This window comes from Malaclemys terrapin, chromosome 3 (genome assembly GCF_027887155.1).
Source record: "Malaclemys terrapin pileata isolate rMalTer1 chromosome 3, rMalTer1.hap1, whole genome shotgun sequence".
Lineage (NCBI taxonomy): Eukaryota > Metazoa > Chordata > Testudines > Emydidae > Malaclemys > Malaclemys terrapin.
The window spans coordinates 194,823,213-194,884,160 of NC_071507.1; the positions used below are offsets into that span (position 1 = coordinate 194,823,213).

General features: G+C 43.3%; 1 protein-coding gene across 1 annotated transcript; it reads right to left on the reverse strand.

Annotated features, from left to right (window-relative positions):
- Positions 1-30,607: 30,607 nt before the first annotated feature.
- On the reverse strand, positions 30,608-49,686 carry LOC128835023 (cysteine-rich venom protein TEL1-like). The gene is made up of 8 exons (XM_054024320.1): positions 49,595-49,686; positions 44,891-44,952; positions 42,803-42,919; positions 41,564-41,651; positions 38,109-38,254; positions 36,963-37,057; positions 34,700-34,788; positions 30,608-31,606 (listed from the first exon to the last, which is right to left on the reverse strand). The coding sequence occupies exons 2-8, from the start codon at positions 44,948-44,950 to the stop codon at positions 31,479-31,481; spliced, it is 723 nt and encodes a 240-aa protein (XP_053880295.1). The 5' UTR covers positions 44,951-44,952; positions 49,595-49,686; the 3' UTR covers positions 30,608-31,478.
- Between the last annotated feature and the right edge of the window lie 11,262 nt (positions 49,687-60,948).

Below are 60,948 nucleotides of genomic sequence, written 5' to 3' on the forward strand. Positions count from 1 at the left end.
TATGATTTTTCTACAGCACTTATTAGGCACTAGAGTCTAGAATTCCCAACAAGCCTAATTGTGTTCGAAGCTTGTTAAACAAGGCATGTATTTAGCAAGTTGAGGATTGCCTTATTAATAATGAAGCAATAGTTCATTTTACCACACCACATTTATTTAGGAATATGATTATATGAAGTGGAGAAGTATGAACAATCATAACAGCTAAAGCTAGATACCTGGAACTTGATGAGTTGCATAGAAAAGTGAAATTTACAAAAAATTAGGTGACAGCACTCTAGTTATTATAAACAAACAAACAAACAAAAAACTTCCACAGCTTTAGGGCTAGATTGAGCTTATAAAGTTTTATAGGAAAGTGGTAATAACTATTCCCTCATGGCATAATGGCTATACAGATCTTTGGTTTTGATCTTCAGTGGAGTAGAGTAGATATAGAAATAAAATCTCAGGCATTGCGTATCATTCAAGATTATTGATAGACTGTGGAATCTCAGATGTGGAATCAAAATCTTGATTAAGAATTTGATCTAGTGTAGATTTTCTCATGAGTCTGTATGTATTTGAAGGCAGCAGCTAGACACTGTGGCAGAGAAAGCGACGAGGAGGAAGGGATTGCTTTATTCCTTTGTGCATTTTTCATTGCCAATTTTGGTTCCAAAAGCAGACATCTTTTTCAAAGTACCATAGACCCGGTATGAATCCTCAAACCTGCTAGGGGAAGATGATAGGAATTAGGACTGAGGTAAAACATTATGGACTAGATCATACTTTGGCATGTCACCCTGGGTAAGGTGCCCACATTGCTCTCCAAGGAGGGAACTGTGGCCCAGAAAGAGGGTTTCGGCACATGCCCTAACCGCTAGCCCATCCATCCTTCTAGCTCTAGGGGCTCAATTTTATTGGACCTTGCATGGGTGGGTCAGGACGTGGGACAGGATCATGGAGACATTGAAAACTTGACCTTCTATGTGATTCTTCCTGAAGTGCTGAGTCCGCCAGAATTCTCCCTGACCTGCTCACTGCAACATGTCTCCTCTGCCTTATCCCTCCTGAACAGGCTATGCCCAATCATAGCCATACCCCAGTCCTCTCACTTCACACACCCAACTCACGGTCTCTACGCAGAATATTCTTCCAGGTTTATCACAAAATCCCCAATGTATTTTTAACCCTTACTTCTCCTTCTAAATATGAAGGGGCACATTCTGTGTTCAATTTCTAGGGCATAACTCTAGTGATTTCTGAAGAAATAGCATCTCCGTGCCCACGTTTATTTTCATGCTCAGGTAATAAAAGCTGGGCTTTTCTCCCAGTGTCCAATGGCAACAGAAGTGCGCAATATGGGAAGCTTCACATATCAGCCACCTCATCTAAGGAATTGCTAGGCCAGAACCCAGCCAAGTGTGGTTATAGTCAGAGAAGGGGATATATGCAGTACTACAGATTCTTTTTTTTTTTAATAGCTGCTACTTATGTTGTAAATATTCAATAGGCTTCATATCATTACATCTGTGCTTTGGAGTTCTACTGCTCCAGCCACCTGCGTCTATGGCTGGTGCGACACTGCGTTTCTTTACAGTCACATCCCCAGAGTTCACAGCCAAAACACAAATGGCTAATGGCAAAATATTTCAAAACACCTTAGTGCCTTAGGCCCAGATCCTCCAAGGCATTTAGGTGCCTAACTCCGTCTGAAATTAATGGGAGTTTGTGACCTAAATACTTTTGAGGATCTGGGACATGGACTTTTAAGGCCAATTGATTTTCAGTGGGACAGGGGTGCTAAGTCACGTAGGCACTTCTGTAAATTATCAGGGGGTAGCCGTGTTAGTCTGTATCTACAAAAACAACAAAGAGTCTGGTGGCACCTTAAAGACTAACAGATTTATTTGGGCATAAGCTTTCATGAGTAAAAACCTCACTTCTTCGGATGCATTTACTTCTGTAAATGTTACCCAACACATCGGAACTCTGTATGCCTAAAGTTGGGCACCTAAATCCATATTTAGGCACTGGCTGTTTCAGATGTACTAAGCCCCTGCAGTTCCTCTGAATCCATTAGGAATTTGCATGCTCAGCCCCTCTGAAATTTGGCAGCTTTTTTTAGAAGTGCCTGACTTTACTCTCCCCAATGTTGACCTTGTTTTTATTGTCCCAACTTTTGCAGAGGCTGGAGAGATGCAGACACCAGCGCACTCTCCTCCTCCTCTGCCGCACATTTTATCCATGTAATAAATTCCAACGTGTGAGCCGTCACTGGTGTTAACATTGGCTGAAGGGGTGTGAGGAAGCAGGAAACCTGCTTAATGTTCAGGTACCCGGCCTCCTGAGACCATTCACAGACTCAGCACTGTCATTCTGTTGGAGACGATGAGCCATATTCTCCCCTCAGCTACACTCATGTGATTTCATTGATCTCACTAAGCACTGTGCGTAGGTACAGAATTTGGCTCTAGATGCAATTCTGTCCCTTTACTATTACAAAGCACGGCCTTGCTTCTAGACAGGATGGATTGGAACTGGTCAGAACTAAGAGGATCAACCAGATGTCTTTTCTATTTGTTTATTTCAATTCATTTAGTGTGTATATAGGGCCATAAGTATAGTATGTAAGAATGAATATACAAAATGCACAAGATGACTAAGATCTGGCCAGTTCCAGAGGGTGACCAGGAGGACATGTAAAGTGTTGAGGAATGCTGGGGATAGATCCTAGACATATCAGAGGCAGGGCCAAGGCAGGATCCCTGCCTAAAGTGAGTCCCAACTTTCCCTGGCCTTCCCCTTGCTGTGTATTCCCCCTTCACCATGCTGCTCTCCCTTCTTTCTATGACTTATCCTTCTTCCCATGTTTAACATCCTCCTTATTCGGAATAGATCAGGTCTAGACAGTATTTGGTCCTGCCATGCGGGCAGGGGACTGGACTCGATGACCTCTCGAGGTCCCTTCCAGTCCTATAATCTATGAATCAGGCTCTCTCATTGCTTATTTGTCCAGGGAAGATTAGATCAGATACAGCATCTGGACGTAACGGCATTCTGGTTTATATTCACTTTTACAAGGGACTGTCTAAGACACAAAGAACTCAGTGACTGCCTCGTAGCTGCATATGTTGAGACAGGGACACAACTGAGATCCTCTTGACCTTGTGACCTCTTTCAATATAGCCTTAGGCCTCTAAATCACATGGCCAGTTTCAATATCTAATTTAGTTCATTTGAAAATGCATTTCAACTGTTTTGTTTTGTTTTGTTTTGGTGTGAGATCACTAATCAGAAAGCCAGCACTCCAGCACACTTATCATTGACAAAGGGGGACAGAAGAAAAATTATCTAATTCTCAAGTATGTGTTCCCCTTTCTGCCATAGGTGAACTAGATGGAGACAGGTGAAACCATGATTGGAGGTACTGCAGATGATAGAGAGCTAGCTAGCTAGCTAGGTCGGATGTTATTAAATAAGAAAATACATCTATTATTGGAGCAGTTTGAAATGTTCATTTTTTTATTTTTATACAATTATGTTTAAACATTTTGAATTATGACTAAGAGGAAAAATATATTGCCATCCCCTTTCTCCATAATTTTTCAGGTATCATGGTTACGTGTACAGTCCCCAATAATATAGCATCTAAGCACCTCATGATCTTTAATGTGTTTTGTCCCTGAAACACAGAGAAATTACGTGACATGACCAAGAGCACACAAGAAGTCTGTGACAGAGCATGGAATTGAACCTTGGTCCCAGGATAGAACTCTAACCATTTTCTTTCCCCACCTTTTGCTTCCCCTCTAACCATTTGCTTCCTCCCCTCACCTTTTGGCATCAAACATTTCATCCTCACAGCTAGATCTTGTTTTATAGTTGGGAGAAGGAAAAACCCCAACAATAATAACAGATGATGGAACACATTCCATTCCAGTTGAAGCACATTTTAAACAACAGATACTAAACCTGGAGATTTTTAAATCATCAAGCCTGGGTAACTTTCATCCAAGAGATCTGAAAGAACAGGCCAAGGAGCTCGGTAAGCCTTGGAACTCTGTGGCCAGTTCAAAGGACTGAAAGAAAACCAACGTTGTGCCATTATTTTAAAAAGGTAAATGGGATGACCCAGATAACTACTGGCAACCTGACATCAATCCTGTGCAAACTAATGAAACAGTTGATATGATTCAATTAATGAAAAAATTAAAGGATAGGTCTATAATTAATGCCCATCAACATGGGTTTATGGAATATAGCTCTTGTGAAACTAACTGTTAGGGGCTCCCCTACCCTCCCTTGGTTCTTGTCACGCAGACAGAAAGCAGAAGGTCAGAATCCAAAATGCAGGCAATGCAATGTTCTTTGGTGTAAACAAGCAAGCATAACCACAGCTCTTAACACCAGCAGAGCTTCCTTTCCCCCCTCCTTCTTAATAGGATTAATATACCTGGGACTGCCCCTGACAATTTATGGTTATATTCCATTTTGGAGCGTCTTGAGTCTGGGGGTGTTGATACCACCTCTTTTGTACCTCCTGGGAGGGGTAGGGGAGTGAGGTTGTGTACCAGCCATTGTCACTTTTTCTTTGGCTTTTGGTGTTTCTTAAACCACCCTCCTTCCCCTCTTGCCCCTCCCAACTGGTTACTTGACCTTGTCTTGGGAAAGGAGTTGTAGATTCATATATTAAACTCCCACTATATCCAGCTCTATTTCTTATCTTTTCTCATTGTACTAAAACACATCTGGTTGTAGGGAGAAGCAACACACAGTGTCTTTGTTTCTTGTTCACATATGTTAGTAAGGATATGAGAGTATCAAAATTCAAATCGGCAAACAAAAAAATTCTATCTCAGACAAATAAAAAAGCCTAAACACTATATTACCATCATTAACGCTAACTTGATATCTTTTGATGATATTTCAAGTTGATAAAAGTAAGAATGCTGATATAAAACAGTTAGACTTCTATAAGGTAGTTGATTTTGTACCACAACATTCTGATTGAGAAACTAGAATGATACAAAAATCAACACGGTACAAATTATATGGATTAAAAACTAGCTGAGTGATCGGCAACCTTTGGCACATGGCCCATCAGGGCAATCCACTGGCAGGCCGCAAGACATTTTGTTTAAGTTGACTGTCAGCAGGCATGGCCCCCTACAGTTCCCAGTGGCCACAATTTGCTGTTCCTGGCAATGGAAGCTGCAGGAAGAGGCAGCCAGCATGTCCCTGTGGCCCACACCACTTCCTGCAGCTCCCATTGGCTGGGATTGGTGAACTGTGGCCACTGGGAGCTCCGGGGAGCCATGCCTACGGACGGTCAATGTAAACAAAATGTCTCGTGGTCCGCCGGTGGATTACCCTGATGGGCCACGTGCTGAAGGTTGCCAACCCCTGGACTAGCTGATAGGTATCAAAATGCAATTGTAAACAGGGAATCATTCAACAAGCAGGCATGTTTCTAGAGGAGTCCTACAGAGAACAGCTCTTGGCTCTGTGCTCTTTAACAGTTTATCAATGATCTAGAAGAAAACATAAAATGATTACTAATAAAGATGACAAAAAATAGGAGGAGTGTTAATTAATGAAGAATGCAGGTCACTGATACAGAGTGATCTGGATCTCTTGGTAAACTGGGAGTAAACAAACAATATGCACATTAGTATGGCCAATTGTAAAGTCATGCATCCAAGAACAAGGAATGTAGGTCAAGTTATGACTTGATCACAGTCTGGAAATACCTTCAAGGGAAAGAGAAACATGATTAGAGAGCTCTTCAGTTTAGCAGACAAAGGTATAACAAGATCTAACGGCTGGAAGTTGAAGCTAGATAAATTCAGATTAGAAACCAGATTTTAGCAATGAGGGTAATTAATCATTGCATCAGTTTACTGAGAGTCGTGGTGGATTCTACATCATTGGAAATTTTAAAATCAAGTTTGGATGTTTCTCCAAAAGAAATTCACTAGTTTGAACAGGAATTATCTCGGGGAAGTTCTATGCCCTGTGCAGGGGCCGCTCTAGCTACAGGCAAATGAGGCAGCTGCCTAAGGGTGACAGATTTCTGGGAGAAAGGATTTTTTTTTTTTTTGATGGGCAAAATTGAGGTGAGAATGAAATGATAGTTGATAATGTAGTCACTGAGAGGTCAGTGCATGCACAGCTAGGACTATTCCCACTGTTATGGACCGGGATGTAGGCAGCCTGGCCCAGTAGTCAGAGCAAGAGTAGTGGGCAGAGCAGGCATCCAGATTGGGGAATGAAGCTAAGGGTCAGCACCAGAGTTGACTGCCAGTTACCAGAGCCAGGGGACAAGCCAGAGTCAGAAATCAGAAGCTGGGGTCAGTATTGTCCTGATTAAATATGTGTGGCAACATTGTATGTGAAGTTGTCAGATTTCCCTGAATGACTTTATTAACACATGTTCAAAACCACAGCAGAAGTTGGTACCAGGTTTGTCTCAAACGAAAGACGGTGTTCTCTGCTTAATTTGAATTTAAGCAGTAAACAGAGTTATCAAGCAGAAGCGGGTCGACAAAGAAAGCTCAAACAGGTGAGGAAAAGCAGCAGGGAACATCCTTCTCCATAGGCTTTTTGTCTCCTGAATCTTAGCTGGAAATGTATTTCAAGAGTGGGACAGACATTATAAAAAGGAAGCACAAAGATCCCAAGACTAACCCCTCCTCTCTCTCTCCATTGTATTCATTAGCATCAGAAGGGACAAAGGAAGTATTTGTTGGATACGAGAGAAGGGGTCTTGATCTAAGAAGTCTGGTCAGTAAGACTGCTGAAATCATATGGCGAGAAACTGTTTGTGAACCTGATATAGTTTGTTAAGTTAGACACCAGTAGAGTTTTAATATTATTTTCTTCTAATCATTTTTTATGCCTCATTACTTGTACTCCCTTAATAAACTTGTTTTTTGTTTTATCTAATCCAGTGTGCTTGAACTGAAGTGTTTGGGAAACTCCATTTGGGGTGGCAAGTTATGTGTATATTATTTCTAATAAAGAAATGACAGACTTTATATAATTTTCATTGGGAGAGGGCTGGGCAGTACAGGACATACATCTCCGGGGGAAATCTAAGACTAGCAGTATGTTGGGGTCAAACTGCAGTATAACCAAGGCTGGTAAGAGCCAAGATGTGGCTCGCTGGCTGCAGCAGAGACGTAACTATGTATTTAAACGCCCAGGGTGAGCAAGTATATTTCTGTCCCCTTGAGGCAACATGTGAGGGGAATTCAGGGTCACATGCCCTCCCCAGATTTCTGCCTTCCATTTAGCACAAAGGTTTTCAAACTTTGGGGTGTGCCTCCCTAGAGGGATGTGCCCCACAGTTTGAAAACTGTTGCCTCCTGCCAGGAACTAGAGTATAATGTCAAAAACTGCTACTGACATCTTGTGCTACCAGTAGCAGTTACACTTGTCTCAATTTGCTACCTCACAACTTTCTCATCATCTGGTCCAAGGGCAGCAAATTCTGACAGGACTTCAACTGTCCATGACAATTTGCTACCCAAAAACCAGAGGATGATAAAGGTGAGAAGTGTGGTCAGATGTTTGGCTGCGTGCGTGTGTGTTCCTCATGTGTGCTTCCCCCAGCTCCGTGCAGACAGACAGCACAGCAGACCACCCAATGACCACAAGATCTGTTAAGGTACGACGGCACCGGGGCAGGTTTATTGTCAACAAAGCATGATAAGACCTGTATGCCCGTGACACAGCTCAGTGAATGGTGGGACTTTCCATTCCCGCCTTGGCTGGACCAAGATACTCCCTCTGAGATACATCTTTATACCCTGAACAAACAAGTTAGTATTGTTTCTGACATAGTTAGTTACTGACCCTTGATGTGGCTAGTTATCACCCATCACCTTGTACATGTTGGTTTGATGAAAACATCTTTATTATGTACTGCCATCTTGATCTTATCTTGGGAGGGGGGGGTCAGTGTGTTCCTGTTATCCTTGGGGAATGTTTTTGTACCATCCTTGATATCGGGATGTTCTGGTTATCACTTGATATTGGGATGTGTTTGCGTGAGTAGTCTGTGCCTAGTACTTCTTAGGAATGTGTATTTCTGAAATATCATCCCTATTCTTCATACCAGCCCTCTGATACAAGGGCTTATGTCTCAGGCTCTCTTCCTGCTACATTCCCCTGCTTTTTGTCTTTTTATGGGGAGGATGTTGGTAACATAATTTTTACCAAGCTTTTTAGAGTTAATTTGCTTGTGATGCCAATTCCACTTTTAACTATTGAGAAGCACAAACTTTAACAACCACTACTTCCCTTAAACCCAACATAAGATAAAAGTATATAACAAATAAATCAAATTTTCAGTGCAAACACCTTGAGGGTATTACATTTTTTTGACACTCTGTTGTGTTTGGGAGCCAAAGGTGGAAACCTGCTGAAAAGGTGGAAACCCATTGAAATTGGTTGGTTAGATTTATGCATATATTGTTATTTTTAAACATTTTTGCTATGACATTTTTATAACTATATTTAAAAGTGCAAACAAGTTCATAAAAACGCAAACAAGAAGGTGACATTTTGTTAATATTACATTTAACGTTGAGATTTCCCCTTCCCTTTTCTTTGAACAAAAAATAAAAATAAAAAACTGTGATTAATAAAAGAGAATTGTTTTTGTTTTCAATTGCATTATTTGTTGAGGCAGAAACATATGTACATATATTTATATCTGAGACTTTTCTGAACTTAAAAAATGGTATTCATAATATTATGATGGTTATACCCCAATCATATTACAGTGGTGTTGTATCACTTATATTTTTTAAAAAAGATACAAAATTGACTTTTGTTGCAACAAAATCAAAACAATAAAAAGTAGTCACATTACACACACAATGTATAACACAGGACAACACACAGGACATACAGGACAAACTTACAATTAAAAACAAATGGCACCAGAATTCTATTTATAACTATACAAAATAAGATAAACAAACATAAAAAATAAAAACAAACAAAAGGGTTAAACATGTAAATAAACAAGTCATTACCTTTTTATTTAAAACTTTTATTAAAAATTGATAAAAATTATATTATTATTTGCCAAATTTGGTGTATTTCTTTAATAATTTAAGGCATTTTCCATTACCCTATATTAACTTTATTTTAAAACTTCGCTATATGGTAATAAGGAAAGCCCATGTTTTAAATATTAGTGAGTGGTTAGGGTTAGAAGCAGTCTGCATTTCTGTTGCTTGGCAACCATAGCTTCAAGAAAGTTAGGAAAAAGAACAGGAGTACTTGTGGCACCTTAGAGACTAACAAATTTATTAGAGCATAAGCTTTCGTGGAGTAATTCCAGCTGCTGCATTCCTGAAGAGTTCAAATGACTAATTTACTGGATTTATTTAAAGTAAAAGATTTACCTTGTTTTTTCTTTGTTTAACTGTTGTTTTGTTCTATGTTTAATTGCTTTATTTTTTGGAGGTTTTTGTAAAAACTATAACTTTTAACTAGTAAATAAGAGAGAGAGAGAGACAAAGTGAGGAGACGCAGGGGCGAGGGAGAACATAGGAAGGTAGCGAGACCTGAGCCAAGAGAAATTAACTCTATGAAGTTATCTCAAGGTCCAGGCAGCAGCAGGAAGTTTAGCAAACTGAGAAAGGATATAAAAGAAAACGTAACCAGTATGTAAAAATATTTGCGAAAGAAGGTTTTATTTTTAGCCATGAGCAAGCAGTGTGGCTCCAGGGGCTAAGGCAGTTGGGAACCTGCACAGTTAGGAACCCAGACTGCTGGTTTTTATTCTGGCTTTGAAAGGAGAGTGCGGGTCCTTACCTGCTTTTGTAAAACCTGAATTTGTTCTCCCAGTGTGTGTTGCTTTTGTCTGCATGCTAAATGGATTGTGAGTGCCCTTACGTGCTTCAGTAACTGTTTATGGGCACCTCCATCTGTTAATGTATTAATTCTAGCTGTTAACCCATTCAATTTTGTTTTTTTTTACTTTGAAGTTCTTTTTTATTCACTCCCCTGCGATTGAGTCGCAGCTCCTGTCCCCTAATGGGCTCTCTGATCTGTTCTGCTTTTCCTGTCATCTGATTTAATAATTCAGTGAAAATAATGTTTGCTACTTTTCCCTTCTGTGCACTTATTTGTCCCGTTGTGACAGCCACCAGCCTAGGTCCCAGTTTAGGTTCTGCCAGAACCTGGCTTTTATCAGATGGTGATGGTTGCAATGCAGTGGACTCCGTTTTGTCTTTTAATTTTGCTAGGGTCACTTTTTTTCCATGTCTGTGCCCATTCTTTAGGCACAGGGTAGCTACCTGAAGCCTGCTGTGGACCACAACTATTTATAAAAGGGGAAGGCACCTGTCTTTTTTGTAGGTTTTTTTACAGCTGTTTCTAATGTTTTATTCTGTTCCTGTGCTTGCTGTCTCTGGACTGCTTGCCGCCCTGTTAGGAGAGTGGGAGCATTCCAGGGCTCTGTGGCGTCTCCTGCTTCTTTTAACTCTTTCTTTGTTTCTGTTACTTGCCCTGCCAATTTTATGGCATGTTGTTTTAACCATTTAACAGCCATAGCTATAGTTTGCAATATTCTACATTTTAAGTCTACAGTCTTCGCTCTAGCCTCACATATTTCATTCCATGTTCCTTCCCCATTATATTTTTTAAATTCATATGGACCTCTTTTGCTAGCAACCCAGCACATCCATACCTTATTACACCCCATGGGGATCTGCAGGGCGGATTTAAGGGGGCTCCCTAGCTTGTGGTTTTCTGTCATGTTAGATTCCGATTCCTACGGAGGCCAGCTTGCTTGCTTATCAGATCAGTTGTCGGGGTCACCAGTGTGGTTACATGTTCGGCTGTGTGTGTGTGTTCTCCTCTGTGCTGCCCCAGCTTTGTGAGACAGCCGGCACAGCAGACCTCGACCGAATCGCCCAATGATCACAAAATCCGTTAAGGCACGAAGGCACCAGGCCAGGTTCATTGTCGACAAGGCACAGTAATAGCACCTGTCAGACTCTGAGGACAGTAAGACATGTATGTCCGTGACAATGGACACAGCTCAGTAAATGGCAGGACTTTCCATTTGCCCCTCGGCTGGACCAAGATACCCCCTCTGAGATACATCTTTATACCCTGATACAGACAAGTTAGTACTGCCTCTGACATAGTTAATAACTAGCCACATCTGGGGGCAGTAATCACCCATCACCTTGTACATGTTGGTTTGAGCAAAACATCTTTATTACATACTGTCATCCTGTCCTTATCTTTTAGGAAGGGTCAGTGTGTTCCTGTTATCCTTGGGGAATGTTTTTGTACCATCCTTGATATCGGGATGTTCTGGTACCAGTTGATATCTGGATGTGTTTGTGTGAGTGCTCTGTGCTTAGCATGTTTTAGGAATGTGTATTTCTGCAATATCAGCGCTCTTCTTGCCAGATTGTGTGAGCAGGTCCTGCCTCATACCAGGCCTCTGATACAAGGGCTTATGTCTCAGACTCTCTTCCTACTACAAGAGGTAGCAAATTGTGATGGATTGTTGATCCATACCCATGGTACGCCACACTCTGAATCAGTACAAGTGCCCCTGGTGCGGACACTCACCACTGACACAAGGAACCAAGTAGGCAAGTGCACAAGTAACATATTAACTGCAGTATGCTGATGTAACTTGAGGTAGCATAAGTTGGTAGTGGCGATATGGCCTTAGGTATATGAATTGTCTGGGAGAGGTAACAGAAAAAAGTATGAGGCTAGGCATAACTGGGTTCAAAAACTATGACTGGATTAAAAAAATAATTAAAGAAATTCCTGGAGGCTAGGTCCTATTAGACAAGATGGTCAGGGATGAAACCCTATGCTTTGGATGTCCATAACCCTAGCCTCTGACTACCAGAAGCTGGGAGTGGATCAGGACACTCGATGATTGCCTGTTCTGTTCATTCCCTCTGAAGCACCTGGTACTGGCTACTGTCAGAAGACAGGACACTGGGCTTGATGGATCATTGGTCCGACCCAGCATGGCCGTTCAGGAAAAATTACAGTAGATGTATTGCCTTTGAGAATGTAACTTTTGAGAAGGATTTAATATGAGATAATATATTGCCCTTAGTGAATATTTGGGAACCAAGTTCTACATACAAGCAGTAACATGCGAAAAAGCACTAAGGGCTGGATTGAGAGGCAACATAACAGTTGAAAAGGGCAATCCCCACTGGTGGATCAAATGAAAATTAAGAAGTTTTAACATCAGGCTTGGAAATCAGTCAGACTGGAAGTCACATGATCTAACACAATCAACTTGTGCTAGAAAAATAAAAATTCCAAATTAAAAAATCACAGTAAAAATATTGGAAACACTATACTAGAAATACAAATGTCATTGCTAAAACTACCAGTAACTATTTACTTATAAATATTTCCAATGATTATTTGCTATTACACTATATATTAAATAGCGCCATGCCATCTACCTGCACAATGTTGACAAAAGGTAAATGATTGAAGTGCTAAGAGTAATAAAAATAAATAACATTTTAAGAAGTAAAAAATTAGAGGGAGGGCAATTCAGGGAGTCACAACAGCAGATAAGGCAAATTTATGACCTGCTATGAGACTTTATGCAGATATATAAACTGATTAGGGATTTTTTTAAATACTCAATATGTGTGACACACAGTTTTTGGGGATGTATGTAAAATATTTCACCGAATCAATCTCCGGCAGATAGAGAGGAGTTGCTGTGTCTGGGCATTGGGTTGCCTGTGCCTTGAAGAACAGAGCTCTGGGAAGCTGGTGCTGTGACATACTGGCCTGTGAAAGGGGAAATAAAAAGCCCCTCTTCCCCCACTCATTCCATTTTTGTAAACACTGCAGGTGACTCATCCCATTGGGGTAACTGTTACCCCCTCTACACCTCCCTGTGCCAGGGTTTTGCCCTCTGCCACCATCTGGCAGTGCCTAACCCTTGGGTTTAACCCCGGCTCCCTGATACTCCCGCCATCCCTGATTTTGCCTCTCGGCCCCTCTCCTTCCCTAACTGCTTGGCCCGCCTCCCCAGCAGTCAGTTTCTGCCCTGCCCTGCTCAGACCTGTCCATATCCCCCCTCTGATTTGCCCCCTTTAACCTTTTTAATTCCCAGCCAGGGCAGCAGCTTCAGCAGATGTAATTGAGTATGCTCAGTTCGTGTGAGCATGCTCAGTATGAGCCAAGCAGTACTCCATGCCCTGATTGCCTGCCGCCCCCACCGCAGTCCTAGTGCCGGGGAGAACATGCTCTGGCCGGCGTTACTGGGCCCAGCACTGCTGGGCCTGATCCTGTGGGGGAGATGGTGGTGACACTGCTGGTCCCGATCCTGCATGCAGCCCCATTTTTACACCCCCACCAGCTCTGAGCCCTGGGTGGCTGCCTCTCTTGTCCCACCCTAGTTATGGCCCTGGGCTGCAGCACACACACAGACAGAGCGGGGAGTAACTTGCATGCTGGAGGCTGTTGGTGAGCAGTCCAGACTAGAGGCTACAGCGGCAAAAGCTTTAAAGGACACCCCAGGTTAGACAGCATGGGTGACACAGCTACTCATTAGTCTGGATTATACCCTGGTGTGTCACAATGGGTTTGTTTATCTCTTATGTAAATTGTATTTCCATTCTCTCTTAATGTTTCCTGCAAGTACCTTCAAGATGGCAGAACAACATTCCTTTATCTAGGGCAGGGTAACTTCAGTCCTCCCTGGCAGACACACTTTAAGAACATAATTCCCAGTATATGTGTAATTTTGAACTTGTCCTTCACACATACCCCACACAATAATATTAATGATCTGGGGTTACTGGTTTTCTATTGATATCTTACATGACACCTTTTAGATACAGGTTATGACATGAGTGAGCTGGGGCACACTGAACTGGTCAGGCCAGCTGACCCTCACTATCAGATATCAATAAGACACTTGCCCTCTTGCATTGGGATGCTGCTAGGGTCACCAGCTTGCATTGTAATTAATCATTGTGATGTCATGCTGCTGTATATTCCGTCTCAGCCTGTGGGAGCCATCATAATTTCTACTCTCTTAGTTTCGGAATGATTCTGCCTAATTTTCCTGTAATTGATCGTTTATTTTGTCACTGTTTCTTGTCTTGTACAATTCTAAGTTATAGATTGGAAAGTTTAGGGTTTTTTGTTTTTTTTTTTAGTGTAGCATGGAGGACTGGTTAAAGATTTTCAAATTTCACAGTTTTGACAATTTGCTGAAATTTTGAATTTCAACGGGGAAGACACCAATTAATTTTATGTGACATTTTTCCTTTTCTGAGCTATGTATGGGGATTGTCAATACTTTCAAAAGTGGGGAAAAAAGATGGTATTGGCATTTAAAAAAAACAACAAAATTATTTCACAAAGATGTTGCAATTTCCCTCCAATTTTCAAAGAGCTATAAAAGTGTTTTTTTTTTTTAAACACATCCCATAGGATAATAACATGACCTCCTGCCTTTTAAACCTAGTGCATTTTAGGCCATTTCCATTAACCAATTTCTAACAAACTTAGATTTGCCCCACCATACTCAGTGCCAACTCTGTATAATAGTAACAGTAGCAATTATAAAGAACAGGAGTACTGGTGGCACCTTAGAGACTAACTAAGGTGCCACAAGTACTCCTGTTCTTTTTGCGGATACAGACTAACATGGCTGCTACTCTGAAACCTGTCAGTAGCAATTATAGGTCCCAATCCTGCATTGTGTTCTATGTGGCAGCAGTATTGTGCCCATGAGGTTGTGCCAGGGCACTATTAATAGCACACCAGTCACTGTGGTTGCTGCAGCACTGAGAGGAGTGCAGGCTTAATTGAAGGTGGTTAACCAGTTTCTGTTGGGAATTACAGACACTTGTTTGGCAATTGCTGGGCTAATGAGGCAATTAGTTCAGTAATTTAGAGGATATAAGTGGGAGGAACAGGAAGATGAGAGGTTTCAGAGTGGTAGCCCTGTTAGTCTGTATCAGCAAAAAGAACAAGGAGCACTCAGAGGGCAGAGAAGGCTGTTTGTGGTAATCTCTTCCTGCGTAAACTTGCAATTCTTGGTTTTACTTTGTAAGTGAAAAATAACTACATATGGTGGTGAAAGGGAAATAACCTGGTGTGTGTTTGTGTTTAAGAGACCAAGAAACAGCCCAGGTAGTGCTGTACGCTGGGTGGTGGTGGAAGTGCCTGTGACAGATGTCAATAGAGCTCTTCATAGATAAAGCCGTCCGCTTGTATGGATCACCCATGCAAAATTAGCACCATAGTAATATTGGCAAAGAGAAGTTGGTCACCCTTAAATAAAATTCTATTTATGATCACTTATAAAGTAGTTAAATGAAAAGAGCTAGTCCAGTTAAGTTTTTCATCAGAAAATGTCAGTACGTTGAAACTGGTTGCAGGAAAGATTTTTTTTTTTTTGAAAAATTTGAAGCTGTTGGAATGTCTCATTTTGACATTTTTCCAAATGTTTTCTTTTTCTAGTTCCATATGGCTTTCTCTTAGAAAACTTTAATTTATACTTAAAGTTAAAATAATTGAAGGTCAAAATTATAACTGTGATTAATGTCATAAGTATTGTATAAGCATTATCAATGGTAGGCTAAATGGTAGGCTTCTCTCTAAGCATAAGTCTTGTCAAGCAGTGTTAGGCCACAAACTTCGGGGAAGTTGTAAAGAGAGAGTGCAATAAAATCCTGCAAGCACAAGCAAAATCTAGATAGGAAGCTTTATAGACTAAGATTGAGTAAAAAGGAAGCTCTGTAAAAGTAGATATGGACTTGTGGTTACTATGCACTACAACCAGATACCTCTTTGGGCTGACTCGAATGTTTTTGAGTCTAGCAAATTGACCACAATTAGGACAGCAGGCTGCATAAAGAAAAGATGAGCTGGGCACAGGTGCACAGTTCATAAGATCAAAACAACTGCAAACTACCACACTAAAACATTTGGCCACCTTAACTGGTTGACCTGCTTTGAAACACGACCAACAAGTATTGTATAAAAAGGTTCAAAGATGCAGGTGGGTGTGTGTTGACCTAAAAGAGATCTCTCTTTGATCGGGCTCACACGCACACCCTGAACCGAAGGGACTTGTGCTTCACCGACTATCTGTACCTGGCCAGTGCAGAAAGTGGTCGACTGAAGGGTAACGTAGTCTCAGGAAAATATAGGGTAAGGTCTTGGAGTCAGGGCCGGTGCAAGGAAGTTTCACGCCCTAGCCGAAACTTCCACCTTATGCCTCCCCCCAGCCCTGTGGCAGCTCCCCGCCCTGAGGCGCCCCCCCGCAGCAGCTCCCCACCCCGGGGAGCCATGCAGCAGCTCCCCACCCCAGCTCACTTCTGCTCCGCCTTCTCCCCGAGCACGCTGCCCCTGCTCTAATTCTCCTCCCAGTCTCACGGCGCCAAACAGCTGATTGGCGCTGCAAGCCTGGGAGGTGGGAGAAGTGGAGCGGTGACCGCGCGCTCAGGGAGGGGGCATAAGAACGCTGTTACAAAAAAAAAAAAATTGGGGGCACTGCTTTTTGGTGCCCCCAAATCTTGGCGCCCTAGGCAACCACCTAGTTTGCCTAAATGGTAGCACCGGCCCTGCTTGGAGTAAAGAAGTCTGGTTGTGCTCGAGCTGGTTAATCTTAAGTCTGTATCAATACTATAGTTTAATTATATTAGTAAATTGTTTAGAAGTAAAAGTAAGTTGGTTAATAGTAGTAGTAAATTGCTCAGGAATACTATTTTTGCTGGGAACGGGTACAGCACTGGTAAAGCTAGTAGGTTATAAATAATAATAGCTTTGCATGTCAGTGTGTCTGTCTTCTATTATAAACTAAATGGCAAATTATACTGGAGTCAATAGTAGTTCATAAGTTGTTAAATGAGTATATAGAGAGTTTAAAACATAGGAGGGATAGCTCAGTGGTTTGAGCATTGGCCTGCTAAACCTAGGATTGTGAGTTCAATCCTTGAGGGGGCCACCTAGCGATATGGGGCAAAATCAGTACTTGGTCCTGCTAGTGAAGGCAGGGGGCTGGACTCGATGACCTTTCAAGGTCCCTTCCAGTTCTAGGAGATAGGATATCTCCATTAATTTATTTTATAAAAAAAAATCCAGTTAATCAATATATCATTATTGCATGTGCTTTCGTGTTGCTGGGAACTGATACAGTACACGTAAAGTTAACTGATTAATGAGGAATAATAGCCTTGTATGTACTTGTGCCTGTCTTCAGGATAACCTTCCATTTATATTAATTCTAATTCAGTCCTGGTCCTTAATTTTTCTTTTCCTATTCGTTTGTGTTGCCTTTATAGCTGTAAATCATTAAAAACCTTCTTTGAGGAATAATGTAGTAGTTTTTAATTTCTTTTTTGTGGACACTACTCAACCTCATTACATCTGTGTTGGGTGGTGGGAAGTAGCGATCGCCCAGGGCACCCTTGGGGCCCTGATGCGTGTCCCCCTCTTCCATAATCTCCACAATAACAATGTTTCAATTGACCCAATCGAGCTTTTTCAAAATACTGGTTTGTGAAAATTTTGGATATTGACTTTTGGTCCCAATTCAGGATGGGGGGGAAAAAATTCTGAATCCCGTTCTGTAGAATGGGAATACGGCTTCCTGCTGAGCTCTATAATGAATAATTGTTTTAATAGCGGGCAAATCTATTTGCTGTCGAGGTAAACTGCAATCCAGAGTGCCCAAAGTGTTGGTGCTTTGGAAAAGGTGTGACGAGAGCGCTAGAGAAAAATCTGCACCCTGAGAGTGTGCTTTGAAACCCAGAGACAGTGCCTGGGTACTGCTCAGACTCAGGAAACTCAAAAAGCACATGGACTGAGGAGGTGGGATCCAAACACAGCAGCCTGCTGACAGTGAGAAAGGGGATCTTGATTATGGCTTGGCACTGAGGGTTGAAGAGATCAACTTATTTTGATGTCTCCTGCACCTCTTTTCCTGTACTGGTGCAAGGCCAGAAGCCCACATGAAGTTCTTCTCCTAACCCTTCCCCCAGTGCTTCTGGGAAAAAGACAACCCTGTATTTAACCCCTCCTCTTCCCCAACTTTGATGTAAATGGCAATGACTTTTCCCAATTTATTCTGTGTTAAATCCTGTAGAGTTTTAGAGTAACTACTGTAGTACCCATATTCATTTCTACAGAAGCTAAGAGAACCTCTTTTATACCTGTTAAATTGTGTAGAACTTTTCCATATGAGCCGTGCTTAAAAGGATATTAGCTGCAGTCATAATTTGTAAGAGAAACTGCAGCTCAGGTTGTGGGTAGGCAAACCCAGAATTTAAAGGCCTTGATTCCAATTTGTTGTGCATATCCTTAGAGCAGTGAAACTCCAAAAGTATCAGACATTAGTCCTGGGTATTTAGCCACACTGTGCAATAAATTAAGAGATTAGATTCTTGGATTCTGGCTGCTGACACACCCTCTAACATGTTATCCCAACGATTGCTATTTCCAGCACTTATGTCGTCACTAGATCTGCAAAAAACTTGGAAATTCTATTTCAGGGAAAATTTTGACACTTTGAATTTTTTTCTTCAAAATTGGAACAAAACCACATCCTTCTAGAACTGCCCACAAAATGGAAAATCCCCAAAAAATTATTTTCAATTTTTGAAATGTTGCTTAACATTTTTGAAAAAAATATTTTAATGTATTATTCATTATGTCTGTAGTAGTAACACATAATGACATGACATAATATGCCTGTTAAAATATTCTATTCTATATTTAAAATCTTACTAAATACTTACTACAGATTGAAATATCTTATATTGTTTTCTACTTTGTGTTGTAACAAAACAGTTTGATTCCAGGCAAATACAAGAATAGTGAAACAGCTACTACTCTGCCAAGAACACCTGAGTGCTTATCTTCCCTTCTATTCAAGAGGAAAGTGTCAAACTGGTTCATTACAACACTATATTGCAATATTACACATTACCACTACCAGTGCATGAAATAAAGTAAAAATGAGTGGAAAAAAATATTGCAAGAAAATTTAAAAAAAAATTCACAATACAAGTTTGAAATGAAATCTTGTTTTGAAAACTGTTCATGGGAAACATGTTCAATATCAATATGATTTTTCAGAAAATTTTGGTTTTGTTGAAACCATCTATCAATCAACAGCCCTATGCCCAGCCCTAGCTATTCCTCCAGCTTCCTCTTTCCTTCTTCACGACTGAGCAATTTTACATACCTAAGTAGCCCTACAGATTATGGAATTGCTCATGTGCATAGATTGATTTTTTTCCCCTTGGAATTGGGGGAGGCATTGGGATTGGAGGATCAGAACCTTAATGAGCAAATACTGCCTTGCTCTCTGGTGCATACCAGTTCTGCTTCTAATGTGCGGCCCCCATCCTCCCTCTCTGCCCCCATTATAAACAGTTATCAAGATGGAAACTATGAAACCTATCTGACATCTGGAAAACTCCTATCTTCTAGAATCGACAAGGCCACAATCAATCTTTGGCTTCATGCCTAACAAAACACAAGCTGTGCATCCATGGGATGTAGTCTGCATCCCTCAGTCAGGCTTCATGCCTGCTTAGTGATGAAGCTGCATTCTTTGGGATTGTTAATTTCATATATATATATATATATAGAAAAGAAATTAACCTGTTTGCTTGTTCATCTCACTGACAATAACAAGCTACCTTCCAGGGACTTTAACTAGTGGGGAAAAGAGGTTGATAAAATTTAAAATATGGAAATCCATAAGTCTTGTTGTTCAGAATGAAAAGAAAAAGTTTACTAAGATGCCAGGACCCTGCTTGCCATTCCAAAGGCAAGTCATATTCCCAGAATAAATTCTCTGCTGTATATGTGACAGTCAAGAACCGAATAGATAACTTGGGCCAAACTCACTCCCACTGGGCATGCAATTTGCAAGAATGCACCTTATGCAATTGCCTGGTTAGGTGTGCAAGTGGGGGTTCCCCTCTCAGGGAGGACAGGTAGTTAGTTATTGCCCTTCTTACCTGTGAGTTCTGCCAGCCTTAGCACCTGGGGGCTGGACAGAAGCATGCCTAGGGGCTGTACCATACTGGTAAATTTCACAGTCATTATGAGCCCTCCTTGTATGGGCTCGGCCAGCTGCCATGAACTGATCAGAGTGGGGGTGACACACAGCTGCTGCTCCTGCACTCCTGGTAAACCATTTGGTGGCTTCTTCCATCAGGAGGATTTAGTGAGTGAATCTGGCTTGTTTTAGCCCCTTACTGAAACGGCTTAGATTAACATCCTAAAACCTATGCGCTCTGAAGCAGAAGTGAGGTTAAATGAGAACCACGTGATCTCTGGGACAAAAAGCCTATATCCCCACTGGAGTCATCTCTCAGTTTAAGGGCCTGATTAAAACTGTAAGTCACAATCACACATTATCCCCAGTTCCATCCTCACGCTAAGGCTCTGTCTACACTGGCAAGTTTCTGCATAGTAAAGCAGCTTTCTGCACTGTAACTCCCGAGGTGTACACATTGCCAAGCCACTTAGTGTGCAGAAACTGCGCAGTTGTAGCGCTTAAAAAAACAACAGCCCAACAAGGGGCGTACAGCTTTCTGCACCAGGGGTATAGTGCTGCGGTATCAGTGTAGACACTGTGGTCGATTGGCCTCCAGGAGGTGTCCCACAATGCCTGGTCTCACCTCTCTGGTCATCAGTTTGAACTCTACTGCCCTGCCCTCAGGTGACCAACCATCAGCCCCACCCTGTAAATTCCTTTGGAATTTTGGAAGTCCCCTTCCTGTTTGCTCGGTGATGCGTGCAGTGGTCTCAGCGCATCTTTCCAGGTGGCCATGCCTGCTCCACGCACCAGGGAATTCCCTGCTTGGAGCAATGCTGAGCTGCTGGACCTCATCAGCATTTGAGGAGAGGAGGCTGTCCAGTCCCAACTGCGCTCAGAGGTCAGAGATGCATACAGCCAGGAGCTCTTTTCTACCCCGGAGGAGGCTAGCCAGTCACCACAGTCGGATCTTGGTGAAGCACAAACAGGAGAGGAGGCCCCTGGTAAGTGGATCTGACTTTGGGAATTGCTGAAGCGAGTTGTTGGGGGCAGGAGGATTGCAGAAAGCAGGCTTGTTGCCCACTGCATGCCTAGTTTGAGTGGTGGAACAGGCTTCCTCACTTCACGGGAATCTCCCTCAGAGATCTCCAGGAAACTCTTGTGGAGATACTGGGCAATCCGCTGCTGCAGGTTCTTCGTCAGAGCTGCTTTGTTTCTTGCTGCATTAACAGTAACTTTCCCGTGCCACTGTGCTCTCCTGTGGGTGGGGTGGGGTGGGGGGACCATTGCTGCACACAGGTGACCCACATGGGGTCAGGGTGGAAGCCACAGGCTTGGAGAAGACCCTCCCTTGATTCCCTGCTCACCCTCAGCAGCAAGATATCTGCCATAATGATCACATCCTGTGGAAAGTGTGGGGACAGGAATGATTATCAGACCCCCCCCCATGGTGCTGGCTCTCCCCAAGAGCACGTGCAGGGTCCAGGAAGAGTGGTTTACCCTGCCCCTGCGGCTACTCACCATTTTGCGGGTCTTGTGGCTCATGTGTGCTTGACTGTGGTCAGCCAGTTAGTGACAGGTGTGTGAGTACTGGCTGTATTTTAAATCACACTGATTCAGTGTTGTGTGTGTTGCAAACAATATTGCTTCTGTAAAATGTTGCGTTTAAATTTCACAGAGGTGACCTTGGGAGCCCTGCCTCTCTCTTTGTTATCGGCGGCTGACCGGCTGCACAGAATTAGAAAGCGGCCAAGAAGAACGAAGCAGGACTTTCTGCGTGATGTTATGATGCACTCTGCCGCTGAGAAACAGGAATTGAAGGAGACCGTGAGAAGAGGGACCGAAAGGAGAATGCGGCCTGCCAGAATGAAGCCACGGTGTGGCTCTTAAAGGTTATAGAGCACCAAGCAGACACGCTCCAGGCGATACTAGCTCTTCAAACCAAGCAGTTCCGCGCCCACCCTCCCCTGCAGCTGCTGTCGCAAAACTCTTTCCCATGTGCCCCTCCAGACACCACCAACACACTCTTATAAACCTCCTGGCTCCACTCTCTACCTGTGGCATTCCACTCCTCCCTCCTCACAGTCCAGCACTGCAGACTCCCACTAACTACTGCACTCAACACCCATCCCTCTGCAGTTTGGCCCTGCTGAAGTACAGCACCTGCTGCATCATACTCCAAAGGAGAAGGTTGGGTATGATTCCTGGACATACACAAATCTTTAGCTGTCCTGGGACTCCTCCTCCTCCTTCCCTTCCTCCATCCCCCACACTGCTGCTGGATTTTTGTTTGACTTTCTCCTCCAGTTGTTGTCCTTTAATAAAAGAATTATGTTGGTTAGAAAGCAATCTTTATTCTATTAACGGAAAGCAAAAAGAGTCCTGCAAAGGAACATACAGTTATGTTAAACCCACATATTGCATCATGTGCACCAATCACCTCCTAGCATTACAAGCACTGCACTCCCGAGTATATCGACAAATATTAGTGGCTTTCAGCTTCAAATTGTGCCTCAAGGCATCCTTGATCCCGATGGCCCTGTGCTGTGCCCCTCTAATAGCCCTGGTCTCTGGCTGTTCAAACTCAGCCTCTGCAGTCCAGCCCTGAGTGAAGCTTTCACCCTTCCCTTGACAATTATTATGGAGTGTGCAGCACGTGGCTAAAGGCATAGGACTATTGTCATCGGAGAGGTCCAGCTTCCCATAGAGGCAGCGCCAGCAGGCTTTTAAACAGCCAAAAGCACATACAACAGTCATTCTGCACTTGCTCAGCATGTTGTTGAACCACTCCTTGCTGCTGTCAAGTTGCCCTGTGTATGGCTTCATAAGCCAGGGCATTAAGGGGTGATCCTGGGAGGCCCCACCTACAATGGGCATTTCGACTTCCCCTACGGTGATCTTCTGGTCCGGGAAGAAAGTCCCTGCTTGCATCTTCCTGAACAGGCCAGTGTTCTGAAAGATGCATGCATCATGCACCTTTTCGGACCAGCCTGAGTTAATGTCTGTGACACGCCCACGGTGATCCACAAGCACCTGGAGAACCATTGAGAAATACCCCTTGCGATTAATGTATTTGGTGGATAGGTGGCCTGGTGCCAGAATTGGAACGTGCTTGCCATCTATCGCCCCTCTACAGTTAGGGAAGCCCATTTGTGCAAAGCTATCTACAATGTCACACACATTGCCCAGAGTCACGGTCTTTTGGAGCAGTATGCGATTAATGGCCCTATACCCTTCTGTCAACATGAGTCCAACAGTAGACTTTCCCAGTCTGAACTGGTTAGCGACCGATCGGTAGCAGTCTGGAGTAGCCAGCTTCCACAGTGCAATTGCCAATGGCAGGGCAGCTCTCATTCTTGTGTTCTTGTACCTCAGGGCTGGGGAAAGCTCATCACACAGTGCCATGAATGTGGTTTTCCTCATATGAAAGTTCTGCAGCCACAGCTCGTCACTCCAGATGTGCATGACGATGTGATCCCACCACTTGTTTCCCCGAGCCCAAAAGCGGCGTTCCACCATGGTCAGCACTTCCGTGAATGCCACAAGCAATCTCATGTCGTAGCTACTATGCATGGCGAGATCAAGGTCACACTCCTCTTGCCTTTGTAATTTAAGGAATAACTCCACTGCCACTTGTGACATGTTGGTCAGAGTGAGCAGCATACTGGTAAACAGTTCAGGATCCATTCGTGCAGACCAAAGAGGCAGGGTGCGCAGTACACAAACCATTGAAAGATGGCGCCAAATGCGGACGGAAGCACAGGGATTGCTGGGATGCGAAGCAATGCATCACAGGTCATTGGGACAGGACCCAGGATGCCCCGCGACCCCCTCCGCCTTCCCACAAGTCTTAGCGGCAGAAGAGAAAGAGGTGCTCTGTGGAATAGCTGCCCAGAGTGTACCGCTCCGAATGCTGCTGCAAGAGCTGCACGTGTGAACACACTATTGTGCGGACAGCTGACAGCATGAACACATGTAGCGAGGCGAGGACTCATCCTGCGGCGCCTCCTGCTGGTCATCCAGGGAATTAGCTTTTACAGCCATTGGAGCGCCCTCTGCAGGCTGATGTCCTGATTGTTGCTGGCCCCCGTGTCCCTCCCGGACCCCGGTGCCCCTTTCCCTTGGGTGCTGCCCCTTAGCAGTACCCCACACTCTCTGGGCTCCCCTCCCAGGGGAATCCCCAACCTCTATCCCCACCTTGCCTCAGTGTTTACTGCCAGTCCTCATCTAGCCCCCGCACACTGGGGCACACTGCATTGGGTATCACTCATCATCGGCAAGGGGAGTTTGAACCTGCTGCCTCCACCTACCCCCAGGCTGCACCCCTGCAACCCCAGTACCTATTAGGTCTTAGACAAGGCCAGCAGCCTTGGAGTTTTCCAGGTGGGAGCTCCCCGGCTCCCTTGTCCTATTCCCCAGCACTGCTTTACTCTGGTACCTTTCAGTTCCCAGGCAGCAAGGTCCTCCCCTCTCTACCACTAGAGGGGGACAGCCTGAGCTCCTGGATTGCAATCCCTTTTATAGGGCCAGCTGCAGCCTGACTGGGGCGTGGCCCCAGCTGTGGCTGTTTCCCCAATCAGATGAGGCTTGCTGCTTTGCCTTGCCACAGCCCTCTCCCAGGGCTGTTTTAAGCCCTTCAGGGCAGGAGCGGGTGACTACCCCACTACAACACTCAACAACGGTTTCCCTTCAGCGCTCTCTGAGTGGCGTTGTAACTGCCAGTGTAGAGCAGGAACCTCAGTGACTTCCAGAGGATGAATGAGGTTTGCAGGCTATGGGATTAAGATGGGAGTAAGAGAAAGGAGTTTCCTTATTCTTAAACTTGATGCAGTATAGAAATGTACACAACATTGTGCCCAACAGCTTAGACAAGGCCCTGCCCCAAGGAATTTCAGTATATTGTTAAGTACAACTTGTAGTGGAAATAGAAAAAAAGAAAGCCTGAGGGTATGGGCAAGCAATCAGGGACTGAATGAAAGGTAAATGGGTTTCAAGGAGGTCACAGCAAGCAGGTAGAAACCACCCGCTGTGACACCCATTCCCACTCCTGTTCAGATTGGGAGGAAGGGGGAAGGAGGCACATTGGGGAGCTGACCTCAGTCACACTCATTTATCTCCTATGCACCCACCTGCCTGACTCTGGGGAGGCAGCAGCCCCCCGGGACCAAGCCAGGGGGCTTCTGAGCAAGGGGAACGGGGAGGACAGAACCTTCAGCTGCTGATGGGGGGGGCTCAATTTAAAGGTTCTCCCCCAACAGCTCGAGTGTCGTACCCGCCTCCCGAGGCAGCCCAGCCTCCCCCTTGCCTCACTTCCCCTATGGGAAAGCAGCTGTTCCTTCCTTCCTCCCCTACCTAACCTCTCCCTGCAGAGCTGAAGCAGCAGCCCTTCCCCCTGCTGCTCCCGGCTCCCAGCTATTTGGTGCATGTGCTGTTGTTTACCTCTCCCAGCCTGGTCCCAGGCTGCCTCCAGCAAGCAAGGGAAGGAGCGGGAGAGCTCGGCAGGCAAACCCTGGCAGAAAACTGGGGAAGAGGGGTAATGTGACCCAGTGCATGCCCATCCCCCCCATGTATCACCTCTCTGCAGGGAAGGGAAGGAATGGGAGCAGGCAGACTGCAGCAGCGCCCCTGGTTAGCATGGTGCTCACTGTGTGGAGCTAAATGTGCGCTCCAGTCCTGCCGGCAGTGCCAGGGGAATGAGCAAGTCCTTTCCTGGACAAGTGGGGCTCTTAGTGGGGAAGGGGAAGAGAAAGGGAGTTGACCTAGACCTGCTCTACACTAACACACAACCAGATAGCAGGGCTGTTCCAAGCCCCCAGTCAGCCGGAGCACACAGAGACAAGCTGCACACACACTCCTCCTTCAACCCCCACCACCACCCTGCACCCACCTCAGCCACCCATCCCAGACATCCGGTCGGGAACCAGCCCAGCCTGCCCTACCCACTCCCCATGGTTTCTACAGGGGGCCTCTGTCCCAGGAGAGTGAGAAGCATCCTCCTGGCCCCCGGGCACCCACCCCTGCTGCTGCTCCCACCAGAAGAGTTACCTGAGAGTGAGTACCTCAAGCTGCAGCTTGGATGTGTGTTTTTTTCTCTCCCGCCCTGCCCCTGGCTGGTCTGGCAGTAGTGCTTCCCCTCCTTAAGCCCAGCTGGCTGGCCGCAGGTAAGGTCACATGGGACGTATCAAATGCGGCCCCATCAGCACGTCATCGTGGGCAACTGCCCTTATCACCCTGGTCAAAGGCCGGCCCTGGCAGCCGCCTCAACCTGCCCCCGGTGCCCTTCCCTTGTAGCCGGCAGCGGTTGGTGAGGGACCACAGCACAGAGCTGCAGGGGGCAGCCACCCACTGTCCAGGACAGGCAAGGACACGCGGGGGAGGCACTCAGGGGTGACATGGGGACTGACCTAAAGATAATGTCAGGAGGACAGTGTGATGGATAGAGATGTTTTGATTGAACCCACATGTACATAGTAGAGGATGGTAACTAATCACGTAAGAGGGGCAATACATAACTTGTATCATTAGAAGAGGTTTTGGAACAAATTGATAAATTATACAGCAATAAGTTACCAGGACCAGATGGTATTCACCCACGAGTTTTCAAGGAACTCAAATGTGAAATTGCAGAACTACTAATTGTAGTCTGTAACCTATCATTTAAATCAGCTTCTGTACCAGATGACTGGAGGATAGCTAATGTGATGCCAATTTTTAAAAAGGGCTCCAGAGGTGATCCCGGCAATTATAGGCCTGTAAGCCTGACTTCAGTACCGGGCAAACTGGTTGAAACTATAATAAAGAACAATATTGTCAGATATATAGATGAACATAATTTGTTGAGGAAGAGTCAGCATAGTTTTAGTAAAGGGAAAGCATGCCTCACCAGTCTACTAGAATTCTTTGAGGGGGTCAACAAGCTTGTGGGCCATGGGAATCCAGTGGATATAGTGTACTTAGATTTTCAGAAAGCCTTTGACAAGGTCCCTCACCAAAGACTCTTACGCAAAGTAAGCTGCCATGGGATAAAAGGGAAGGTGCTCTCATGGATTCGTAACTGGTTAAAAAACAGAAAACAAAGGGTAAGTATAAATGGTCAGTTTTCAGAGTGGAGAAAGGTAAATAGTGGTGTCCCCCAGGCAGACTGCGAAGAGCTACGAAAGGATCTCTGAAACTGGGTGATGGCAACAAAATGGCAGATGAAATTTAATGTTGATAAATGCAAAGTAATGCATATTGGAAAGCATTATCCCAACTATAGATATAAAATGATTGGGTCTAAATTAGCTGTTACCACTCAAGAAAGAGATCTTGGAGTTATTGTGGATAGTTCTCTGAAAACATCCACTCAATGTGCAGTGGCAGTCAAAAAAGCGAACAGAATGCTGGGAATAATTAAGAAAGGAATAGAAAATAGAACAGAAAAAATCATGTTGCCTCTATATAAATCCATGGTACGCCCACATCTTGAATACTGTGTGCAGATGTGGTCCCCCCCATCTCAAAAAAGATATATTGGACTTGGAAAAGGTTCAGAAAAGGGCAGCAAAAATGATTAGGGATATGGAACGGCTTCCGTATGAGGAGAGATTACTAAGACTGGGACTTTTCAGCTTGGAAAAGAGACGGCTAACGGGAGATATGATTGAGGTCTATAAAATCATGACTGGTATAGAGAAAGTAGATAAGAAAGTGTTGTTTACTACTTCTCATAACACTAGAACTAGGGGTGACCAAATGAAATTAATAGGCAGCAGGTTTAAAACAAATAAAAGGAAGTATTTCTTCACAAAACACATAGTCAACTTGTGGAACTCCTTGCCAGAGGATGTTGTGAAGGCCAGGACCATAAGAGGGTTCAAAAAAGAACTAGATAAATTCATGGAGGATGGGTCCATCAATGGCTATTAGCTAGGATGAGCAGGAATGGTGTCCTTAGCCTCTGTTTGCCATTAGGTGGGAATGAGCGACGTGGATTGATTACTTGATTATTGCCTGTTCTGTTCATTCTCTCTAGGGCACCTGGCACTGGCCACTGTTGGAAGACGGGATACTGGGCTAGATGGACCCTTGGTCTGACCCAGTAGGGCCATTCTTATGTTCTTATTGGTGTATAAAATGGAGTCTCAGGGAGTGTCTTTGGGCAGCCAAGAAGGCAATGGAAAGTCCCGCCACTGACTGAGCTGGTCCATTGTAACGGTCATACATGTGTTAGCGGTCCTGTAGAGTCTAAGGGATACTAGGTCCTTGCTTCGTTAACAATAAAACCTGGCTGGATGCCTTCGCTACTAAATCAGGTCATGGCTTTATTGGGTGGATCAATCAAGGTCTGCTATGCCAACTATCTGCACAGAGCCAGGACAGCACACAGAGAAAACACACACACACACACACACACACACACACACACACACACACACGGCCAACATTTGACGACAACTGTATTTTGAGACAGTTGCCAACAAGCCAACATAAGGTTTTAGAGAGGAAGTCACTTTTCCATATATAGTATCACTTGCACAATGTGTTGATGTCTGTTATTCACAGGTAACCCAGGGAGTGCCAAACTGGACTCGACCTGGGTCCATCTAATTCATTATCCTGTCTCTGAGAGTGCCCAGTACCAGCTATTCCAGAAGAAGGAGTAAGAACTCTGCAGTCCCCTTTTCTGCACATTAGCTCTCATTCTTGTCTCTAATAGTTGGAATTTAGCTTAGCGCTGAAGCACAAGGTTTAATATCCCTTCTAAAATGTATTAATTGTAACTTTGGATATTCTTCATCCAAAGATGTTGTAACTTTGGATATTCACTTTTTGGCAGGTGTAAAATGAATAAATGGTCTATTCACTACTCATGCTTTTGGCCCTGATTCAGCAAAACACTTAATCATGTGCTCAACTGCAAGCATTTGCTTACATAAGCATGCACTTAAAGTTCAGCATCTGCCTAAGTACTCTGGTGAATCAGGGCCTTTAAATCTATAGAGATGCCCTGAATGGCAGAATGCCTAAAGGACAAGTCATGATATGGAGAACTAAAGGGATGCTATGGGAACTGTGGGTTCATTGTCATCCACTCTCTGCTGCACGCCCAATGCAACAGTTCTTTCCCAAAGATCAGAGACAGGTTGTGTATTATGTATAACACTCCCTCTTTGTGATAGTGAGGTGGAAGGAAACCAAATAGATGCCAGATTCATTCGACCTTTCTGAGTCACAGAACTTTGTCATTTGCTCCAATCCCTCGGATAGAGACAAGCACCTACAAGATCTCTATCAAGCATTCTTAAAACTACAATACCCACCTGCTGAAGTGAAAAAACAGATTGACAGAGCCAGACGAGTACCCAGAAGTCACCTCCTACAAGACAGGCCCAACAAAGAAAATAACAGAACACCACTAGCTGTCACCTTCAGTCCCCAACTAAAACCTCTCCAGCGCATCATCAGAGATCTACAACCTATCCTGAAAGATGATCCTTTACTCTCACAGATCTTGGGAGACAGACCTGTCCTCGCTTACAGACAACCCCCCAACCTAAAGCAAATACTCACCAGCAACCACACATCACTGAACAAAACCACTAACCCAGGAACCTATCCTTGTAACAAACCCCGATGCCAACTCTGTCCACATATCTATTCAAGTGACATCATCATAGGACCTAATCACATCAGCCATACCATCAGGGGCTCGTTCACCTGCACATCTACCAATGTGATATATGCCATCATGTGCCAGCAATGCCCCTCTGCCATGTACATTGGCCAAACCGGACAGTCTCTACGCAAAATAATTAATGGACACAAATCTGACATCAGGAATCATAATACTCAAAAACCAGTGGGAGAACAATTTAACCTGTCTGGTCATTCAGTGACAGACCTGCGGGTGGCTATATTACAACAGAAAAACTTCAAAAACAGACTCCAACGAGAGACTGCTGAGCTAGAATTGATATGCAAACTAGACACAATCAACTCCGGTTTGAATAAGGACTGGGAATGGCTGAGCCATTACAAACATTGAATCTATCTCCCCTTGTAAGTACTCTCACACTTCTTATCAAACTGTCTGTACTGGGCTAGCTTGATTATCACTTCAAAAGTTTTTTTTTCTCTTAATTAATTGGCCTCTCAGAATTGGTAAGACAACTCCCACCTGTTTATGCTCTCTGTATGTGTGTATATATATCTCCTCAATATATGTTCCATTCTATATGCATCCGAAGAAGTGGGTTGTAGTCCACGGAAGCTTATGCTCTAATAAATTTGTTAGTCTCTAAGGTGCCACAAGTACTCCTGTTCTTCTTTTTGCAGAACTTTGTCTGTTTGTTTGTTGTTACTTGGACTAGAATTGCTTCTCTGATATCTACATTCTTTGACTATTTTTACCCGAGAAACTTTTCAAAATAGAAGTGAGTGTTATAGATCTTCTGAAGTGTGTCCAGGCATATCAGTCAAACATTGCTTGCTGCACCAAGGCTATACGGACAAAGAATTGTGATAAAAGACTTACACTCCATGGAAGTTGGCGAAACAGTATTTTACATGAAGCAAAAGTAATAAAAGCCAAAACAATTTGTGCAGTATTGAACAAGTAATTTAATGAGTAATACAGAAATGACAAATGATTTAAAAGTAACTCAGGTGACAGTTCTCTATTTGTTATTAGAAGAACAGTTCCCTATCTCATAATCCTTCCTTCCTTGTGTGATAATTACTTTCAAGAATAGACTTATTGATCCCATTGTTCCAAGAGCCCTTTTTCACTGAGGGTCAGATTTTGACACTCTCATTCATGCTGAGTAGTATCTTATATTAGGAGTAGTCCAATTAATCTAAATGGACCAAATTCTGATGTCCTCCTTGCAATGCAGTCCATAGGTTTATTTGCAGAGTAAGATACTACTCCATGTGATCAAGTGTGGCAGAATCCAGCCCTCAGTACTTTTAGTGGGAACAGTTCTGCTACCCTTACTCCCATTGATTAAGACCTTACAACCCTTGTATTCCTGTTGCATAACAGGAACGCTTGTGCGGTAAGGTGACTCTGCACATGAATGAAGATGGAGATGTCTGGCCCATTGTATCAATGGGATTACTTACAGAATAAGGACTATACATGTATATCTTGGCAGGAACTGATCTTTAGATAGATAGTACTTTAAATGGTATTTTGTAGAGAGTGAAGTTGACATTGATGGAGAAGAAATCTCGGTCATTGAATATTATATAAGTCTAGCATGTAAGATGCTGAATTTCAAGCAAAAAAGAAAAATTAAAACAGGATAAGAACATAAGTTGAGTGGCCAGATCCTACACTCAGATGAGTAGTCCCATTGAAGTCACTAGGACTACACACATAAGGGCTGCAAGATGGGACCCTGATTTTCTGAAAGGTGCTGTTATTAAAGAGAAGAATTTCCATGAAGGGAGGAATCTGAGGCTGTTATTTTATTTCAGTGGGGCAACGGCAGGAGGCAAGACAGTATTCCTTGACCACGGGCTGTGCACATCCATATTGCGTTGCTAAATCAGGACAATTTGAGTAAGTGTCCACATACGTACAAGGATTGGCTGAAAATGAAACACATGAGATTAGATATTAAAGGAAACAGTGTAGGGTGTTTTTCCTCTCGTTACAGCATATTTTGACTAAATAAACATTTTCCAGTGTATTTTTTTTTCAGCACAGTTTTACTTATTCCCCATTAAGGGTCTAAAAGTCTAACTGGCCACAGAAATATTGTTTACTTAATTCAAGGCATTGTATTAGGTGGAGCAATGCTTTTTGTTCTAGTACAGCTTATTACAATACCATGTCCTTTTATTTCCCAGTAGTGTTTTTGTCCCAGGAATGAGCTATCCAGATTTGCAAACCTAGTGTATTCTGTGGACTGTATTAATATATCGGCCCAGTCATCCAGGAGGAAGACGTCATAAGGAACTGTCCCACTTCCCTTGCACCTTTTCCCAGGGGCTTGGCACAATCTCCCTTTGAGCTCAAGGTGAAATCCATCCCTGTGTGAGGGTCAGTACAAGCCCTGTGCCATATTACAGTCCAACTTAACCCATGAAAATAGCAACTGGTGGGACCTTAATGGGGCATCGGCTTTGTGATGACCCTCTACACATGGGTAAGTTTCATCCTTAGGGAATTCAGTGACTCAGTGTGATGGCGCTAGCCACCCCAAAATGAGTAGAGGAGCTGAATGGAGGGCAGAGCAATGGACCCATTCTCCTCTGTGCACGCTCAATGGGGTGTGAGGTTGCATCATTTCACAGGGTGAAAGGGCAGCCATACTGTCCCTTGCCTCCCAGAACTACTGTGCCTGCCTCAGGCGCCGCACCTCCAGGAGTTCCACCTCCAGTCTGTCCATATGTGTGTCTCGGAAGTTACAACTGCAAAATCCATTGCAGGTTTTTCTGTACACTCAGCAGTTCTTAGTGTACAAATCCAAGTGGCTTTGGTTGTTAGCAAAAGGCCCTGACAGCCTACCATATGAGATAGGGGGATGAGAGCCACCTCTCTCTGCCTGGGGAGGCACATTAGGCGACATAACAGATTAGAGACTCAGCTGTTTTTTCTCACACACCATGTGGCAGCTTTGCTGAGGTGGGAGAGGTACCACAGCAAACTTAGGAGAAACTTGTTGCTCAGAGGCAAAGGGTCTAGTACAGGGGTCGGCAACCTTTCAGAAGTGGTGTGCCGAATCTTCATTTATTCACTCTAATTTAAGGTTTCGCATGCCAGTAATACATTTTAACGTTTTTAGAAGGTCTCTTTCTCTAAATCTATAATATATAATTAAACTATTGTTGTATGTAAAGTAAATAAGGTTTTTAAAATGTTTAAGAAGCTTCATTAAATATTAAATTAAAATGCAGAGCCCCCAGACCGGTGGCCAGCACCCGGGCAGTGTGAGTGCCACTGAAAATCAGCTTGCGTGCCATATGTTGTCTACCCCTGGTCTACCATATGAGTGAGGGGGATGAAAGCCACCTCTCTCTGCCTGGGGAAGCACATTAGGTGACATAACAGTTTAGAGACTCAGCTGTTTTTTCTCACACACCACGAGGCAGCTTTGCTGTGGTACCTCTCCCACTACAGCAATCTTAGGAGAAACTCGTTGCTCAGAGGCAAAGGGTCTAGTACACCTCTTCCGCGATATAACGCTGTCCTCTGGAGCCAAAAAATCTTACTATGTTATAGGTGAAACCGCTCCATATCGAACTTGCTTTACTCCATGGGAGTGTGCAGCCCCGCCCCCCCGGAGCACTGCTTTACCGCATTATATCCGAATTTGGGTTATATCAGGTCACGTTATATCGAGGTAGAGGTGTATATAAAACACCAAGGACTAGAATGTGCAATGCTCACTCAGGTAGAGGAGCACTTACTCAGTCCCACTGAAGCCAATGGAGCTACTTGCATGAGTAAGTGCTCACCAGGGTGAGTAAAGGTTCCACACTGTGGCTCCAAGGTTATTACCCAGAATGAGAAGTAGGAAAATGCCGTTACTCCACTTGGACTGGATGAAAGACATAATCTAAAATCCCCGTGAGAACTTGCTCTTGCCATGGTAGGTTTCAGAGTAACAGCCGTGTTAGTCTGTATCCGCAAAAAGAAGAACAGGAGTACTTGTGGCACCTTAGAGACTAACAAATTTATTAGAGCATAAGCTTTCGTGGACTACAGCCACGATATGCATCCAAAGAAGTGGGCTGTAGTCCACGAAAGCTTATGCTCTAATAAATTTGTTAGTCTCTAAGGTGCCACAAGTACTCCTGTTCTTCTTTTTGCCATGGTAGGTGTTAAATATTTTTAATGTTTTCACAAATTCCTTTTTCTTTTCTTTTTGGGGGGGTGGGAAGGGGGCAGAGTTAATGGTGATCTCCTTGCTCATATTAATCAGCAGCGTACTCCACAAGTTGTCTCATTGATTTCAATTGGACTATTCATTATCTATTTATGTGATGTCTAGCACAACAGAGTCCTGGTCCATGACAGTGGCTCCTAAGTGCTATCATGATACAAACAATAAATCAGACTAATGGTATAAAGTCCTATTCAGTACAGATTCACAGAACTGTAGGGCTGGAAGGGACCTTGAGAGGTCATCTGCTCCCATGCTGAAGCAGAATTAAGTATTCCTAGGCGATCCCTGGCAAGTTAATCCAGCCTATTCTTAAAAAAAACAAACTTCCAATGATGGGGATTCCAACCTGTTCCTGTGCTTAACTACCCTTAAATTAGAGAGATTTTCCTAATATCTAAATCTCCCTTACTGTAAACTAAGCCAATTACTTCTTGTCCTACTCTGGGACAATGTGGAGAACAATTGATCACCATCTCCTATATAACAAAATTGTACATCTCTGCAGACTATGTCCCCCTCAGTCTTCTCTTTTGAGGGGGACGTGATAACATGATGACATTCCCCAGACAAACCAGTCCCCCATCAGAAGCCCTTACATGAGCCCCAACACATGCTCATTTTCAAACATGGCATGCTTAGCAATGAGCGTGGGTAAGGGCATTGCAGTCTGGCTCTGGAGGCATGGTTTTTGAGTTGATAATTTCCCAAAGCCTTCCCTCCAAGGGAATTAAACATTGTTTTGCAGTGGCAAAGTTGTCACTTATTAATACTTCAAATTGCTAAAACTTACTGCATAGTCCATCGTCACAAGCATTAGGGCAATCTCCACACGCTACTCCTGATTGGTAAGGTGTATTTATTAAGGTATTGATATTCCCCCTGAAAGGGTAAAATTAAACAGTATAAAATGTAAAGTCAGTCTACAACACACATCTTCATTTACACACACGGGACATTTACATTGCAGGAGTGGGTGTGATTAGCTGGTTGTGCAGACATCCCCTCACTAGCTCTAATCCTGCTACCAAGCTGCAAATAAGGGAAGACGTCATGGGGCAGGCTTCAGCACAGGCTGCACAAGGGAGTATGTGCCTAGAGGGGTCAGGCAGGCTTATCCAGCCTGGGCTGATGCCTTTTCTGATGCACGCTTCCTATTATTTTTGCAAGTGAGCTAGAATAAAACTAGCACAGGTGTGATTGCAGCTCACGTAGACGTACCCCTGGCTGCAGTGTAGACACACCCTCAGTCTGGTCTGTAGCAAACAACAATTTCAAAGTGTAACTCTCAATATGAACCAAAGCTGTATAACCAACCCCCCTGCATTGCTTTGAAACTCTTACCCGTTGGCTTTATTGTTAACGTATTGCTTACAGTACTTGCAAGTGTTCATGTGCCATCCTGCACAGAGGGCTCACAGCGACCAGCACTGCTACGTCAGAAGCATGTACAATTAACCCTGCAGGAGCAGTGGCGGATTTAGAATTAGTGGGGCCCTGTGCGCAGCTTCATTTCTGGGAGGAAGTTTGGGGGCACGGTGCAGGCTCTGGGCTGGGGAAGGGGGTTGAGGTGTGGGAGGGGGGCGGCGCTTAACTCGGGTGGTGCGGCTCCCAAAGCAACCGGCACAGAAATCCCTTCAGGAGCGGCTCCTAGTGGAGGAGGGGGGGGAAGGAGGCAGGGGGTCTCTGCGTGCTGCTGCACGCAGGTGCCACCTCGGGAGTTCCCATTGGCCACACTTATGGCCAATGGGAGCTGCGGAGTCTGTGCTCGGGGTGGGGGCAGCGTGCGATTAAAGTGTTCTCCTACTGGCTTGTGTATGTTACCATTCCTGATGTCTAATTTGGTCCATTTATTCTTTTACATAGGGACAGTCCGGTTTGGCCAATATACATGGCAGAGGGGCACTGCTGGCACTTGATGGCATATATAACACTAGTAGACATGCAGGTGAATGAGCCCTTGATGCTGTGGCTGATGTGGTTGGGTCCTCTGATGGTGTCGCCAGAGTAGATATGGGGATAGAGTAGGCAATGAGGTTTACTACAGGGATTGGTTCCTGGGTTGGTGTTTTTGTGATGTAGTGTGTAGTTGCTGGTGAGTATTTGCTTCAGGTTGGGGGGGCTGTCTGTAAGTGAGGACTGGCCTGCCTCCCAAGGTCTGTGAGAGTGAGGGATCTTTTTCCAGGATATGTTGTAGATCGTTGATAATACACTGGAGAGGTTTTAGCTGGGGGCTGTACATGATGGCGAGTGGTGTTCTGTTATTTTCCTTGTTGGGCAAATCGGACATCAGGAATGGTAACATACAAAAGCCAGTAGGAGAACACTTTAATCTCCCTGGACATTCTATAACAGATTTAAAAGTAACTATACTTGAACAAAAAAACTTCAGAAACAGACTTCAAAGAGAAACAGCAGAACTAAAATTCATTTGCAAATTTAATACCATTAATTTGGGCTTGAATAGGGACTGGGAGTGGCTGGCTCATTACAAAAGCAGCTTTGCCTCTCCTGTAATTGACACCTCCTCATCTATTATTGGGAGTGGACTACATCCACCTTGATTGGATTGGCCCTGTCAACACTGGTTCTCCACTTGTGAGGTAACTCCCTTCTCTTCATGTGTCATTATATAATGCCTGCATCTGTAATTTTCACTCCATGCATCTGAAGAAGTGAAGCTTTTTACTCACGAAAGCTTATGCCCAAATAAATCTGTTAGTCTTTAAGGTGCCACCGGATTCCTTGTTGTTTTTGTGGATAAAAAGAAGACGCTGTTATTTCTCACTTACCAAGCAGTTAGAAAAGAATGCTTAGATTTTTAAGCAGACCAGACCTCAATGGGCAATTAAGGGTTCTAGGAGTTGTTTTATTTTAGAATGTAATTTGCATATACACTTCTGCATACCGTTATTACTGAATTGCCCCTCCGACCATAAACCCACTAAAAAATTATGATGCAATCAGCAATGTAGCTGAAAGTTTCCTGGGTCATTTTAATGAATTAAAACACTAAGGAATTCCAATAATCAATTAAATCTATAGTTAATACATACACAGGGCAGTAATGGCAAACATAAAAGTAGTTGTATTCACTCTCAGGACAAAAGGCAACTGCACATCCAATCTGGTAAGACTTGTACCAGACCACCTGGAGATAGAAGAGTAACTACATGAGTGAATGTGAAAGACTATATTTTTTAATATAAAATATACTTCTATGAAGCTGGATTTGGGCACATTATCTTATCACACAATGTGGCAGAATATAAGTCACATCTTGTAGGAGAGAAACCAGGCTATGTAGTTTTCATATGGTCTTATTCACCCTTTGTAGGATGTAATGGGAATGAAATGCAACCAACATGGTAGATTCTCAGTCACCTGGAATATTTAAATCAAGACATATACATACAAACAACACATACTCTGGTTCAACCACAAACTGTTGGGCAAGATTCAGGAATCACTAGATAAAAGTATCTGGTCAGTGTTACCCACAGCTGGTGAGACTAGATGGTCATAATGGCCCCTTCAGGGCATGAAGTCAAAGACAATACAATTCTACAGAGTTTGTAAACCAATGTAAAGATGTTTATCTCCCTAGGTTCTTATCTCACCCCCATTCCAGTAATAACTTAGGGCCTCCAAAATATTTAAAAAATACAAATAAATTTTCTCACACATTCTTCCTTCCTAACTTGTAGGAGAATTAGCTTGTTTAGTTTATAATTTGTGAATGTGTATGTGTCTGAAGAAGTTATTGAAGGAACGCTAAGGGAAGATAACAACTTATAACCTAATTTGCCATCAGTACAGCAAGAAGAACATTACTCCCACAAGAAAAAAAATTAGTAGATTTTCAAGTCTATCCCTCTGCCAATGTGTTACTGTTCCCTACAACTTAAGTAGTTTGGTCTAGCCTAGTTTTAAAATATCCAAGCCATAGGGTTTCCACCATATCCCTGGGTCTAATACATCTTACTGTGAGGAAGTTGGTCATAATATTTAGTCTACAGTTTCCATATTCTTATTTTTTTTTTGGTCACATTAATTTTGCTCTGTTGGAATAATTCTTATCCTTCATGGTGTTTATTTTCTTTAAATATATTGAAGCTGTTATTCTCCTACCCATGATAATCATTTAGTCAAACATGTATCTGTTAAAACATGAATGTAACAAGTGGTACTATGGTCCCTACCTGAGTATAATGGCCAATCACTGCACCTGGTGTGGTTGGCCCAATGCCATACATGAAATTTCCCACCTCATTGTACCAGGCTTGAATTGCATCTGACCAGGAATTGGGTGCAGTTGACATGTAGAGATTTTCGCCACAGCCCACTGCTGAAAATGGAAAGGAAACAAGTCACAAAAGCTGAAGAAAGGGGCGTAAGAAGATACAAGCACTTTGTCATGTGGGTAGAACCAGTAGAAGATTCGGGAATTTCTAGGAGAGTCTGGAGGGAAGAATCTGTTTCATTTCCTGAATACCCACACACTACAGCCTTGCCCTCTGTCACTCTCCAGGTCATGAGTGAATGGTGTTGGGGAAATCCCAATGGTTCAAAGGTTAACTTTGATTCTCATAAGCATTCAAAGATTCAGATGTTTATCTGAACCTTCATGGTTCCAATAAATTAGCAAAGCCCAGATCTACCAAAATGCCAAGGGATCTCAAAAACTGAGAGATCCACCCACTCTGGACAGATGTTGCTGCCAGCAAAAACGCCTTGACATTGCTCACTCATTCCCTGTCCACGGCATCCTGAATAGTCTCATACTGGCACAGCCTTCTGGTTTTCTCCATAAACTATGTCTATATTTCAAGGAGCTACTGTTAAGGATCTACAAGCTGAATGGAAACTTTTTAAAGACACCATAATGTATACCCCAAATTAAAAACCATAGTAAGTGAACCAAAAAAGTGACACCCTGGCTAAATAACACAGTAAAAGAAGCAGTGAAAGACAAAAAGGCATCCTTTGAAAAGTGGAAGTTAAATCCTTGTGAGGAAAATAGAAAGGAGCATAAACACTGGCAAATGAAGTGTAAAAATATAATTAGAAAGGCCAAAAACGTATTTGAACAACTAGCCAAAGACAAACATTTATAGCAAAATTTTTTGCCTGCTAAACAACTGGTGGGGACAGTGGATGATCGAGGTGCTAAAGTAGCACTCAAGGACGATAAGGCCACTGCAGAGAAACTAAATGAATTCTTTGCATCGGGCTTCGCAGCTGAGGATGTGAGGGAGATTCCCAAAACTTTTTAGGTGACAAATCTGAGGAACTGTCCCAGATTGAGGTGTCATTAGAGGAGATCTTGGAACAAATTGATAAACTAAACAGTAATAAGTCACCAGGACCAGATGGTATTCATCCAAGAGCTATGAAGAAACTCAAATGTGAGATTGCAGAACAACTGTCATCTATAACCTATCATTTAAATCAGCTTCAGTACTGAATGACTGGAGAATACCTAACATGACGCCAATTTTTTCAAAGGGCTCCGGAGGTGATCCCGGCAATTACAGGCCGGTAAGCCTGACTTCAGTACTGGGCATACTGGTTGAAACTATAGTAAAGAACAAAATTATCAGACACAGAGATGAAAATAATTTGTTGGGGAAGAGTCAACATGGTTTTTATAAAGGGAAATCATGCCTCACCAATCTACTAGAATTCTTTGAGGGGTCAAACATGTGGACAAGGGGGATCCAGTAGATATAGTGTACTTAGATTTTCAGAAAGCCTTTGACAAGGTCCCTCACCAAAGACTCTTAAGCAAAGTAAGCTGTCATGGGATAAGAGGAAAGGTGTTCTCATAAATTGGTAACTGGTTAAAAGATAGGCAACAAAGGGTAGGAATAAATGCTCAGTTTTCAGAATGGAGAGAGGAAAATAGGCGTCTGCACTGGGACCAATCCTATTCAACATACTCATAAATCATCTGGAAAAAGGGGTAAACAGTGAGGTGACAAAATTTGCAGATGATACAAAATTACTCAAGATAGTTAAGTCCCAGGCAGACTGTGAAGAGCTAGAAAAGGATTTCACAAAACTGAGTGACTGGGCAACAAAATGGCAGATGAAATTCACTGTTGATAAATGCAAAGTAATGCACAATGGAAAACATAATCCCAACTATACATATGAAGTGATGAGGTCTAAATTAGCTGTTACCACTCAAGAAAGAGATCTTGGAGTCATTGTGGATAGTTCTCTAAAAACATCCACTCAATGTGCAACAGCAGTCAAAAAAGCTAACAGAATGTTGGGAATCATTAAGAAGGATAGAGAATAAGACAGAAAATATCATATTGCATCTATATAAATCCATGGTATGCCCACATCTTGAATTCTGCCTGCAGATGTGGTCGCCCTATCTCAAAAAAGTTATATTGGATTGGAAAAGATTCAGAAAAGGGCAAAAAAAAATGATTAGGTGTATGGAACAGCTTCTGTATGGAGAGAGATAAATAAGACTGGGGCATTTCAGTTTGGGAAAGAGACTGAGGGGGGATATGATTGAGGCCTATAAAATCATGACTGGTGTGCAGAAAGTAAATAAGAAAGTTTGATTTACTCCTTCTCATCACACAAGAACTAGGGGCCACCAAATGAAATGTATAAGCAGTAGGTTTAAAAACAAACACAAGGAAGTATTTCTTCACACAATGCACAGTCAACCTGTGGAATTCTTTGCCAGAGGATGTTGTGAAGGCCAATACTATAACAAGGTTCAAAAAAGAATTGGATAAATTCATGGAGGATAGGTCCACCAATGGCTATTACCCAGCATGGGGAGGGATGGTGTCCCTAGCCTCTGTTTGCCAGAAGCTGAGAATGGGTGATAGGAGATGGATCACTTGATGATTACCGGTTCTGTTCATTCCCTCTGGGGAACCTGGTATTGGCCCCTGTTGGAGACAGGATACTGTGCTGTGCTAGATAGACTTTTGGTCTGAACCAGTATGGCTGTGCTTATGTTCTTAATCCACCCTGGTGTTTGTTATGAAAATATTGAGAAAATAGGTTTTCTTCCAATGATTCTTAAAGTAGGAGTAACTCCATGGAAGTCAGTGGAATTACACCAGTGTAAAACTGGTGCAACATAGATCAGAATCAAAGCTTAAATTTGGATCTGGATTCAAACTTTCTCATGTGTCAGGAGTGGTCATGTCCATTGTTTTGTTTTGGGTCCAGTCTTGAATAAGCTCAAAGTAACAACAGCATTGTTCACCATTCTGTGACCTCAATTAAAAGTGTTTTACCATCACACAAAATACTCTTCATATTATTACAGCTGTTTAGGGATAAGGAGTTGGAGGAGGGGGATTGGAATGAGATAAATCTAAACAAAAACATTTGAAAATTTTCCCCCTTTTTCCCCAAAATTAAAAATTGTGAAATTTCTTGGAAATTTTTCATTATTTCTTTAATGTTTAAATTTAGTCTATATTCAAAAAATATTGCTTACCTCTAAATATCACACAGCAGAATAGATGAATCCATACACTCCACTGTTATAAATCTTATTCATTCAGCAAAATATGAATACCACTTAAATATGAGTGGGGTTATATTATCTGAAAATTGTTCATATAATTGGATGAATTGTGCATTATTAATTTAAAACTGACACTTTACTTACTAGTTGTCCTTCTGCTTTCAGGACTGTGGGATAAAGTACATTCATTTGCCCAACTTTTGGCATTCTCTGCAGCTGTGGGACTCCATTCCTTAATGAAATGAGAAACATTAGGTGTTCAGATGTGTATCTCCTAGTAATGCAGAATGTAGAAGAGAACATACATTTGGATACTGCATTTTCAGAGTGTTTAAACTCTTGACAACTCTCTCTCTCTCTCTTTCATTTGGGTAGTAAAAGGAGAAGGAGCTCAGTAGCTGCACACCTTAGGAGAAGGCTAGAGAGAACGTACCACAAGACAACTGGGAGACCAGAGCTAGTGGGTTTTCCATTCACTTGAAAAGGAGACTGTAGAGGGGTGGACACCAGCTCCTGCCCTGAGGGGCTTAAAACAGCCCTAGGAAAGGGCTGTGGCAGGGGAAAACAGACACTGGGCTGATTGGGGGAAGCAGGCAGAGTGGCGGCCACGCCCCAAACAGAGCCCAGCTGCCCCCTGTATAAGAGGCTGGGAATCAGGGGCTTAGCAGTCTTTCTTTAGCTGTAGAGGGAGATGGACCTGGTTGCAGGGACCTGAGCAGATTGCTTGAGTGGACCAGGGCTGGGGAAAGGCTGAGGAGCCCGGGAGCTCCAGCCTGGAAAGCCCTAGGCTGTGGCCTAGCAGAAGGCCAATGGGTACTGGGGGTTGCAGAGGGCAGCCCAGGGGTAGGCAAAGGCAGCAGGTCCAAACCCCCCTTGCCAGTGATGAGTGGCCTACACTGCAGTCTACCCCAGGGAATGGGGGCTAGTTGCTGACTGGCAGTAGCCTTACACTGAGGCAAGGTGGGTATAGGGGCTGGGGGTTCCCTGGGTGGGGAGACCCTGAGACCAAGGGTTTACTGCCAGAGGGACAGCACCCCAGAGAAAGGGGCACCAGGGTCTTGGGAGGGACACAGGGGCCAGCGGTAAGGTGGATCACCAGCCTGCAGAGGATGCTTTGGAAGCTGGATGAGCTAATTCCTGACAGAGACCAGCAGGAAGTGCTGCAGGAGTGAGTCCCGCACGCTTATAGAGATGTTGTGCATGAGTAGCAGGATTTGTCACCCTCAATGTGCTTTCTTCCCTTGATAACTCCTATGTTCTCTAACATCTTAATGGGGAAAGGATTCAAGTGACACGTTTTCTGCGGGCTGAAATGCTGTGCCCTTGCAAATTCTCTACTAACATTAGTATACATTACAGATTAGTTTACAAAATGCATCTTACCATCCTCAGCATGTTGCGAGCAGTTGGCATCACCCCTCTCCTTAGGGCATTGTGCTTGTCAACAATCTCCTTTTGTTGATCTGCCCTGTCAGTTGACAGAGCAGCAAAACCTGATGTCTTAAATAAAAAACATGTACAATGGTTTTTTGTATATAGATTGTGTGAGTCAAAAATATTTTATATGTGATGTTAGGAATCAATTCCAAGTAATGTGTCTTTATTAACATTAGTTCATGAAATATTTTAAAATTAATTTAATCTGAATGAATCAATAATTCATAAATTATGGGTCAGTTATGATATCTGTATTCTATGTTACTTGGCACCCTACTTCATATGTGCTCCTGGTGAGCACAATTTAGAAATGAGAAACTAATATTATCTAATCTTAGGATTTTTTTAGATTGACAGATTCTTCTAAATACTGTATATTTGGCCAAATTCAGTGGTAAAGACAGGAACAATGACATTGAACTATTTACAGTGTGGTTGCTCCTAGGACCCCAGTTGTGGCTGAGGCTCCCATTCTGCTAAGCACTGCATGGACATATAGCAAAGAGATTGTTATATGGAGCTATGTGACTATTAAGCATCTGTTTGGAAATTTTTGCTGAAGCTTTTGGCATTTTGAAATTCTTACTCCTTTCACATCTGTGAAAATACCACAAAAAGTTTGAGTTCTTTAGTGTACTATAGTATTTCTTCGTGACCGTGAATGTCCTACCTAAGGTTACAAAAGAGTTTTCATTATAACCCCAATTATGAACATCTAAGCTCAGTCAGTATTACTGCACGTGTGTGTCATTTCACTTTTCATTCAGCCTCGCTCAACCAAAGGGTCTTGGGTCCTAATCCTAGGATTCCTTCTTAATGTGCCTGATTTTACTCACATGAGTAATCCCATTGCCATTGAGAGGACTATTTATATGAGTAAAGTTAATTGTGAAAGTACTTGCAGGATCTGGCCTTTCATTTTCCTTGAACACTTGTGCCGTTTTAAGGACTTAAATCACTTAAATGCTTCTCAAGTATCAGGGGGTAGCTGTGTTAGTCTGTATCTACAAAAACAACATGGAGTCTGGTGGCACCTTAAAGACTGACAGATTTATTTGGGCATAAGCTTTCGTGGGTAAAAACTCACTTCTTCAGATGCATAGAGTGAAAGTTACAGATGCAGGCATTATATACTGACACATGGAGAGCAGGGAGTTACTTCGCAAGTGGAGAACCAGTGTTGACAGGGCCAATTCAATCAGGGTGGATGTAGTCCACTCCCAATAATAGATGAAGAGATGTCAATTCCAGGAGAGGAAAAGCTGCTTCTGTAATGAGCCAGCCACTCCCAGTCCCTATTCAAGCCCAGATTAATAGTGTTAAATTTGCAAATGAATTTTAGTTCTGCTGTTTCTCTTTGAAGTCTGTTTCTGAAGTTTTTTTTGTTCAATGATAGTGACTTTTAAATCTGTAATAGAATGACCAGGGAGATTGAAGTGTTCACTAACTGGCTTTTGTATGTTACCATTCCTGATGTCCGATTTGTGTCCATTTATTCTTTTGCAGAGGGACTGTCCGGTTTGGCCAATGTACATGGCAGAGGGGCATTGCTGGCACATGATGGCATATATAACATTAATAGATGTGCGGGTGAATGAGCCCTTGATGGTGTGGCTGATGTGGTTGGGTCCTCTGATGGTGTCGCCAGAGTAGATATGGGGACAGAGTAGGCAACAAGGTTTGCTACAGGGATTGGTTCCTGGGTTGGTGTTTCTGTGGTGTGGTGTGTAGTTGCTGGTGAGTATTTGCTTCAGACCTTGGGAGGCAGGCCAGTCCTCGCTTACAGACAACCCCCCAACCTGGGGACTCTTAATATTTCACCCTGCCCGAAAATAGTCAAAAATCAACATGAAGTGCCTTGAAATGACTGAAGTAGGATGATTCAATTGACTTGAACCAAATGTTTTTCTTTTTCAGTTTGCAAAAATAGTTGATATTTTTATTTTTCGTCCAGTTTCAGGACAAGAAACATTTCAGAAATCTCACAATGTTCCTGGGATTGGAAAAATGTTTCCCACCCAGCTCTCGTCCTACCTGTCCGGTAGATGGCTGCAGCACAGCAGCCAGGCTCAGGAATGCAGCCAGCAGAATCATCTCTGAAAAGGGAAGAACAACCTGCTTAGTTCTCCTTCCTGCCTATAGCTTATGTTTATTTAAATACATCCCAGCGGACGTGTGCTCCCATGTGCTGTATATGTCTGGGGGTTTTCTCAATCAGAAAGGCAGTGGTTTTGTCACCAGGTCTTTATACTAGAGAGAAAAATCCTCCTTTCTTTCTCTCTTACTTCTAACAGCACTATGAACCAACCAGCTTTCAATGTTTTCCTCACAGTACATGATCCTCTACTAGAGGGTTTTCTTTTAGACTCTGGTCAAACACAGTGGCCTAAGATAAGTGTAGAGGGAAGTACTAATTTCCCTGCATGGAGGAAAGGGAGGCATTACTACTGCTGCCACGGTCTTCGGGCTTTCATTGTGTGGGGACAGGTTTAGTTTCTAGTCAAAGATCCATAGGAATCTTCCCTGTGGAGACTGCAGAGGGGATGCACTGAATTAGCATGTGCGGTACCCACCTTTGCAATACTCCCTTCCTAGCCACTTATGGCATTGCTCTTGCCCATTCTGTCCATCCCATTGTGGAGGGGATGCTGAAGACATGGTAGCAGAGATGTTTCCCCAGAAAACTTTCTACTTGTGGGACCATGCGCCTGGGGTTACAGCAGCACAAGCCAGTGCAAACCCAGTTTGAATTCAGCCCCTTAGGTTTAGTTCACACCACTGCCCCTAGTTTATAATTGAAAGCAGAGAGCTGGCCATCTGCATGGAAGGAAAATAAGATTTAGGACTAGATGGTAACATTAGATACAACCCTGAGCAAGGGGTGGTGCATGAGCTCCCAGAAGTATCCTTGGGAGACATCCTTCTCTGCCTCAATTCCTCCCTTGCTGTCCCCTTGCTCCTCAGGATGCTAATTTATTGCTGGTCTATAGGACCAATGCCAACTTCTACTCCCAGCTCCCGCAGCTCTCCTCGTGACTCTGACCAGTGAGTAAGGGCAGGAGCTGAGTCTCTGTCCATTCCCCTTCCACCTGCTCTGGGGAGGGAGTAAGTGGGTAAGTAACTCCACCTACACCTACCCAACCTTTGAGTAGCTCAAGTGAGAATGCTGAGGGGGGATTCCTTCTCCCCAGTGTGAATGCATAGTCCTGGTCACAATCTAGGTGAATAGCTGAGATGAAGAAACACTCAGATGTCTGCTGTATTCATGTTCAATGAGTAGTTGGTTAACGATCAGCACTGGAATAGTGATGAGCTGATGGGATGCAGCGCTGCCTTAAAGGTGCACCCGATAGCCCTGTCCAGTGCAGAATGCAGCTGCCCATTTCTTGCACTGGACAGGACTCTTAGCTTCTGAGAGGTGTGCTTGAATCCTTACACTGCATTTCTGTTTCGTTCTGGGTGCAATTCAAAAAGTGCTCGAGATTATTTTCAAATCCCTGTAAGGCCCAGGACCCATCTATCTCTGGGGATCTTTGTTCCCTGTCATTGTAGTTAGGATCTGCTTGGAGGCTTTGACTCTCAGTGCCTGTGGTTTAATTGGCTTGGGCTAGTGGCTGGGCTGCAATTCACTTCCATTGGCCCATTGCCCAAGCCCCAGTCTTAGTAAGTTTAAGGGCATGAGGCCAGGTAGATTTATTAGCTTTATTTTTTGCTTGGTTTAGCGGGAGGTTATTGGTTTTAGTTTAATGTAGTCTTGGTAAAATGACAATGAGTAAAATGGCGATTTCCATATGCCGCAGAAGTGGGTCTCTAGAGCCACTTGCAAAGAGAGCATGTTGACAGGGAGCATCGGGGGAAAGCGGGTTGCGTTATCCTCCTGGTATAGCCAGCTCCACTGCTCACCGTATTGCTTGTATGACACCATAAGCAATGGGTCCTAACCTCAGGAGGTGCAAATGGGTGTATCTCTATCAGCTTCAGTGAAGTTATACCCATTTGTATCAGCTAGGGAACTGGTCCATTTTGTCTGACAGTCTTAATGTCTGCCTGCAATCCTCTTGGGTTAAGTAAAATATTGGCTATTTGAAGACATCTGATGAGAGGTATTGGCAATCTAGTAGTCTAATGGCTTTGTGACATTGTCCTCTAGCTGCTCACCCACATAGAGGATAAGGGACCTCCTACTGCTACCATGGAAAGAGTTTCTGCTTTAGCTGAACTGGTCTGGTCCTGTGTTTTGTGCAACCAAGATTCTAGTCTCAGCTCCCCAGATACTGATATGTACTGTGACAAAGTTCCTCCTTTATCTTGGTGGGTCCTGTGCTTATTGGCAGATTTTCTTGCCTCAGAGATTCACCATGTGGGCTGGGGAACAGCCCAGAGACCTTCCCCTCTGGAAGAACCCACAGTCCAGGTCAATTGGGAGGTTTGGGGGGAACCTGGGCCCACCCTCTACTCCAGGTTCCAGCCCAGGGCCCTGTGGACTGCAGCTGTCTATAGTGCCTCCTGTAACAGATGCATGACAGCTACAACTCCCTGGGCTACTTCCCCATGGCCTCCTCCCAACACCTTCCTTATTCTCACCACCGGACCTTCCTCCTGGTGTCTGATAACACTTATGCTCCTCAGTCCTCCAGCAGCACACCCTCGCCCTCTCAGCTCCTTGCACCTCTTGCTCCCAGCTCCTCACACTCTCACCACAGACTGAAGTGATGATCTTTTAAAACCCAGGTGCCTTGATTAGCCTGCCTTAATTGATTCTAGCAGCTTCTTAATTAGCTCCAGGTGTCCTAATTAGCCTGCCTGCCTTAACTGGTTCTAGCAGGTTCCTGACTACTCTAGTGCAGCCCCTGCTCTGGTTACTCAGGGAACAGAAAACTACTCATCCAGTGACCAGTATATTTGCCCTCTACCAGACTCCTGTACCCCAATGGTCTGGGTCTGTCACAGTACATGCAAAGTATCTAATAATTGTACCTGTCTGTGGCATTTAGATTCATTATGCATTGCCAGTTACTCAGTTTGCAATGAAGATATGTTCATTTTCACTAGCTAAGGATCTGCCCCAAATCTCTAAAATATATTAACACTAAACAGATTAATATTTATCTTTAGGGTTAATAAACATAAATTTTCTTTCCTGCGAATACATGTTTATGGTGCTGTTTGTTTGACTCTAAAGTATTGTTATCACACATTTGTTATCTTATAACTTATGTCTTATAACTTTACCTTACTATTTCCAAATGTAATATTATGCACGCCCCCCCCCCCCCACACACACATTTCATTATGAACTAGACAATGGGAGGATTTTTTGGTAAATTTGTAGCTGTACACAAGTATTTCAAGCTAAAATGCATCTGTTTTCAAATGAAACTGGGCCAGTCTTAGAGCAAACTATGCTCATATCCAAGTGAAAAGAAATCATTTTGCATATACAAGTGATTTTGCATCAAAATCATGAGAAAATATATGCTGTGGCATGTGGTGAAAATAACCAACTCATAGAAATTGTGAATATGGTTAAATTTGCACATAGGACTAAGAAATCTCCCCCAAGGAAATGGCAAACATGTTCATTCTAACAAGGGGGAGGGATAGCTTAGTGGTTTGAGCATTGGCCTGCTAAACCCAGGGTTGTGAGTTCAATCATTGAGGGGGCCACTTAGGGATCTGGGGCAAAAATCAGTACTTGGTCCTGCTAGTGAAGGCAGGGGGCTGGACTCAATGACCTTTCCGGGTCCTTTCCAGTTCTAGGAGGTAGAATAGCTCTCTCTATTTTTTTTTAAACTTTTGTAAGAAACAAAATATAAATAAGTTTTGTACATGATTCTTACAAAGTTACAAAAATGCCTGTGGGATCCTATTGAGAGTCAATGGGACTCCTTTTATTAGTCACTTAGATGCTTTAGAAAATCTCATCTTTTTCAACCAAATGCTTACACTTCACAAGATGTAGATCTGGTGGCTCTAAGAGTTAAACCTTTGAGCTCGATCCTGCAATCAGTCCTGTGCACTAGACATGTTCAAAGTCCCATTGACTTCATTGGGGTGCTTCATGGGCACCATTGCAGGATCAGCACCTGTGTACCTTCAGCCTGTATTATTTCAGCATTACAGGCAGAGATCCTCATGTGTATGTGCTTCCGCTCCCCTCCCGAGGCCTGAGTCTTGGAAAGACTCAATCTGTCCTAAATTATTCATACGAACCCGGCTGTCTTCCTTTCTTTGATACAAAAGTGCAACCCCCCAGTTCATTATTGATTATCTCTTGAAATTGCTTTTTAATTATATAAACTATTATTGTTCTTTAGGTAGCTTTCTATGTGTGCAAGCCAGTTTATGGATTTGTACAGAGATAGGATCCCTGTTCTGAAGAGAATATTATCGAAGCCAACAGTGCACACAAAGAAGATCTGGAATTTAAATTTATACATTATTTAACACCTCTGCTTAACTATTGTTTTATTGTCTATTCATCTATTGTCTGTTCCTTTATTGTCTATTCATCTAAGGCCACTTTTTATTTTTTCCTGATTCCTTCCATATTTTCTCTTACTTTTGCTAACCCTTTGGCTATTTTTTACTCTTCCTCATTTCATTGAAAAAAAAAAATCAAGGCATTATATTGCTCTGAATGCCCTAATGTTTCAAACAGCCTTCATTGTAGTAAGTTATATTTTAAAACCTGAGAATAAATTCCCTGTATGTTAAATAAAGGAATGGAAATCTTACCTTTCCTTTCTGGGAAGACAGGAAATGTCTTCTGCACCTTTCAAGAGTTGGTGGAAGTGAATGGATTTCTTCACTGGAGCATGGTATATAGCTCACCTGTTTCCTGCTGTGGTAAGGTGAGTCAACATCACAGAGGATATTATAAAACCCTAATTGGAGCTGGCTAGAACATTGGGTTTCCCGTACATTTTTGCCAAAAGATGTTGTTTGTATTTGATTTTTACTTCCTCCTATTGTGTACATAAAGTGCATGGAAATCTTTGTTTTACAGTTAAGCTGACCTGAGTTTCTTGTACATTGTGAAATTTACTTATGATTAGCAAGAAGAGTGAATGGTATAAACTTGTGTCACATAGGCTTTTAACTAGATGTGTCAGCTCTCTGTAATCTCTAAGGTTTAGTGGATCTGATATTCATCTACCCCGTTCCAATTAATTTAGCTAATCAATGGAGTAACTGGGCATAACTGAGCTGGTTTAACTGAGAGAATGAGCATGGGCCGTTGTCTTGGTATTGGAAAGATAATGGGGCAGATTCCTCTTTATACCAGGGCCTCTCCTCATCAAAGTGGAAGTATCAAATTCAGTGTGGAGTAAAAGGACCTTACTGTAAATGAGAATCTCCCCCATTATAAAGCAGGGTGGGTAACGGTTTTCCCATCCTGTGAATATTTGTGAGATTTGAAGAATGTTCCATTCCTCACTGGGATAAAACTGAGACAGTTTAAAGTTTTTTCATGGAAAACAAGAGGGAGAGAGGGAAAGTGACTCACCCTTGAATAGCCAAAAGCTCACTTAGAACAAGTGGTGGGGATGTGGGAGATCTGGGTTCAAGTCCCTGGCCTGAAGTAGGCATAGCATTGACTTGGACTTGGGTCGTCTATATCCCAGATGATTATCCTAACCAAGTGGGCTCTTTTGTGGTGGGTTGCTCTCAAAATTGCCAGTTGGAGCTGTTCCACTTTGTATAAATAATTAAATATTATGGGGCTCAGAGAGAGACTGACTTCATGAGCTGGTGGTTTGGACATTCGAGTCTCTGGTTTGAATCAGGCAAAGCAGGGACTTGAATGTGGGTCTCCTACATGCCAAGTGAGTGCCTTAGTCACCAGGCTATACATGCAGCTGAAAACTCCCTAGCAAAAGTTTTGTCAGGACCGACCGTTTCCCATGAAAAGCTCTGGTTATAACAAGTTGTCATTTTCCAATGACAAACATTTTGTTGAAATATTCCCAACCAGCTGTAGACCAATATGGGATAAAGATTCAAAACATTTTTTTAAAATGGGATATGCCTTTGTTTCTTTGGCAGTCTTTTTTTTAATTTATTTCAATCAGTGTTTTATTTGTGACGCAGGTGACTGATCTCCAAACAGTTTCAAATGGCATTGTTTGCATGTATTGTTTAACAATGTAATACCTAAGGGAAAGGAAAGGCTCACAGTTGTTAGCTACAGGGTAATTGAACTCCAAGACAACAAGAAGCCTTCTAGAGGTGATAGTGTTTCACAAGTGCAGTAGGTTTGATGTCCAATCGCTATTAGCCAAAGTACGTTGCCTTGCACCTTGTGTAGTGAATTAGACCCAAATAAAGTGAGTGTGAAATACTACCAGATCAGAATTAGTAATGGTTTACCCTCACTTTGCACAGGAGCTGACTGGTGAAGACATTCATATCCAAGTCAGTGGTGATCATAGTTGTTCTCTTTCATAGTTTCTCTCTGCTGATACAATCTACAGCCTTCCATTATTTCCCGGGGAGCCAGGACACTGGTGCTATTGGACAGAGCAGTAAGATGGCATGACTAGTTTAGCTGCTGTGTTGCTTATACTTGCATAGAAGCATAAGGGAAACTTGTTGTGCTTGGTAACAGATATGCTGTTTTTACTAATTGAGCTGGGAAACTTTTCCTTTTTTATAGGAGCAAGACTCCCATGATGCTTTGTAGTTAAGATGAAGGTAATTTTAGAAAGTAGAATTTTACCAAGCAATAATCTTTACCATATTTTGAAAACTCTTCTAGGAGATATCTTAACAAGGTAGTAACCGCAAGATATGAAACAAATAAATATGTCTTAAGAAACATAAATAATGACTACCCAAGAGATGTTAAGCCAGATGGAAATTTGGAATTGAACAGGGCACCTTGGAAAGTGCCTAAGATAAAAAGTGTGTATGAAGAAGAGACAATAAATAAGGGCAAGAATGACACACTAAAAGGTAAAAAGGGTATAATTGCCCCTAAATCATAGCGGGAGTAAGACCATTGGCAGTCTGGATGCAGGGTGTCAGAGAACGACGGGGGAAAATCTTCAACAGCTGTTGGTAACTGCATGTCTCTGTGTATGTGCGTCTCTACGAATTGTGAATCAATAAACCCAGCCCTGGTCTACACTACAAGTTTAAGTCGAATTTAGCAACGTTAGATCGATTTAACCCTCCACACAATGAAGCCATTTTTGTTGACTTAAAGGGCTCTTAAAATCGATTTCTGTACTCCTCCTCGACGAGGGGATTAACACTGAAATCGACCTTGCTGGATCAAATTTGGGGTAGTGTGGATGCAATTCGATGGTATTGGCCTCCAGGAGCTATCCCAGAGTGCTCCATTGTGACCGCTCTGGACAGCACTCTCAACTCAGATGCACTGGCCAGGTAGACAGGAAAAGCCCCGTGAACTTTTGAATTTCCTTTCCTGTTTGGCCAGTGTGGCGAGCTCATCAGCACAGGTGACCATGCAGTCCCAGAATCGCAAAAGAGCTCCAGCATGGACTGAATGGGAGGTACTGGATCTGATCGCTGTATGGGGAGAAGAATCCGTGCTATCAGTACTCTGTTCCAAAAGACGAAATGCCCACGGCTTACAGGGTTGGCTCACAGGGAATTAAAATCAACAAAGGGGACAACTGTCACACCGAAACCTGGCCAGTCATGATACTGGTTTTCAAAGCCTCTGTGATGCGCAGCGTGCCTTGCTGTGCTCTTCTAATCGCAAACACTTAGTCAGCAAACAGCGCCAGCGAGCTTTTAAATGTCCAAAGGCACATTCTATCACCATTCTGCATTTGCTCAGCCTATAGTTGAACTGCTCCTTACTACTGTCCAGGCTTCATGAGCTATGGGTGCAAGGGATAGGTGGGGTAGGTGCGACCGCACAGTGCTGCCGGCCGGGAGAGCAGCCTGAGGCAGAAGCCTCCAGCTCGCATGATATTCCAGGCAGGACTGAATCTCCATTAGATGAAACTTAAAGAAGAGAATAACCTGGAGACACTCCCATTTATGTCCAGGCGACCCTGACCGAGATCAGCCAGGAGCACCCATGTCTGCCCAGGCGCCCCTAACCGACCTCACCGAGGTCAGCCGGAGCACCCAGGAGACGGCGACAATGGCTAGCAGTCATACTACACAGTCTGCCGCCGCAAAGGCAAGGAGCTGTTGCTGTGTAGCAATGTAGTACTGCGTCTGCCAGCAACACCCAGGAGACATACGGTGAGCTGAGTGGGCTCCATGCTTGCCGTGGTATGTCGTCTACATGGGTAACCCAGGAAAAAAGGTGAGAAATGATTGTTTTGCCATTGCTTTCATGGAGGGAGGGAGGGGGGCCGGATGACTTGTACCCAAAATCACCTGCAACAATGTATTTGCCCCATCAGGCATTGGGAGCTCAACCCAGAATTCCAATGTGCCATGGAGACTGCGAGAACTGTGGGTTAGCTACCCACAGTGCAACGCTCTGAAAGTCGAAGCTAGCCTTAGTACTGTGGACGCACTCCGCCGACTTAATGTGCTTAGTGGGGACACACACAATTGACTGTATAAAATCAATTTCTAAAAAATCGACTTCTATAAAACTGACATAATTTCATAGTGTAGACATACCCTAACCAGTCAAAATGGATTTAGCTGAGTTTTTTTTATTATTGCACTAAATCAGGACATGAGAGAACCTTCTCACTAAACATATAATCACAGTTTAATTTCTCAATTATTGGTTATCCGTTAATTGGTTATTATTGACAAATTATTGATTATCAATGATTAATTATCAATAGTTATATGGGAAATCAAGGGTAACCAACACAACCTAGTTCCTTGTTATGAACAATAAGGGCTGACTTCAGGTTTTCAGAGAGTCATAAATTTTTAAGGCCAGAAGTGACCATTGTGATCATGGAGCCTGACCTCCGAAGTAACACAGGCTATAGAAACAACAAGGAGTCTGGTTGTACCTCAAAGACTAACAGATGTATTTGGGCATAAGCTTTCGTGGGTAAAAAACTTCACTTCTTCAAATGCATGGAGTGATCCTTACAGATGAAGGCATTATATAATGAAACATGAAGAGAAGGGAGTACCTCACAAGTAGAGAACCAGTGTTGACAACAGTGTTGACAAACAAATCTGTTAGTCTGTAAGGTGCTACCGGACTCCTTGTTGTTTTTGTGGATACAGACTAACACTGCTACCCCCTGATACTTGACAGGCTATAGTACATTCCTGAGTCAAAGCAAGGTTGAACAAGACCATATTTTTAGAGCCATAAAGCAGAGTAATAGAGTTTAAGGCCAGAAGAGACCATCACATCATCCAGTCTGACCCCATGTATATCACACACCACCAGCATCTGACATTAAACCCAACAATCAAAATGAGACCAAACTATTACAGCTTTCTAGAGGCTAAACTAGTGTGTGCCATAGGCCGAGAATAGGAGGGACTGAGTTGCACCGATGCCATAAAGTCCCTGTAATTGCAGGGAGCTGATTAAATGAGATATACTCAGATGACCCCGGCAAGTCACCCAGGCCTCATGCTGCAGAAGAAGACAGAAAAACCCCAAGGTACCTGCCCAGCTGGGGTGGGGGATGATTCCTACTCGAACCCACATACGATCGTCAATTAGAAAATGAGCATTTGAGCAAGAACCAGACAGCTAAGCACCTGAGAGAGAGACTGCTCAGTGCCACCTCAAAGCACCAGCCCACCCCATCCAATGTCCCATCTCCAGCCATGGCCATCTCTGATGCTTCAGACGAAGGACACAAAACAAAACAAAACCTCCCCCACAGAATACATTGGTGAGGGGAGGGGAAGAATCCTTTCCTGACCCCAGGTGAGGCCCTGAAGCATGAAATTGTGGGAACCCAAAGTGAGAACTGGAAGGGACCCCCAGGGTTGCTAATTCCTACCTCCACAAGCAGCCCCATCATGCAATCCCACTCAGATATATCTCCATCTCGCTCTTAAAACTTACTGAGCTGTTTGTCCCCACAACTTCTATTACAGGCTGTTCTTTAACTACACTCTGATGTTTAGAAACTTTAATCTAATTCCTAGTCTAAATTTATCCATGGCCAGTTTAGATCCATTTGTTCTTGTGACAACCTAGTCTTTTATCTTAAATAGCTTTTCACCCTCTCTGGTGTATCCCTCTGATGTATTTATACAGAGCAACCATTTTCCCTCTGAATCCTTGTTCTGATTGGCTAAACAAGGCAAGGCCTTTTAGTCTCCTCTCTTAAAACAGAAAAAACATCCAATCTTGATCTCCCTTGATGGATTACCCACCACAACACTTGGTAAATTATTCCAATGGTTAATTACTGTCACTGTTAAAAATATGCATCTTTATTTCCAGTCTGCATTTGTCCATCTTAAACTTCCAGTAATCGGATCTTGTTATATCTTTGTTTACTAAATGAAAGAGCCCTTTGACATCAAACGTCTGTTTCCCATGTAGGCACTTAGAGACCATGGTCAAGTCACTCTTTAGCCTTCTCATCGATAAACTAAACAGATTGTGCCCTGGATTCTTTTCCTATCATACGTGTTTTCCAATCCAGTTGTCATTTTCATGACTCTTCTCTGAATCCTCTCCAATTCAGCTCAGCTTCACTATTATGAAACTGGAGTAAATTCATTGTCCATTGTGGTTTTAGGGCTAGAGTCTGATACCGGCTATACAGGTATAAAGCTGGAATAACACCAATTTCCTCAAGTTGAGGATTGGTGTTATTCCAGATTTACACCTGTACATGTGAGATCAAGCCCCATGCATGAGTCAGAGGTTGTGGGCTTTTCCACCTTTTCTACTCTTGGTTTGTTTAAATCAGGAAAAGACATACTAACAAGATGAGGATAATGTCCAGAACTCTGTCTTCACTCCAAAGAGCTTGGTAGTCCCAACTGAAGGAACAGTCAGTCTCCAAGCATTGGAGGATCTCCAGATACAATATGACTGTTTCTTTACATGGAGGTTCATTATTTGTAAGGGGGTTCAGACTAACTTCCAGAATGGCTTAACTGACTTCATGTTGTTGTTTGATTTCTTCCCGTGCACCACCAATTTCTTCATTAACAATATACAGGTATTGTTACCCTTCTGAATCTCTGCGGATCATCATGATGTCATATTGATAGCATCTTGTCTCAGGTTGTGGGTGGGTAGTGTTTTTGGAGAGGAATCATAGTCTGTTGGTCTTTTATTACATCGTGAAAGAATTTCTAGCTTTTCTTGCATCCTCGTGAATTTTAATATTTCCTCCTGTTGCATCAGATTTACTAGAATTCTTAGTTCTACAGCATTTGTTTTCCTGAATCCATTTTCCCCTCTACTGCTCTGTTCTGTGAACCCAGTTCTGTACTGTGCTAAGATCAAATAACTTGCTATCCCCTGGTATCTGAATTCTGTATTAGGCTCACATTTTCAATCAATTCCTTCCTAATTATTTCAGGTCAACTTATAAGAAACCGATAATTAGTGTTTATAAGAGAACCATAACTATAGAGTTGCTAGCATGAACGTAACTCCTGGTCTTCCTCTATAATCCTCCAATGGCTTCCCTTTCTCCACTGTAGCAAACATAAGTTGCTTGTCTTCACTTTCAAGACCTTTCATAGCCTAATCCTCACCCTCCCTATCCTCTCTCATACACTACTGAGATGATGACTGCCATCTCCAATCAGGTAATGATGTCAGCTTTCATTGCCCGCTCATTACATTTTCAAAGAAGTATTTTTGTGCTGTCTCCCATGCTGCCCCTTTGGAGGAGCTACCTGTAAACATCTGGAAAGCGTCCTCATTGTCCTCCTTAAAACTCTTTTCAGTGATTCCTATTAAAATCGTGGCAACAATTAGGCTGCTGGTGTGCTGAGACTACAGCCCATCATGGTGACCAAAGCTGTCTCTTTGTTTCCTTGTGTTCTCCTATTTGTCTTTCTGTGCCCACCTGTTGCCTCTTGTCTTAGAGTATAAGATCTTTGGGGTAGGGACTTTTGATGTGTGTTTGTCCAGAGCTGTGGGGTACTGATTAGGGCTCCCGGGTGCTACAGAAATACAAATAAATACTAATAAAAATTGTGTAATGAACTGAGCGCTCAGTGATAATGGATTCTGTTGAGACTGTCTGTCTTATAACTTCAATGCACATCAGGCAAACACTGGTATCTTTGTATCAGTACAGAGTGCCATGTGTGGCAGAGGGTTGAGAGTGATGTATTCTACACTAGCTCTAAACATTAAGAACCTAGGGAAGTTTCAGTGGAGCTCCCTCCTCTTATATTTTAGATACAATGGACCCCATTCTTTCCTAGCATTCCTTCTCCCCACATTGACTTCATTTATTTGGGGAGCATAAATTTTGTTTCTTTATTACTGTAAGCAAAGTAGCTCTCCCTGTCCATGTATCACCTGGGTTTAATCTATGAGAGAGAGTTTGTTTGTTCAAAATAGAATTCAGTATTGTTATGATTCTTCTACAGGACTTCTTAGGCACTAGAGTCAAGAATACCAAGCAAGACTAAGTGTGTTAGCATCTGGTTAAACAAGGCATGTATTTAGCAAGTTGATGATTGACTTATAAATAATGTATTTATGAAGCAATAGACATTTCACAATACCACATTTATATAGAAAGATGATTGCATTATGTGGAGAAGTATGAACAATCATAACAGCTAAACCTAGTTACTTAGAACTAGATAAGTTGCACAGAAACGTGAAATATGCTAGAAATTAGGTGACAGCACCCTAATTTATATAAAAAAAAAATCTCCACAGCTTTAGTGCTAGATTGTGTTTATACAGTTTGACAGGAAAGTGGTAATAAGTATTCCATCATGGCATTAAGGCTATGCAGATCTTTGGTTTTGATCTTCAGTGGAGTAGATTAATTACAGTAATAGAATCTCAGGCATTGCATATCATTCAAGATTATAATAGACTGTGGAATCTCAGATGTGGAATCAAAATCTTTATTAAGAATTTGATCTAGTGTTTACTTTCTCATGAGTCTGTATGTACTTGAAGGCAGCAGAGAGATACTGTAGCAGAGAAAGCGATGAGTAAGAAGGGATTACTTTATCCCTTCATGCAACAGCAGAAAGCGGGACATTTTTCACTGACAATTTTGGTTCCAAAAGTTGACATCTTTTTCAAAGTACCATTGATCCTCAAACCTGCCAGGGGAGGATGACAGGAATTAGGACTGAAGCAAGACATTATGGACTAGCTCAAGCTTTGACATGCCACCCTGGGTGAGTGGTGTTGTGTTGCAATGCTGCCCACAAAGAAAATCAAGGAAGGAACTGTGGCCCCAGGAGATGGTTTGGGGACAGGCCCTAACCACTAACCCATCCTTCTAGCTCTAGAGGCTCAATTTTATTTGACCTTGTATGGGTGGATAGGGAAGGGGGACAGGGTCAAGGAGATATTGCAAAGTTGACCTTCTATGTGATTCTCCCCAATAGTGCTGTTGCTGGCAGAAAGGGAGGGATGGGGTCGGGGCAGAAGAGAACACACACCACTGCTGATGGAACATTAGCAGAACTGCTCATGCAACTTGTGCTCCTTGTGGACTCCAGAAAGAATTCTGGCAGAGTCAGCCAAAATTCTCTGTGAGCTGCCCAGGGCAACATGGCTCCCCTGCCTCAACCCTCATTCACAGGCTATGCCCAACCATAGCCATACCCCAGTCCTCTCACTTCACAAACCCAACTCATGGTCTCTACGCAGAATATTTTTCCAGGTTTACCGTGACACCTCAGAAGTATTTTTAACCCCACTCTCTCCTTCTAGAGATTAAGGGACACAGTCTATGTTCAGTTGCAAGGGCATAACTCTTAGGGATTTCTGAAGAAATAGTATTTCTGTGCCCACTTTAAGTCCCATGCTCAGGTAATAAAAGCTGGGCTTTTCTCCTGGTGTCCAATGGCAACAGAAGTGCAGAGCATGGAAAGCTTCACATATCAGCCTCCCTATCTAATGAGCTGCCATGCCAGAACCCAGCCAAGTGTGGTTATAGTCCGATAAGGGGATATACACAATACCACAGACGCTTTTTTTTTTTTTTCTTTTTTTTCTTTTTTTATGGCTGCTTCTTATGTGGTAAATATTCAATAGGCTTCATATCATTACATCTGTGCTTTGGAGATCTACTGCTCCAGCCACCTGCGTCTATGGCTGGTGTGACACTGCTTATCTTCACAGTCACATCCCCAGAGTTCACAGCCAAAACACACAGGTGAGTGCGTCATTTTTTCTTTTTTCTAAAATGGCTAAAGGTAAAATATTTCAAAACACCTTAGTGCCTTAGGCCCAGATCCTTCAAGGCATTTAAGTGCCTAACTCTACGTGAAATTAATGGGAGTTTGTGACCTAAATACTTTTGAGGATCTGGGACATGGACTTTTAAGGCCAACTGATTTTCAGTGGGACAGAGGTGCTAAGTCATATAGGCACTTCTGAAAATTTTACCCAACATCTCTGAACTGTATATAACTAAATATGGGCTCCTAAATCCATATTTAGGCACTGGCTGTTTCAGATGTACTGAGCCCCTGCAGTTCCTCTGAATCCATTAGGAATTTGCATGCTCAGCCCCTCTGAAATTTGGCAGCTTTTTTTTAGAAGTGCCTGACTTTACTCTCCCCAATGTTGACCTTGTTTTTATTGTCCCAACTGTTGCAGAGGCTGGAGAGATGCAGACACCAGCGCACTCTCCTCCTCCTCTGCCGCACATTTTATCCATGTAACAAATTCCAACGTGTGAGCCGTCATTGGTGTTAACATTGGCTGAAGGGGTGTGAGGAAGCAGGAAACCTGCTTGATGTTCAGGTACCCGGCCTCCTGAGACTATTCACAGACTCAGCACTGTCATTCTGTTGGAGACTCTGAGACAAATTCTCCTCTCAATTAAACCCAGGTGATTTTATTGATCTCACTAAGCACTGGGCATAAGTACAGAATTTGGCTCTATATCCAGTCCTGTCCCTCTTCTGTTACAAAGCCAGCTCCTTCCTGCTAGACAGGATGGATTGTAACTGGACAGAACTAGGAGGATCAGCAATATATCTTTTCTATTTCTTTACTTAAATTCAATTGGTATATATACAGGGCCATACATATAGTATGTAAGACTGAATATACAAAATGCACAAGAAGTCTAAGGTCTTGCCAGTTCTACTGGGTGGCCAGGAGGACAAGAGAAAGTGTTGAGGAAAGGGAAGGGGTAGATTACAGGCATATTGGAGGCAGGGTCACGGCAGGATTCCTGCCTAGAATGAGTCCCACCTGTCCTTCCTTCCCCTTGCTCTGAATTCCCCTTCACACCCATGCTGCTTTCCTGCCATTCTATGTCTCATCCTGTTTCGATTTCCTAGCCCGTATCTCAGGATTGGAGAAGTCACACGTCATGAAGGTAGCTTTGGGAAGGAGAGGAGCCGGCTTAGAGTCAGGAGCAGTGATAGTGATCAGGAAATTGAAGGTAAAGCTGTCTCTTTGCCTTTGATGAAGGATGGGGTTTGTGGGGGAGGACACAGGGCTTTCAGCACCCATCAGGAAAAAAAATGTTACCAAAGGGCTCAGAGATGGGAGAAGTCATGCAGGGCCGGCTCCAGGCACCAACTTACCAAGCAGGTGCTTGAGGCGGCCGCTTCGGAGAGGGGCAGCACGTCCAGCTGTTTGGCGGCAATTCGGCGGACGGTCCCTCACTCCTGCTCGGAGCGAAGGACCTCCCGCCGAATTGCCACCGCAGATCGTGATCGTGATCGCGATCGCAGCTTTTTTGTTTGTTTGTTTGTTTGGCTGCTTCGGGCAGCCAAAACCCTGAAGCCGGCCCTGAAGTCACGTTTTAGTTCTGGGAGTGAAAAGGAGAGAAGCTGTCGGAGGAAAGGAGGAAAAGGTGAGAGAGAGAGAGAGTTGGCCCATCCAATTCTGTCTCTCAGGCCAGAACTCCTAAAGGACATCAATATTTATCCTTTGGCTTCTAAAGACTTTAACTATCTAGGTGGGCATACAACCCAGTGGTACTGAGGGACTCACAAATATAAGTGAATTCATTCTGTGCAATAGGGAA

Excerpts from the sequence above, each read along its gene's own strand:
- LOC128835023 (XM_054024320.1), bottom strand. The coding sequence starts at position 44,950 with ATGATTCTGCTGGCTGCATTCCTGAGCCTGGCTGCTGTGCTGCAGCCA. Across the intron at positions 42,920-44,890 it reads TGCAGCCATCTACCGGACAG|ACATCAGGTTTTGCTGCTCT; the intron begins GTAGGACGAGAG and ends TTTTTATTTAAG. Across the intron at positions 37,058-38,108 it reads TGATTGGCCATTATACTCAG|GTGGTCTGGTACAAGTCTTA; the intron begins GTAGGGACCATA and ends TTCTATCTCCAG.